General features: G+C 34.1%; 3 protein-coding genes across 3 annotated transcripts; all 3 read right to left on the bottom strand.

Annotated features, from left to right (window-relative positions):
- Nucleotides 1-11492: 11492 nt before the first annotated feature.
- Nucleotides 11493-27344, bottom strand: LOC132736111 (uncharacterized). The gene is made up of 7 exons (XM_060723192.1): nt 27201-27344; nt 26679-26797; nt 23894-24159; nt 19532-19862; nt 13872-14132; nt 12984-13449; nt 11493-12372 (listed from the first exon to the last, which is right to left on the bottom strand). Exons 2-7 carry the CDS (start codon nt 26782-26784, stop codon nt 11493-11495), a joined length of 2310 nt encoding a protein of 769 aa, XP_060579175.1. The 5' UTR covers nt 26785-26797; nt 27201-27344.
- A 4889-nt stretch (nt 27345-32233) lies between these two features.
- LOC132736110 (serine--tRNA ligase, mitochondrial-like) lies at nt 32234-46590 on the bottom strand. Its single transcript, XM_060723191.1, has 15 exons — nt 46491-46590; nt 44469-44975; nt 43840-43962; nt 42632-42709; nt 42018-42092; nt 41244-41280; nt 40587-40653; nt 39521-39662; nt 36675-36807; nt 36077-36154; nt 35341-35503; nt 34562-34655; nt 33492-33590; nt 32755-32829; nt 32234-32291 (listed from the first exon to the last, which is right to left on the bottom strand). Exons 2-15 carry the CDS (start codon nt 44934-44936, stop codon nt 32277-32279), a joined length of 1647 nt encoding a protein of 548 aa, XP_060579174.1. The 5' UTR covers nt 44937-44975; nt 46491-46590; the 3' UTR covers nt 32234-32276.
- Nucleotides 46591-63859: 17269 nt separating this feature from the next.
- On the bottom strand, nt 63860-69394 carry LOC132736109 (uncharacterized). The gene is made up of 3 exons (XM_060723190.1): nt 68544-69394; nt 67306-67503; nt 63860-64972 (listed from the first exon to the last, which is right to left on the bottom strand). The coding sequence occupies exons 1-3, from the start codon at nt 69343-69345 to the stop codon at nt 64932-64934; spliced, it is 1041 nt and encodes a 346-aa protein (XP_060579173.1). The 5' UTR covers nt 69346-69394; the 3' UTR covers nt 63860-64931.
- Nucleotides 69395-70114: the final 720 nt, after the last annotated feature.

Here is a 70114-nt window from a genome sequence, read left to right as displayed (position 1 = left end):
TTGACCCCCAGGGCTCTTATTTGAATGAACTTGGTAGACACCCATTAGAACATGTTTCATGCTAAATATCTTAGCTCTAGCTCTTTGCATTCTTTAAAAGAATTTTTTTTAAGTTTTTACTATATGCATATAGGGAAAATCAATGACCCCCTGGGGCGGGGCCAATTTTGACCACAGGGCTTTTATTTGAACAAACTTGGTAGACACTCACTAGAAGATGTTTCATGCTAAATATCTAAACTCTAGCTATTTGGGTTTTTTCAAAGACGATTTTTTAAGTTTTTGCTATACACAAATAAGGAAAATCAATGACCCCCGGGGCAGGGCCAATTTTGACCCCAGGGCTTTTATTTGAACAAACTTGGTAGACACCCATTAGAACATGTTTCATGCTAAAAATCTTAGCTCTAGCTCTTTGAGTTTTTTAAAAGAACATTTTTAAAGTTTTTACTATATGCATATAGGGAAAATTAATGACCCCCTGCGGCGGGGCCAATTTTGACCCCAGGGCTTTAATTTGAACAAACTTGGTAGACACTCATTAGAAGATGTTTCATGCTAAATATCTTAGCTCTAGCTCTTTGGGTTCTTTTAAAGAAGATTTTTAAGATTTTACTATATGCATATAGGGAAAATCAATGACCCCCTGGGGCGGGGCCAATTTTGACCCCAGGGCTTTTATTTGAACAAACTTGGTAGACACTCACTAGAAGATGTTTCATGCCAAATATCTAAGCTCTAGCTCTTTGGGTTTTTTAGAAGAAGATATTTAAAGTTTTTTCTTTTGGTTGCCATGGCAACCAGAGTTCTGCATGGAATGGAATTCTTTGAACAACTTTGTTAAGGCTTCACACAAGGAACATCCCTGTGAAGTTTCATTATGATCTGCCTTATGGTTTCAGAGGAGATGTCGTTTAAAAAGTGTGAACGGACAACGGACGACGTGCGACGGACAACGGACGAAGAGTGATCCTAATAGCTCACCCTGAGCATATGCTCAGGTGAGCTAAAAATGTAAAAACAAACTTTTTATATTCAGAAAAGCAAAAACCTTTCATCCATACTAAAGACATAATATTGTTCACTTTTTTTTCACTTTTAAAATTTCTTTTTTTTTTAATTTTATGATTGTATTAATCTATATTATCAGAGGAAATAAGTTGACTTTCTACAATATGAACAATTTAAAATAATGTGTAGATAAATGACATACAAAAAGCAATCACAAAACAGTAGTTTAAAAACATTATACAGCAATAATCTCAAAAACAATGTACATTGTAAATTATATTATAAAATTTATCATGGCATAACAGATAAATATCAAAAACATTCTTGAAGTAAATTAAGACACAAATTTACAATAAATAAGAACACACACAGTTTTTCTGGTAGCAAATGCATGTGTGAGATCAGCTCACGACAATATAATCACATGTCAAGGACATGATGGCAAGTTTTATTCTATTTTTATTGTCATTTATTATATAGAAATGTCTATAAATTAATTATCAAGCATTTTTCATTGTTCCTCTCTAGCTATACTGATGAAGAAAGGCCCCAGGTGTCCCTTTGAAGCATTATTTCAGGCACAAGTGGGAACCAGGGTACATGTATAACCACATAAGGTAGCTGGATAGCTTCCTCACGCAAAAGAAGCCAAAGTCCCTGAAGAGATTCATTCCCACAGTGGATAGGGGCAAATGATTTTAAGTTGGTGACCTTGGCCACAGAGTACCCTGCATGAAACCAGCGATAGCTTTTGAAACAATATATTTGAATATCATACCCAAATCAAATGTCAAATGTTAAGAAATGGAGGAAAAATATTTTAAACTCCCTGAACTTGACTCCATTTACCTTTGACCCCATTGACTGAAATGTCATTTTAGGTTAAAAGTCCCTAAAATGAACCAGCAAACAAATCATAACAGACATTGATCTATAAAGAAAAAAATTAAAAAAAAAATCTTTTTAACCAACTTGCCAAAAAATATAAATTAATCCATTACCAGAAGTCTGTTAGTGTTTATACACTAAATATGTAAGGAACTGGTCAATAATAAGGATAGGTAGAAATATCTATCTTAAGCCTCACAGTCCCCCAACCCCCAACAATTCCTCTGGATGCCTTTTCAGTTCAGATGACACTATCAAGTTTATCTAAGGTCTAAATAGCTTTCTGACAGGTAAAAAGCCAAAGTCGCTGACTTATAACAGATGGAAATATTATGAAATAGATAATAATAAGAAATATGTTGTAAATAATATTTGTTTGCTATTTGTTGCCTGATTTGAGTGAAAAGCATCACTAAGCAACGCTTTTCAAAAATGGGTAATATTTCTCACAATTAGAGTATCTATTCTGGAAAAATGAGGTTTGCGAATGATCTGAAAATTTGCACATAAGCTATTGGTCTAGACCTACATCAAATGGAACATTAATCTTGAATGATTATTTCAAGTCCCGTCATGTCAAAAAACCTCAGTGAAGTCCCTTTAAGTTCAGATGACTTTTTTTAAGTTTATCAGGATGCCTTACAATTCAGATGACATCTTATAGTTTCTCTGGATGCCTTTCCTTATTCACTGAAGAAATAATCTTGACATTTGACAAATTTCGATGAACTGTTTAGCAACAAGTGATGTGTACTAAGCATTCCCAGCGCCAATAGGTCCAATTTCTCCTTGTCTGTCACGTGGGTACAGAGTTGCTGTAATGTTAAGTTATATACACATAAATTTTTTTCAAAACTAGCATATTAATTTGTTCAACATTAACATAAATACCACAGTTATAACTAACTCCTTTTTAAATACAAGCCATAAACTTGATTACAGTTTATTTTTACTAAAACTTAGCTTATGGCCATAACAGTGGTAAGGTCTCAGGGTTTTTTGCATTATCACCAGGGGCTGATCAATATAAGGCCAATATATAATCCAAATTAAGCCCATTTTTTTCAATTTCAATAAAATATTTCAATAAGCCGTCCAAAAAATTAAACTTTTTATCAAAGATAAGTGACTAAGTAAAAGGTTTTTGATCATACACTACAGTATGAATAAACTGTAAAACCCTGTAAAATGTAGTTTTTTCAACTTTTTTAAAATTACTGAAATTGCCCACAATGGTGTATATTTTCCCCAATTTAAAATTTTCCCAAAACTTAAGGAAAATGCCTTGGGTCTCTAAAGAAACTAATGTACTGCTAGTAAGTAGTGATTTTAAATCAATAAGTGTGTATTGTGTATATAAATTTAATAATTTACAACTGCACTTGACACTGATTCATGTAGTTTCATGAAGGGAAATTGAGGTCCAAATAAAGCCCCAAGGTTGTGGGGCATGGTTCCACAGGGATTATACAAGTAAAGTATTAGGAAATATAGAGAACTTTGACATATACTGTTAGTTATCACTTTAACAGTGTTACAAAGATTTTCTTCCTTTTTTATGGAAATTATCATGACATCTGAAATCAAATATGAAAATGTTTTGCTTGTTTTGATTTGTTTGGTTATGAAACACTAACACAAATTAGGTCATATGATGCCAAAACAGAAAAGATGATTTTGGCTAACCTAGGGTGTTACAAACTTAAAGCAATACCTGGGGTCAAAACAACCCCACCTGCTGGAGATAAGACATGCAAAGACTCCAGCAATTCAAACTTATTTAGTCGCCTATTACTTAGGGATAAAAGATGGCTGCAATTCTGAAGCCTCAACAGTTAATAGCAACCCTTCAGCCACAAGGGGAAAGTATAAAAATAAACTTACATGGTATGGCAATGCAGTCATATTGTACCTTGATTTCTTCTAAAGTTCTTTTCATGAGAGAGGCGTAACTATGACAGAAAATATTGTTTTCACTGACTGCACCAAGGAGAAGGGCCACAACATTAACATTGTTGGGAATGTCTGCATCATCTGCTATTACAACTGACCCACTATCACCAAGGCAAGAAAAAGGACTAACTGCAATGATAATAAACAATAATAATACAATTACATAAAATTTACGTTAGCATCACCTGCAAACAGGTCTGAACCACTCGAAAAAATTAACATTTTAAAAACTGTTCAAATAGGAAGTGTCATCTAAACAAGAGCTGTCAGTAGGACAGCAACGCTCGACTATTCTTAGTGATTGATAGTAAAAAAAATCCTTGATACAGTTACCTCCTCCTGTTTCCAGGTTGGGGTCATGATGGTGAACAAGTGTGCAAAGTTTCAAAGCCATATGTCAATGGACTTTGAAAATATTTGAACTACAGTAGAACTTCGGTAAGTCCAAGTTAAAGGGACTTATGTAAAAACTTCGACACAACAGGACTTCGACTCATGAATCGCTCGCAATTCCTTGACAAAATTTTGACCCGTGACTAGTCTATAACGAAACCTATTTCATGTTTTTTCCATCATTAATCTGATATTCACATTTTACAATGATAAATATAGCATGTTAAATAACGTTTTTCACGGCTAATTATTTGGACTACCCGTTGACGTATACAATAGAGTTACAAAAGGCGTAACAATACGAAAGGGCGATTACTTTACCAACTTATAGTATATATTTTGCGTGTTATTCTCACGCGACACCGGGTCAAGGATGTAATCAAATGAAAGTAGTTCTTACTGTTGACTTTCAAATATTTAAATAACACTACATCAATTAAAATAATAACGATTAAAGCATTTTATCACACATTTTATCGCAAACAAAGGCTGTTGGAACACACAGCTGTGTAATTAACACCTGTCACACAAGTTGATTGGAAATTGTCTTCATAGCCAGATTATACAAGGTGTGAAAAATGTCTCGAGATCGACGGTGTCAAAAAAATCGAACAACTTCCACTTATTTGCGGTAAATTGCACTAGATTTACTTAACACGGACCACGAAAAAACTTCGACACATTGAAAAATTCGACACATAAAATCTCGACTCATAAATAGGTTTTTATAAGTTATATAGGGGGAAAAGTCGGGACTTTAATTTTTCTTCGACACATCAAGAAAATCGACTTATCGAAGTTTGTCTCATAGAAGTTCTACTGTATTACAAAAACTTTAACGTAAATTCTAAGTCGAAAAAGGGGCATAATTCTGTCAAAATGCTTGATAGAGATACCTCCTCCTGTCTACAGGTTGGGGTCATGATGGTGAACAAGTGTAAAGTTTCAAAGCTATATGTCAATGGACTTTGAAAATATTTGAACTATTTCCAAAATTTTAACACAGGGCATTTTTTGTCAAATTGTGAAGGGGCCTGGACCTGTTCATTTTGTGAAAAAAGCGTGATTTGTCGTTAAATTGTGAAAAAAAATCCATATTATTTGGCATTTAGCAACATTATAAAACTGGAAAATCTGCCTCAAGTCGGTACTTAATTCCGCTTAACATGTGCTAAAACCATTTAACTTGATTAAAACTATTTCTGTGTTCTTGAAATTGGTGTAAATCATGTTTTACCAGAATGTAAACAATGTATTTCAAAGACAAAGTCCCAATATTTTGTGAAATTTCTTTTGAAATTGTGATTTTTTTCCCCGCCACTTTGTGAAAAAAAAGTGCAATTTTGAATTGTGAAGGGGCCGGCCTTATATCGGCCCCTGTTAAAGAAGGAAAAAAAGCCCTGCAACATAAATTCTAAGTCGAAAAAGGGGCACAATTCTGTCAAAATGCTTGATATAGTTACCTCCTCCAGTCTACAGGTTGGAGTCATGATGGTGAACAAGTGTGCAAAGTTTCAAAGTCATATGTCAATGGACTTTGAAAATATTAGAACTATTACAAAAACTTTAACGTAAATTCTAAGTCGAAAAAGGGGCATAATTCTGTCAAAATGCTTGATAGAGATACCTCCTCCTGTCTACAGGTTGGGGTCATGATGGTGAACAAGTGAAAAGTTTCAAAGCCATATGGCAATGGACTTTGAAAATATTTGAACTATTTCCAAAATTTTAACACAGGGCATTTTTTGTCAAAATTGTGAAGGGGCCTGGACCTGTTCATTTTGTGAAAAAAAGCGTGATTTGTCGTAAAATTGTGAAAAAAAATCCATATTATTTGGCATTTAGCAACATTATAAAACTGGAAAATCTGCCTCAAGTCGGTACTTAATTCCGCTTAACATGTGCTAAAACCATTAATTTTAACTTGATTAAAACTATTTCTGTGTTCTTGAAATTGGTGTAAATCATGTTTTACCAGAATGTAAACAATGTATTTCAAAGACAAAGTCCCAATATTTTGTGAAATTTCTTTTGAAATTGTGATTTTTTTTCCACCACTTTGTGAAAAAAAAGTGCAATTTTGAATTGTGAAGGGGCATTATATCGGCCCCTGTTATAGAAGGAAAAAAAGCCCTGTAACATAAATTCTAAGTCGAAAAAGGGGCACAATTCTGTCAAATTGCTTGATATAGTTACCTCCTCCAGTCTACAGGTTGGAGTCATGATGGTGAACAAGTGTGCAAAGTTTCTAAGTCATAATTATGTCAATGGACTTTGAAAATATTTGAACTATTACAAAAACTTTAATGTAAATTCTAAGTCGAAAAAGGGGCATAATTCTGTCAAAATGCTTGATAGAATTACCTCCTCCTGTCTACAGGTTGGGGTCATGATGATGAACAAGTGTGCAAAGTTTCAAAGCCATATGTCAATGGACTTTGAAAATATTTGAACTATTACAAAAACTTTAACATAAGTGGTTACGCCAACGCAGACGCCGACGCTCGGGTGACTACAATAGCTCTACTTATTCTTATCGAATAGTCGAGCTAAAAATGATTTGCTAAACAAGAGGGCCACGATGGCCCTGGATTGCTCCCCTGACCCATCAACAGCTTCCAAGCAATGTCTTAGACAAGCATCCTGGCCAAGTTTTATGACAATTGAGTCAAGAATGTGACCTCTAGTGTGTTAAAAAGGTTTTTCCATATTTGGGCAATGTGACCTAATTTTTGACCGAAGACAACCCATATTCAAACTTGACCTAGAAATCATCAAAACAACCTTCCTGAAAAATTCCCAGAATGATTGGATCAAAACTGCAGCGATTAATATTAAAATTATTTTTCTATTTTTAGCTCCTGTGACCTAGTTTTTGACCAGAGATGACCCATCTTCCAATTTGACCTAGAAATCATCAAAACAATCTTCCTGACAAATTTTCAGAATATTTGGATTAAAACTGCAGCCACTAGAGAGTTAACAAGCTTTTTCTATTTTTAGCTCTTGTGACCTAATTTTTGATTGGAGATGACTAATCTTCAAACTTGACCTAGGAATCATCAAAACAGCCTTTCCAGAATATTTGGATCAAAACTGCAGCCACTAGAGTGTTAACAAGCTTTTCTTTTTTTAGCTCCTGTGACATAGTTTTTGACCGGACATAACCCTTCTTCAACTAGACCTAGATATCATCAAAACAACCTTCCTGACAAATTTCCAGAATATTTGGATCAAAACTGCAGTCACTACAGTGTTAACAAGCTTTTTCTATTTTCATCTCTGGTGACCTAGTTTTGGACCAGAGATGACCCAACTTCGAACTTGACCTAGGAATCATCAAAACAAATTTTCCTGACAAATTTCCAGAATATTTGGATCAAAACTGCAGTCACTAGAGTGTTAACAAGCAATTATCATAGTATTGCAAGCAATCCATAAGTCCCCTACCAGTTAAAACCCCAGCAACTTTCTGAACTGCCATTGACTTATGTTTCTAATTTGTTGAAAAAGTCCTTTAAAAGTGAAAAAGTCCTTTAAAAGTGATCACAGGAAAAAGTTTTTTATGTACAGACAAACAGACGGACTGAAGGACACTCTAAAGTTATTTTTTTAAACATCCCTGTTATTAAAATATAATAGCAAAATTCTTAAAGAAGAGATAACTCTTGAAAAAAAGATGCAAGACGTCATACATGATGTGATGATGTGAGTGTAACAAAGAACAATTAGTAATGAAGGTGTTGATAATGAATTTTTTTTTTAATTTGAAGTAAAAGAAAGTGAAAAGAATGAATGAGAAAAATTCAAAGCTTAAGGAGGAGATAATTCTGGAAATATGGATGCTAGATTTATAAACCTTGTCATATTATTATGATGTGGGAGTTTGAAGAAAATCCTATAATGATTGAAAAAGTTGGAGTTAAAATTACCAATTTCTCGAAAAAAGTCTAAGTTCAAAAGGGGCATAATTCTGGAAATAGTCTTGCTAGAGTATTGAACATTTTCACAAATGTTGTATGATAATAAGAAACATAGATATGAAGTTTGAAGTAGATACATTCACAAAAAAGGAAGTTATTAAAAAAACAATATTCTTTTCATGAAAATTCTAAGTTCAAGGCAGGAAATTCTAATAATTTTTGTGCTAGAGTTGTAAACATTGTCACATTTGATGTGGTTGATAACTAGAAACTTATATTTAAAGTTTGAAGAAAATACCTTAAGAAATAAAGAACTTATAGTGAAAAAACGTTAAAACTTGAATCAGAAATCTTGAAATTCAGTCTATTTGTTGCCATAGCAACCAGAATTTTCAACATAAGAAGAAATGAAAAGAATGTGCATAATCTCCAGACTGCCATCTACTCATACATTTGTATTTCAAGTTTCATAAGAATATTTTCAGTACTTTATGTGTTATCACTGGATCCGGGTTATGTGTAAAATTTGCCATATTTTCAGTCTATTTGTTGTCATAGCAACCAGAATTTCCAACATAGGAAGAAAAGAAAAAGATGTGCATAATTTCCATACTGCCATCTATCCATATATCAAGTTTCATAAAAATATTTTCCGTACTTTCTGCGTTATCTTGGGATCAATTTTTGTGGACGGACGGACTGACGGACGGACAGACGGACGGACAGACGGACGCACGGAGGGTAAACCTAAAGTCCCCTCTGGTAAACCAGTAGGGGACTAACAAGCTTTTTCTATTTTTAGCTCCTGTGACATAGTTTTTGACTGTAGATGACCCATCTTTGAACTTGACCTGGAAAACTACCTTCCTGACAAATTTCCAGAATATTTGGATCAAAACTGCAGCCACTAAAGTGTTAACAAGCTTTATCTATTTTTAGCTCCTGTGACCTAGTTTTTGACTGGACATGACCCATCTTCGAACTCGATCTGTATTTTATTGAGACAAACATTTTGAGAAAGTCTGACGATGATCCAATCAAAACTGTGACTGCTACACTGTTAACAACCCAATTGTTGATGATGTACGACGCCAAATGCCGGATATATAGCCCCATCACTATACCTCACCTTGACCACTTCGTGGTCAGGTGAGCTTAAAATTATAAAAAACTAGAACTATCACTAAATGTGATTAATACCCCCACAAGACTGCTTCAGAAATGAGGATGTTACTAGTAACAGAATACCTTGTTAAAGAATTGAAATATAGAGCTATGGTTGTGGGCAATTTAAGATAGTTGTGGTTCTTGTATGTTGCATTTCCTTTCAATGTGGTTGGCCATTGATGAAGTTTCATTGAATTACTCTGTAATAAGTCCAGAAAGACAAGGAAAAGAAACAAAGGGCAATAACTCTATAAATACTGAAGATGGAGTTATAGTTCTTGTGCACTGCACTTCCTGTTATTGTGCTTGACCATTGTATGAAGTTGTTTTGAATTCCAACCAGTCATTTTTAAGTTATGCTCCGGACAAGGAAAAGTATCAAAGGGCAGTAACTCTGTATTTTGTCAAAATGGAGTTATGGCTCTTGTGCACTGCACTTCCTTTTAATGTCCTTGACAACTAACTGTATGAAGTTGTATTGAATTTCAAACAGTAGTTTTCAAATTATGCTCTGGAAAAGGAAATGTAACAAAGGGCAATAACTCTGTAATTAGTCAAGATGGAGTTATTGTGCTTGTGCACTGCACTTCCTCTCAATGTGCTTGACCATTGTATGAAGTTATATTGAATTCCAACTATTAGTCTTCAAGTTATGCTCCAGACAAAAAAAGCAATGGAAAAGTATCAAAGGGCAATAACTCTGTAATTAGTCAAGATGGAGTTATAGTTCTTGTGCACTGCACTTCCCCTTATTGTGCTTGACCATTGTATGAAGTTGTTTTGAATTCCAACCAGTAGTTTTCAAGTCATGATCTGGACAAGGAAAAGTAACAAAGGGCAGTAACTCTGTAATAAGTCAAGATGGAGTTATGGTTCTTGTGCACTGCACTTCCTCTCAATGTGCTTGACCATTGTATATATTTATATTGAATTCCAACAATTAGTCTTCAAGTTATGGTCTGGACAAAAGAAAGGAATGGAAAAGTAACAAAGGGCAATAACTCTGTAATTACTTTAGATAGTGTTATGGTTCTTGCGCACTGCACTTCCTCTTATTGTGTTTGACAATTGTATGAAATTGTTTTGGATTCCATCCAGTAGTTTTCAAGTTATGCCCCGGACAAGGAAAAGAAACAAAGGGCAATAACTCTGTAATTAGTCAAGATAGAGTTATGGTTCTTGTGCACTGCACTTCCTCTCAATGTGCTTGACCATTGTATACATTTATATTGAATTCCAACCAATAATCTTCAAGTTATGGTCCGGACAAAAGAAAGGAATGGAAAAGTAACAAAGGGCAATTACTCTTTAATTACTTTAGATAAAGTTATGGCTCTTGTGAACTGCACTTCCCCTTATTGTGTTTGACAATTGTATGAAGTTGTTTTGGATTCCATCCAGTAGTTTTCAAGTTATGCCCCGGACAAGGAAAAGAAACAAAGGGCAATAACTCTGTAATTAGTCAAGATGGAGTTATGGTTTTTGTGCACTGCACTTCCTCTCAATGTGCTTGACCATTGTATAAATTTATATTGAATTCCAACCAATAATCTTCAAGTTATGGTCCGGACAAAAGAAAGGAATGGAAAAGTAACAAAGGGCAATAACTCTGTAATTACTTTAGATAGAGTTATGGTTCTTGTGCACTGCACTTCCCCTTATTGTGTTTGACAATTGTATGAAGTTGTTTTGAATTCCAACCAGTAGTTTTCAAGTTATGCCCTGGACAAGGAAAAGTAACAAAGGGCAATAACTCTGTAATTAGTCAAGATAGAGTTATGGTTCTTGTGCACTGCACTTCCTCTCAATGTGCTTGACCATTGTGTGTAGTTTATATTGAATTCCAATCATTAGTCTTCAAGTTATGCTCCGGACAAGGAAAATGCAACGGACGTCTGGACCGACCGACAGACCGACCAACCGACCGACAGACCGACCACCGGGTGACTCCTATATACCCCCCCAAACTCCGTTTTTGGGGGATAAAAATCATTTAACAAGATATACTGATAATCTGCATATCTTTTCTTGGTAGTGAAGCAACCTATCAAGATTTAATGAATTCCAGTCAGTGGAACTGATTGGACAAAAGTTTTAGATATAAGGCGGTAGAATGGATGTATGGATGGATGGACAAATAGGTGACAATATACATGGTCATTGGGAAGCATAATAAAAACCTAGTAAACACTGTTTTTTACCTTCAAAATGTTCAACAGCTTCTCCTGATATAACATGTGCTAGCTCCCCTGCACCTGGTAAAGATTCAATCAAAATGTTGTATGATGTGTCAAATCTTTCATCCAGTGATCTAGTTTCCTGAAACTTTTTGATATTGTATTCCTTAATTTTTTTGGTCATGTAATCTGTTGACATGACTAATCCCTTTGTAAAACCAGAGGCACACCCTTCTTTGTGGACATCTCTCCTAATTGGATCTACATCAAACACCCGCCAATTTGGCACATACATAGCATCAGAATTTTTCAAACGAGAGTCACAACTCTCAAGAATGTCGTCTGCAACTTGAACAGATGCCACGTCAACAGCTTCTGGATTATATAATAAACATTTCCTAGTTCCCAAATGACGGTAGCTAGGGAACGGGTCAGCCCTGTCAATCCTGGCTTCAACGTTCACTTCACAGTCCCTTAAACAATGAGCACACGTCAGACAGTGATCTTTAGCTTCACTGATTTCATACCCACTACTAACCATCGCTCCTGTATTTTGCTGACTCACTCTGTGCTCTTGCTGTTTAGGTCTTAAATTAAAAAAGCAACCTAAACTTCCGTGATTATAATTCCCATGACCTCCAACAAACTGTGCTCGCAATTCATGTCCAAGTTCCACAAAATGCGGGATAGTTCTTACTTGTTCAGTCTGTTCTGACATCATAACATATTTGTATCCTTCAATATAGTTATATTCCTGTAATATTTGCTTGATTTCTTCTTTCCGGGCTGGGTATAACATCTTGTTTACATGCAACACAAGTTCACCATAGCAAGTTCCGCAGCCAGTAACCTCATCAAGGCTGAAATATTGCATCTACCTGATATTATGATGTACACTGAACAAAAGATAACTACAGCAACTAGCAACCAAGTCTTAATCATAATAATTATTAATTATATATCAAATTTGAGCCGCATCATGTCAAAACCAACATAATGGGTCTGATCAGGATCCATGCTGTCACTATCAGTTTCTTTACTTGTTATAGGGTTTATAAGCGAACAGCATGGATCCTGATCAATGCGCGGATGCGCAGGCTGCTCTGGATCCATGCTGGTCGCAAAAGCACTATGTTGGTTTTGTCGTGATGCTGCTCATTTATTTTTTTCATGTCTAAGCTCAACATCCACATCACAATATGAAATTTACAGTCATTATTCACTTAACTTACAATTTCAATATGCAACAATTAAGCAAAATTCGGTTCCAACAATTTGTACAGAACAATTTTTGGATTGGTATTAAGGTTGTATATTTTGAAAACCAAAACATACAAACAGGAATATTTAATAACACATTTATTCAACTTTCAGATATATCTGCTATCTACATTTAAAAAGTCTTCAGTATATGAAATTTCAGCAAATTTGATATATTTACGTTACAATAAAATTTTGTATTTATCCTTACCTCAACAACTCATACTGTAAATTGACAGGGAGTTTTGGCAGCTCCGGGACAGACGTGGAAATTGGAACCTTAGCCTGGGTCAGGTAACCATGAAGCTCAAACTGTAGCTTTTTCAGCACAATTAATGTGTTCAGTTTAGATTTGATGTAGTCTTCCATACTATGTATCAATTTAGTCATGTTCATCCCACACCTGTACGAGAATACGCGGCAAGTAGAAACTCCATCATCTGTCCTGTCACGAGGCCATGTCGGCATGTTCATTGTTCCGAGTAATTCTAATACTCTCGCTTTGTAGTCAAAGAATCCCTCATTCAGAAATTCGTTGATAATCGATGCAGATATTCCAAATTTTCTGGTCAGTGTGTCGCAAACTACACATTTTGTTTTATTTACAACAAAGTCCGTGAGTTTCTTCTTAAATATTTCATCTTTCTTCTGATCCGAACCAAGTGCTAGAAAGGAACCTGAAAGAAACATCAACATATTTTAAATATGACTGGATGCTAATGTATAATGGAAGTTTCAATTATAATTCTGTAAAGTTAATAAATGGTATTATATATTAAGTTATCAACCCTTACTTTGCTGGAAGCAAAAGAGATTAGCCTTTGCCACAACTATACAGTGTCATATTAACTTCAATTTGGCTTATCTTCACTTCTCATAATGCAGGGTTTTTAGCTTTATATGAGGCAACAGATGTGCCAACGAAAACAACCGATTTGACCAAGGGTCAAGGGGGATATTTTAATTGACAAGCTAAAAAAAAACACTGATTTTAACAGCATTTTAACTGATGATATGGATCGCCAATCTACTAATAATGAAAACCCTGTAATGTATCTAAAAATCTTCAAAGGAAAGGGCATTTAAAAACATTGCTTACTTTCAAAACTCGAAACATCAATTTTAACTCCTTTCAACGATTTAAGCAGGTAATTCAATGTGGCATGATCGCCTTCCCTTTTCCTCCATATCCGTAAAATATGACTACATCTTTCAAAATCTGAGTTTGATTCCAATTTGATTCTGTCTAAGTCAGGTTTTGATATACCCAGTACCTCGGCCACCCTTTGCCATTCTCGTGCTATATATGGCGACATAAAGCTAATATCGCTGTCAGTGGGTATCTTCTCGCCAAGAATAGCTGCGAAAAAAATCAAGTTTTTAGGCATAAATGAATTCTAAAGAAATAGTATTTTATTATGTGGTAATAAATTCATAACTTTAACCCTTTTACCTGCTGGTACTTAAAAGTGATTAGGCTTTCTTTTTTTTTTTTAGCTTTTTATACTTTTTTTGGTTTTTCATAAAAAAAAAAAAATGAAAATAAAAAGGAATTTTAGTTAAATTTCAAAAATGAAAGCAATTACTTTTTGGGTATTGGAAATGAACTGACTTCTTAAGTAATAGGGAAAAAAATGTCTGACATAGAAGGTAAATTAGACTTTTTTAGTTTTTTTTACTTTTTATTGATTTTTTTCATGAAAAAAAAAGAAGACAAGAGGGCCATGATGGCCCTAGATCGCTCACCTGACTTATCAAACTCATCCAAACAATTACCTAGACAAGCATTCTGACCAAGTCTCATGACAGGTGAGTCAAAAATGTGACCACTACAGTGTTAACAAGAAAAGCATTGATGCAAAGCATCAAAGGGCGACGCCAAAAGAATTTGATCCAGATTTGCACCTAAATACTTAACAAAAGATGTGTACTTTATAGCAGTACCATTACATGTGACCTGGAGGCTAGGGCCAGGTTAAGTTGAAACTTAAACCAAAAAAGAATAGACTCTGTCTTGCCAAGATGCAAAGGCAATTTATAGTCAATTAAGCAATCTTATAAGACTCATGTTATAAGAAAGAATTTCTTTAGATTTAATTTATGAGACACAAGGATTCCTGAGTCATCAGCATATAATCACTGGCACGCGAGTATCGGACCTGGGAAGAAAAAATATGACCAGATGACCAGATTGATAAAAAAACTGTGTTTATAAAAACCAAAACAAAAAATGTAAATAATGATCCCCTTTAAAAATATACTATCAACTTGAAGTATATTTTTAAAGGGGGTCATTATTTACATTTTATTTTGGTTGTTGACACTTTTAAGATGAACACAGGTTTTTTTATCAATCTGACCATATTTTTTCATCCAAGGTCTGATACTCGTGCCTGTGCATTATAATAAAAGCTTATTGCTTAGGGTTGAAGACATGTAATTGACATATATTAGACATAAAAGAGGACCTAAAATGAACATCAGGGGGACAGCATAGGTACTCAGAGCAGTAGTAGAATAAGTACCAGCCACATCAACCAGCTACTATCAGAGATAAGACTTAAACCATGTAAGAATGTCATTATATATGGCAGATGCTTGAAGTTTCATGAAGAAGAAGAAAAACAACTTCTTCATGTGCAGGATAGTGTGTTCAACTATATCAAATGCCCTTTGTAGATCTAAAAGTATCATGCAATACTGCCTTTGTCCATTTCAAATAATGCAATCTGTTAAATGAATCAAACATGTGTCAATTGAAAAACCACTTCTAAACCTTGACTGAAACTGCCTGACCATGACTCGAACCCATGACTTTCAGAAGACCAACTGAGCTATCCGTCCTGCTACACATTTTCTCTTGAATAATGAAACAGTTCTAAACCACAACATATTTCCCCACTATATCGATTTGTGTTCGTGAATTTCTTATGTTACAGAGCATAGGAAATTGAACTCATGCTTATATGCAGTCACAGGATGAGAAAAACTTTGAGCTTGACCAGAACTCAAACCTGTGACCAACATAAGAAATTTTATAAAGGCTGATTTGTATTTTGCATCAAGGGCACCGGGCAAAAACATGAAAATGCAACAAACAAACCACTTTGTGGTAGATTGTATTTTCATGTTTTCATCTGGCGCCCAGTTACTTTTTGTACTATGTTGGTTTTCATGTGGCACAAATCACCCACTATAAATTTAGTGCACAAATTTATTCAAGGGCAAGTAACAATCTACTCTATGTACAGTCTGTTGTCGCGTTGACTCAGGAGACCTGGAGGTTGAGACCGGTGTCTCTTCATTACAAATAGATAAGACATAAGCTGTCCTTTTCAAACTATGCACATGTTAGAAAAAAAATAGAATAACTATTCAGAATATGATTTTTTGAGACTTTATTAATTATATTGCTTGATCCAAGTTTAAGGACATTTTCAATCAATACATGTTTTATCATTTATAACTTTAAATGAAAGTCTCATTCCTTTAATAATAATGACATAACTGTATCTCTTTAAATGCAGAAAAATTATAAGTCTCAACATATCAATATACTACTGTCTAAGATATACATGTACATGCACATAACATTAATAATTCCCAGTTTATATTAAATAAATATGAAATCCTAACATTAACATTAACATGCTTTTGATGACCTTACAACTGGTGAATTATATACAACAAAAATAGTATTATAAGTAATACCTAAGATAGACAGAAAAGAACAAATAATTTAGTAAACATAAGTTACTTCCCCTTAAAATAAAGAAAACCTGAAACCCAAAAGAACCACGATAAACAGCAAAATTATGAAATGTTGCAGGTTCAATTTTATCAAGCCATGCAAATTAATGGTAAAGTATTCATAAAAAAATAGATGGCCATGTGTCAGCAGTAATTGCAGAAAATCCGGATAGCTTTCAACATCCGGATACTGGTACACTTTGTAAAAACAACCCATTCTGCGCAACAGATAAATGTAATAAGGATAAATCAATAGGATAATCGTTTACAACAGTTCCATTACCTATCCTTATACTCAATTGCAGGTGAACTTTCTTCTTGTAGGAAAATTTTGAAAAATGTATAAATGATACGGCCTCAATCTAGACCACAACGATATTCGAAATCCGGGTTTTAGTATTGTCATTAAAACTAAGGGACAAGCTGTTAAACTTAACCCGCAATTTCGTGAAAATAATATCACAATGCACATGCTTTTTACATAAAGTTATTAAATACAAATATAACAACACATTTGTTTACTTGATTTTTACGAATCAAAATAAAACTAATTTACACAACATGAAATTAACTGCTAATAATAACAGCTCCTTCCATAGGCAAAAATAAAAAGCGTTCCATAATAGACGACGCCGCTCACCGGCGTCGCCAACAAGGATTATCCATATTTGAGCAGTGCGACCTAGTTTTTTACCCAGGTGACACATATTCAAAATTGACCTAGAAATCATCAAAACAAACTTTCAGATTAATTTCCAGGATACTTGGATCAAAACAGTAGCAACTAGAGTGTTAACAAGATTTTTCTATTTTTAGCTCCGGTGACCTAGTTTCACATGCGATTTCGAACTCATCCTCGCAATTACCTAGACAAGCATCCTGACCAAGTTTGATGATAATTGAGTCGAAAATGTGACCACTAGAATGTTAACAAGGTTTTTCCATATTTGGGCGGTGTGACCTAGTTTTTCATCCAAGATAACCCATGTTCGATCTTGACTTAGAAATCATCAAAACAAACTTTCAGACCAATTAACAGATTATTTGGATCACAACAGTAGCCACTAGAGTGTTAACAAGATTTTTCTATTTTTAGCTCCTGTGACCTAGTTTTTCATCCGAGATGTCCCATGTTCGATTTATTCCCAGCAATGACCTAGACAAGTTTCCTGACCAAGTTTGATGACGATTGAGTCAAAATTGTGACCACTAGAGTGTTAACAAGGTTTTTCTATTTTCAGCTCCTGTGACCTTGTTTTTCATCCGAGATGACCCATGTTCGAACTCATCCGAGCTATCACCTAGACAAGCATCTTGATCAAGTTTTATGATGATTGATGCAAAAATGTGACCGCTAGAGTGTTAACAAGGTTTTTCCATATTTGGGCGGTGTGACCTAGTTTTTCATCCAAGATAACCCATGTTCGATCTTGACTTAGAAATCATCAAAACAAACTTTCAGACCAATTAACAGATTATTTGGATCACAACAGTAGCCACTAGAGTGTTAACAAGATTTTTCTATTTTTAGCTCCTGTGACCTAGTTTTTCATCCGAGATGTCCCATGTTCGATTTATTCCCAGCAATGACCTAGACAAGTTTCCTGACCAAGTTTGATGACGATTGAGTCAAAATTGTGACCACTAGAGTGTTAACAAAGTTTTTCTATTTTCAGCTCCTGTGACCTTGTTTTTCATCCGAGATGACCCATGTTCGAACTCATCCGAGCTATCACCTAGACAAGCATCTTGATCAAGTTTTATGATGATTGATGCAAAAATGTGACCGCTAGAGTGTTAACAAGGTTTTTCTATTTTTAGCTCCGGTGACCTACTTTTCATCCAAGATGACCCATGTTCAAACTCATCCAAACTATCACCTAGACAATCATCTTGACCAAGTTTGATGATGACTGATGCAAAAATGTGACCGCTAGAGTGTTAACAAGGTTTTTCTATTTTTAGCTCCGGTGACCTATTTTTTCATCCGAGATGACCCATGTTCGAACTCATCTGAGCTATCGCCTAGACAAGCATCTTGACCAAGTTTGATGATGATTGATGCAAAAATGTGACCGCTAGAGTGTTAACAAGGTTTTTCTATTTTTAGCTCCGATGACCTACTTTTTCATCCAAGATGACCCATGTTCGAACTCATCCAAGCTATCAACTAGATAAGCATCCTGACCAAGTTTGATGATGATTGATGCAAAAATGTGACCGCTAGAGTGTTAACAAGGTTTTTCTATTTATAGCTCCGGTGACTTAGTTCTTCATCCAAGATGACCCATATTTGAACTCATCCGAGCTATTATCTAAACAAGCATCCTGACAAAGTTTGATGATGATTGGGTCAAAAATGTGACCACTAGAGTGTTCACAAGGTTTTTCTATTTTTTTGCTCCTGTGACCTAGTTTTTCATCAGAGATGACCCATGTTCGACCTCATCCAAGCAATTGACTAGACAAGCATTCTGACCAAGTTTGATGATGATTGGTTCAAAAAAGTGACCACTAGAGTGTTCACAAGGTTTTTCTATTTATAGCTCCTGTGACCTACTTTTTCATCCAAGATGACCCATGTTCAAACTCATCCGAGCTATCACCTAGACAAACATCCTGACCAAGTTTGATGATGATTGGGTCAAAAATGTGACCTCTAGAGTGTTCACAAGGTTTTTCTATTTTTAGCTCTTGTGACCTAGTTTTTCATCCGAGATGAGCCATGTTCAAACTAATCCGAGCTTTCAACTAGATAAGCATCCTGACCAAGTTTGATGATGATTGAGGCAAAAATGCGACCGCTAGAGTGTTAACAAGCAATTGTGGACGGACGACGGGCATTCACCGATCCTAAAAGCTCACCCTGAGCAAGCTCAGGTGAGCTAAAAAAAAAAAGGAATTGTAAATAAATTTCAAAACTGAAAGAAAATACCTTTTGGGCATTGGAAATGAATTGACTTCTTAAGTAATAGAGAAAAAATTATTTGAAATTTGAAGTAAAGATACCTTCACTATTTGGTGACAGATCTTTGACAACAAAAGGATTCCTTAAACTTTCAATCAGCATCACATGTATAGCATCTAAGAGCGAACTATCTACTTCTTCTTCTCTACGCGGTATAAACTCCTGATTATAACCTGCTATCATCTCTAACACTGCCATTACTTTCCTCTCTAACACATACTGTACTTGATGTACAAGGGTACGCTTCACTGGCTCGCTATGACGTGACCTCTGGTCAAGGTCAGTATACAGGACAGCGGTTTTACTGCTGACATCAAAGAGAATCACCCCTTCCTGTTGATCCTCCGTCAGTTTACAACATTCATCCTGTACCTACAAAAAAAATATTCCGATATCACAATGTCACATTTCACGAGGATCATGTTTTAAAGAATTAAACAAAGCGCTGTTATTTTGTAATGACCCTTTATAATACTGGGCTATGTTTCATAGAAAGTCCTAAGTCTGAACTCAGCCCTTAGACTAATTGCGTTTCAAAGAACATGTCCTTACTTATAACTCCTATATTAAGACTCTTTAAATTTCTGAATAGCAATGCTGATGGGCATTTAGACATTACGAATGAAAGAGTCTGTCACTGTAATTGTTAACTTTTCTTAGTAAAAGAATTACTTTGTAATCTACAGTATTTGACTGAAGATAAAAATGTTTATTGAAAAGGTCTTAAATAAGTCCTAAAGTTGGTATAATGTACTAAGACTTAGGATATATTTAGGACTTTCTATGAAATGCAGTCCTGAATGTTTGTATATATATATATATAATAAGTACATAATATACTGGTATACATACATAATTATTTATATCACTGCATGTTTGTAACGCAGTGATTTCTATTTATTACATGCTTTTCGGTGGTTTATAGAAATATATCAGTGATATAAAACTAGTAATTTCACTGTTTGAAACAGTGAAATTACCACTTTGATAATTTCACTGTTTTGAATTTAAGCCCCTTACGTTGTTTCAGTGAAATACCAGCGTGCACAGAACTGGGTACCAACTTAATGACGTGACGTCGTAAATGACGTCACGTTGTATTATTATTTGGCGCGCTTTTCATTTAGTATTAGGTTTAATGTCTTTTTAAAACGTTTCTTTTCATATAATAAAAAGAAAATTTGTTTAGTTTAGTGTAAGATCAAATATATTTCACCTTGTGAACACCAAAAGTTCATATTTCACTCATGGCTGCGCCACTCGTGAAATATACCTTTTGGTGCTCACTCTGTGAAATATATTCCAATCTTATACTGAACTAAACAAATATCCTCTATATAAACACTGCTGCCATTTATGCTTGATTACTTTTTAACTCTAATAATGGAAGTTTGCTGAATTATAAAGAATTTTGACATGTAATTTCGCTGTTAATATAACCAGTTGTTTGTAATATAACCATCCCAAAGCAACTTGGATTATATATATATTCCAACAACCATTTATATTAGTACATGTAATATAGTTATTACATAAATAAAACTAGACCTATCACTGAAGGTGATTAATACCCCCACCAGCAACTTTGAATTTTGAAAAAAAAGTAGTCTGAAGAAAAATTTGAACAAAAACTATCAACTGTGTACAAAGAAATATTTCAATTAATTGTAATCACAACTGGGGTCTTGAAATAAGCTTGCTATACACCAAGTTTGATTACAATATCTCATTCCTAACTCTAGTTAATGTCCGGAAACCATTTTTCTATTTTAAATAACACTATAACGGTGACCTTGATCCTAGGGGGTCCAAATGCAATACCAACCCAGGACTTCATATAAGCTTCCTATACACCAAATAAGATTATAATATCTCATTCCTAACTCTAGTTATTGTCCGAAAAGCATTTTTCTATTTTTCGTAACAGTGACCTTAACCTTGACCCCAGGGGGTTCAAATGCAATACCAACCAAAGTCTTCATATAAGCTTGCTAAACACCAATTTTGATAACAATATCTCATTCCTAACTCTTAGTTATTGTCCGGAAACCATTTTTCTATTTTTAGTAACACTCTAACGGTGACCTTGACCCTAGGGGGTCCAAATGCAATACCAACCCAGGTCTTCATATAAGCTTCCTTTACACCAAATTAGATTACAATATCTCATTCCTAACTCTAGTTATTGTCCGAAAACCATTTTTCTATTTTTCCTAACGGTGACCTTGACCTTGACACCAGGGGGTTCAAATGCAATACCAACCCAAGTCTTCATATAAGCTTGCTATATGCCAAGTTTGATAACAATATCTCAATCCTAACTCTAGTTATTGTCCAGAAACCATTTTTCTATTTTTAGTAACGGTGACCTTGACCCCAGGGGGTCCAAATGCAATACCAACCCAGGTCTTCATATAAGCTTGCTATACACCGAGTTTGATTACAGTATCTCATTCCTAAGTCAAGTTATTGTCCGGAAACCATTTTTCTATTTTTAGTAACAGTGACCTCGACCTTGACCCCAGAGGGCCCAAATGCAATACCAACCCAGGTCTTCATATAAGCTTGCTATACGCCAAGTTTGATAACAATATCTCATTCCTAACTCTAGTTATTGTCCGGAAACCATTTTTCTATTTTTAGTAACGGTGACCTTGACCTTGACCCCAGGGGGTCCAAATGCAATACCAACCCAGGTCTTCATATAAGCTTGCTATACACCGAGTTTGATTACAGTATCTCATTCCTAAGTCAAGTTATTGTCCGGAAACCATTTTTCTATTTTTAGTAACAGTGACCTTGACCTTGACCCCAGAGGGCCCAAATGCAATACCAACCCAGGTCTCCATATAAGCTTGCTATACGCCAAGTTTGATAACAATATCTCATTCCTAACTCTAGTTATTGTCCGGAAACCATTTTTCTATTTTTAGTAACACTGTAACGGTGACCTTGACCCTAGGGGGTCCAAATGCAATACCAACCCAGGTCTTCATATAAGCTTCCTTTACACCAAATTAGATTACAATATCTCATTCCTAACTCTAGTTATTGTCCGAAAACCATTTTTCTATTTTTCCTAACGGTGACCTTGACCTTGACCCCAGGGGGTTCAAATGCAATACCAACCCAGGTCTTCATATAAGCTTGCTATATGCCAAGTTTGATAACAATATCTCAATCCTAACTCTAGTTATTGTCCAGAAACCATTTTTCTATTTTTAGTAACGGTGACCTTGACCCCAGGGGGTCCAAATGCAATACCAACCCAGGTCTTCATATAAGCTTGCTATACACCAAGTTTGATTACAGTATCTCATTCCTAAGTCAAGTTATTGTCCGGAAACCATTTTTCTATTTTTAGTAACAGTGACCTTGACCTTGACCCCAGAGGGCCCAAATGCAATACCAACCCAGGTCTTCATATAAGCTTGCTATACGCCAAGTTTGATAACAATATCTCATTCCTAACTCTAGTTATTGTCCGGAAACCATTTTTCTATTTTTAGTAACGGTGACCTTGACCTTGACCCCAGGGGGTCCAAATGCAATACCAACCCAGGTCTTCATATAAGCTTGCTATACACCAAGTTTGATTACAGTATCTCATTCCTAAGTCAAGTTATTGTCCGGAAACCATTTTTCTATTTTTAGTAACAGTGACCTTGACCTTGACCCCAGAGGGCCCAAATGCAATACCAACCCAGGTCTTCATATAAGCTTGCTATACGCCAAGTTTGATAACAATATCTCATTCCTAACTCTAGTTATTGTCCGGAAACCATTTTTCTATTTTTAGTAACGGTGACCTTGACCTTGACCCCAGGGGGTCCAAATGCAATACCAACCGGAGTTTCCACATAAGGTTGCTATATACCAAGTTTGATTACAATACCTCATTCCAAACTCTAGTTATCGTCCGGAAACCATGATGTGGACCGACCGACGGACCGACCGACCGACCAACCGACTGACCGACCGACAAGCTGACTCCTATATACCCCCCCTAAACTTCGTTTGTGGGGGTATAAAAAGTCATATATAATATAACTTGTCAAAATTCTTTACAACTTATCATATACATTGTAATTTGTATTAATGACTGCTGTCAATTTAAGAAGAAATTTTCATTTTTCTTGAAATAAAGTGATTATCCAATTTCCTGAATTTGTTATCAACATTTCTGAAGGTTAAAAGATCGTGTATAAGTAATTGTATGTAGTATAGCTAGCCACTTGAGTTGAATATCATGTACATTGTACAGTTGTATATTATGCTTACAAATGTTTATTTAGACTGGGACATAAAACCTGTCAAAACTCTTTAAAACTAATTATAATAATACATATTAAAGCTTATATCAAAAAAATAATTTTCTTCTACAAATTGTATAAACATCATACCTTTTCCTCAGACTGTGATACAATCACAGTCACTGTAGGTTGGAATTCATTGGTTTCTGTAAGGCTTTTCACATAACCAGTCCATTGCAATCTAGCTTCGCTAATTTTAGTTTTCTGCTCAGGAAGATCAAGTTTTTGTTCCTTCAACAAGACAGCATCAGCAAAGAGATTGACAGTGACCTCATCAGTGATATGTTCTGCTGCTGCTGATATCTTTTTAAGTATTGTCCTACCCTGTGACACACAATCCGGCAAACCTCCAGCTTCTGAAAAATAGATACATAAAATGCTGAATATGGAACCAAGTTGAGTTGTATGCAGTATTACCACTACACTATATGATTAACCTTGGGAATAATACTGGTGTACCATTAAAAATATTAGTTTAAACTTATAAAAGCAATCCCTGCTTCTATTTCTTACAATATATGTGTGGGAAATCATAACAACAAGAGCCATGTCAACATGGCCATCCCCCGCCGAATGTGTTTGCTCATTGGAAGAAACACATTTGAGCCTCTTCATGACACTAGAACTCCGCGAGTCCGATGTGTCGCCTTGTGAACAATATAGTTTAGGAGAAATGGGCAGGACGAAAATTAATGAAATATGAAAATTAACAAAGGGCAATAACTCAAAAAATAAGAAATGCAGAGCAGCAGTTTCTGTGCACTGCACTTCTTATCAATAAGATCTATCATCCTATGAAGTTTCAAGTCTATAGCTTTTATAATTTATGACAAATGGCCTGGACAAAAATAAAGTATGAAAATTAATAAAGGGTAATAACTCAAAAATAAGAAGTGCAGAGTTCCAGTTCTTGTACACTGCACTTTTTCTTAATGAGATCTATCATCCTATGAAGTTTAAAGATCATAGCTTTTATACTTTAGGAGAAATGGCCTGGACAAAAATAAAGTATGAAAATTAACAAAGGGCAATAACTCAAAAAATAAGAAATGTAGAGTACCAGTTCTTAAGCATTGCACTTCTTCTTAATGAGATCTATCATCCTATGAAGTGACATGTCCATAGCTTTTATACTTTAGGAGAAATAGCCTGGACAAAAATAAAGTATGAAAATTAACAAAGGGCAATAACTCAAAAAATAAGAAGTGCAGAGTTCCAGTTCTTGTGCACTGCACTTCTTCTTAATGAGATCTATTATACTATGAAGTTTCAAGTCCATAGCTTTTATACTTTAGGAGAAATGGCCCGGACAAAAAAAAAGTATGAAAATTAACAAAGGGCAATAACTCAAAAAATAAGAAGTGCAGAGCATCGGTTCTTGTGCACTGCACTTCTTCTTAATAAGATCTATCATCCTATGAAGTTTCAAGTCCATAGCTTTTATACATTAGGAGAAATAGCCTAGACAAAAATAAAGTATGAAAATTAACAAAGGGCAATAACTCAAAAATTAAGATGTGCAGAGTACCGGTTCTTGTGCACTGCACTTCGGGTCATTATAAGAAGCATGCATACCAAGTTTAAAGTAAATCCGACTAATATTATGACTGACTTATGCTCTGGACAAGCTTAAGGGGACGCCGACACCGACGCAGACACCGCCGACAAAAGTTAACCCTATATGTCGCCTTTTTCAAGGCGACACAAAAACCAACATAATGGGTTTGCGACCAGCATGGATCCAGACCAGCCTGCGCATCAACGCAGTCTGGTCAGGATCCATGCTGTTCGCTTACAAACCCTATTACAAGTAGAGAAACTGATAGCGAACATCATGGATCCTGATCAGACTGCGCGGATGCGCAGGCTGGTCTGGATCCATGCTGGTCGCAAACCCACTATGTTGGTTTTATCATGATGCGGCTCATTTATAACGAATCAGGGACAGCTCGGCCCTAAAACGTACTCGGCCCCCAAGTCAGCTCGGCCCTTTTCCAACTCGGCCAACTTTTCAATTGTATATATTAATATATTGGTTTGTTTTATCACTCAATATTGTTGAATAATTAATGTATGGACTTATTCACAAAAGCGGAAAGATGTTTTCTTAAATTATAAACATACGTGTATGTTCAGGGAAGGGTTAAGCGATTAATCAGGTGATAATTATATTTGACACAATCATTCAAATTTGATAAATGACCACCTGCAACTAACTAGAAGCTAATGGTAATAAATAAACACGTTTTTTATTTAATATTTTATTGAAGATAACTTAACAAACAAAAAACATCAAAGGAAACACATTTGTATTATATCAATTTTTAACGAATCTGCAAGAAAAATATAACGAATTTCTTCTTAAAACACTTTAATTTTGCAAAAGTACAATGTACAATTATATAATAATAAACCAGATATCTCTTATTTTGTCATTGATAACATTTTTTGGCCTTGACAACATGAAAGTAATCGAAAAAAAGTTAATATGTAAGTCGTTTAATGTTTTTTAAAGAGGGCCGAGTTGACCCGTGCCGAGTTGGTATAGGGCCGAGTTGACTCTTTACCATTTATAACATTTCAAACTCATTTTTCTAGTCAATTATAATAGTTTCTTAAATTCTAGTCAAATTTCAGGATTACTAAATTAGTTTAGCTAAAAATGTGTAATTAAATTTCTATGACCATTTATTATCACAGTCTACAGCATAATATAGTAGTAAAAGTGATAGTGTATTGAGTAAAAAGTTGTGGTAAAGTAACATGCCAAATTTTTCTTGGTGGCACCCTGACTCAGTTGACACATGCAGAAGAAACTCGCAAATAAGTTTTTACTAAATTTGTAGTGTTTAACACAGTCTAATCACCAACATACCTAGAATATTGTGCAATCTTGGTAGCAGTCTGTGTAATCGAGTCCGGAAGTAATGGTACCTAGGGAAGGCAATACTGCTGTATGTATATGCTAATCCTTTATCCATCTTATAAACTCAACTGAAATGTCAATTTCATGACCTTTTAAAAAACACCATTGTCAATCATCAAAAGTACAAAAATATCGTATCATAAAACAATTTTAAAATGAAATAACATTAAATTTATGGCTAATTTATTACATTTAGAATCTGACATATCAAAGATGAATATTTCTAAGTGTAACATCGATACAATTGACATACTGAGAGTAAAACGTTTTGCCTTTTGGTATGAAAAGCCTTGGGTGCGAAACAAAACTTATGAGAAATATTTTTTTTCTCTGGTTTCTCTTAAAAGCTAAGTCGATTGCGAAACTCAAAGAGGAACATAACAACACCACATTTCAAATAGCTAACATTAGTAACCAAATATGCATAATAAATATGTAAACTTAAATTTCATTAAAAAAAATTTAACCTACTTTCGTTTTCAGCTTCTAGAAACCAGTTTAATTCTCGTGGTAGACGGTACACAATCGACACGGTAAAACAACCAGAGCCACGGCCGGCAATTTAAACGCTCGACTTTTTTTAATTTTTCTAAAAGCAAACAAATAAACGATTTAAACATATCTTTATGTTTTAAAATTTCATTAGGTCTGTTTAATAACATTGGCTGTTTTGTCCAAGTATGAATCGTTTACAAAAATAAATTACCAAAGTTAAGAAAATATAAGCCACTTGAAGGTCAAGGTCATTTAAAGGTCAAGTCATATCTTAATTATTCAAATTGTCCGTTTGGTCACATGCAAGTGTTGTTTTGTCCACCTATGAATCAAATATGTACATAATTAACAAAATTATGACAACTTAACCAAAATTCAATAATTTGACGTGTGTGTATTTGCGTTTATTTATACTCGCCACCGGTTGCCCATATGGGCGAGTCCTCCAGAAGAGTATTAGTCATTTTATTTTTTTGGTGGATAGTGCAATTACAGATACAGAAAGATGCCCCAATTCCAGAAGCTTCTCCTGGTTCTTTAGCGTGCCAAGTGTTTAAGCACCCATACACTGGACCTCGATTTAAAGTCTCATCTGAAAGACTGATTAGTAATTTTAGTTGGCCAGCCCGGGAATCGAACCCACAATGTCGAGATTACAAGTCTCGCGCTCTAACCGATTGAGCTATGCGGGCTGGCTTAATAATTTGACATTGACATTCAAGGTATTTAAAGCTCAATGTCAAGGTCAGTTCAACCATACCTATAAGAAGGTCTAGTCCAAAAGGTTGTTTTGTCCAAGTATGAAGGTAATCCAATGCAAAGTAACAATAATAATCAGTGAAAATTCAATAATTTGAATTTAAGGTCAAGGTCATAAATAAGTCAAGGTCAATTTGAGTTTGATATACATGAAGGTTCTGACCTAAAAATGTTGTGTTAGTCCAGTTATAAATAACAAAGTTATAGTCAGTTACAGAAGAAAAAAACAAGATAATTAAAAAAAATTGAGCATGATTGTCACAGTCAATTAAATGTCAAGGCCACATCTAAATTATTCAATATGTTTGTTTGGTACCAAGTTTTTTTTGTCCAAGTTTTAATCAAATGTGTACATAAATAGCAAATTTAATTATGACAATTTAAACAAAATTCAATAGTTTGACCATTTAAAGCTAAAGTTCAAGTTCAACATTTTAAAAGGCCTTGTCCAAAAGGTTGTTTTGTCAAAGTATGAAGATAATCCATGTATTTATATTCCAGGTACAGTCAATTACAGCAAAAATTTGTGAAACTTCACTGATTTAACCTTCAAGGTCAATGTAATAAATGATCCAAGGTCAATTTGAGTTTAATGTACATTAAGGTATTTTCCTAAGGAATATTTTATCTTAATATAAAGTCAATATATTTTATTAATAAAGTTATAGCCAGTGATAGCAAAAAAGAAAATTTCAATAATTTGACCTTCAATGTCAAGGTCATTTATAAATGAAGGTCATGGTCTGTCTAGTTAACTTGAAGGTCTATCCGAAAAGACTGCCATGTTCAAGTTTGGAGACATCCATTCTAAAGTAACAAAGTTACAGCCACTCCGAATAGCAAACAATCAAATAAAACTTAGACATGTGACCTTGAAAGTCAAGGTCATTTATGAATGAATATCAAGTTTAGTCTGGTATTCCCAAGGGTTGTTGTAGCCAAGTATGAAGACAATACACCAATAACTTTTTCCAAAATGGAAAAAGTAAAAATGTTGCAAGCTGTTTGATTTGTGTGTTGAATGAACCATATGGGACGGCATATACTTCATTTACAACTGACCTTTGTTTCAGAAGGGAGCTAATTATATTTATTTCTACATTATTATCTGTACATGTTTCTTGGTGTGGGCCATAATTCACGCCTCAAGATCGTCTCCATGCATGGACGGAACTAGAGAGTTCAAGTTACGGTTCATCCCCCTTGCAATGGCTTACGCAAAATTCAATATTTAAATTTGAAATAAATTTTAAAAAACAAAAAATATTTGAAATGGTAAAATTTTGAATTTAGAAACATACACAGATGTGTTCATATGGCAATTAACTACGAACCTTTAATGTGACACATTAATACCATTCCACAAGAGACTTATGGACTTCAAGTAAAAGGCTGATGGAATAGTTCAAATGATTTCGTTTCCTGTATATTGTTTCTTCAGACCATTATTTTTTTACAGGTTATTTTCATGATGTCAAGCTCTCTTCGAAAGCATTACATCACTTAATTTTGGTCATTAGGTTTACCATTATCAAATTTGAAGTTAAGACTGACAAAAAGTTCAAGAAAATGTTCATACTATTTCATATTGGTTCTTTAGGGTTAACTTGTTTATGAATCAATAACAAACTACAATTTCCTTTTTATTATTGCATAAAAAAAATAATGCATGTACTTTATTGATACATTTTGCTATTTCAGCCATTATGCTACCACTGTATTGAAAATTCCTCTTATAACATTTGTTGCCATTTTTCAGCATTTTACATGACAGCAAGACGCCACTCTCTATTTAACATGATAGCAAAATGCCACTCTCTTACATGACAGCAACAAGCCACTCTCTATTTAACATGATAGCAAAATGCCACTCTCTTACATGACAGCAACAAGCCACTCTCTATTTTACATTATAGCAAAATGCCACTCTCTTACATGACAGCAAGAAGCAACTCTCTATTTAACATGATAGCTTAATGAAACTATCTCACATGACAGCAAGAAGCCACTCTCTGGTGAACATAATAGCACAATGCCACTCCCTCACATGGCAGCAAGAAGCCACTCTTTTTTTAACATAATAGTATAATGTCACTCTCTTACATGACAGCAAGAAACCACTCTCTATTTAACATAATAGCAAAATACCACTCTTTTACACGACAGCAAGAGGCCAGTCTCTAATTAAATTGATAGTGTATTGCTACTCCCTCACATGACAGCAAGAAGCCACTCTCTATTTAACATGATAGCATAGTGCCACTTCCTCACATTACAGCAAGAAGCCACTCTCTATTTAATATGATAGCAAAATGCCACTCTCTTACATAACAGTAAGAAGCCACTCTCTATTTAACATGATAGCAAAATGTCACTCTCTTACATAACAGCAAGAGGCCACTCTCTATTTAACATGATAGCATAATGCCACTCTCTTGTGACAGCAAGAGGCCACTCTATTTAATATGATAGCATAATGCCACTCTCTTATGTGACAGCAAGAGGTCACTCTATTTAACATGATAGCAAAATGTCACTCTCTTACGTGCGAGCAAGAAGCCACTCTCTATTTAATATGATAGCAAAATACCACTCTTACATGACAGCAAGAGGCCACTCTCTATTTAACATGATATCAAAATGCCACTCTAGCAAGAAGACACTCTCTATTTAACATGATAGCAAAATGCCACTCTCTTACAGGACAGCAAGAAGCCACTCTCTATTTAACATGATAGCAAAATACCACTCTCTTACATGACAGCAAGAGGCCACTCTCTATTTAACATGATAGCAAAATGCCACTCTCTCACGTGACAGCAAGAAGCCACTCTCTATTTAACATGATAGCAAAATGCCACTCTCTTACATGACAGCAAGAAGCCACTCTCTATTTAATATGATAGCAAAATGCCACTCTCTAACATGACAGCAACAAGCCACTCTCTATTTAACATGATAGCAAAATGCCACTCTGTTACATGACAGTAAGAGGCCACTCTCTATTAAACATGATAGCAAAATGCCACTCTCTTACATGGCAGCAACAAGCCACTCTCTATTTAATATGATAGCATAATGCCACTCTCTTACATGACAGCAAGAGAGGCCACTCTCTATTTAACATGATAGCTTAATGCCACTCTCTTACATGACAGTAAGAGGCCACTCTCTATTAAAATGATAGCAAGACCATCTCTTACATGACAGCAAGAAATAACTCTCTATTTAACATGATAGCATATGCCACTCTCTTATATGACAGCAAGAAGCCACTCTCTATTTAACATGATAGCTTAATGCCACTCTCTTACATGACAGTAAGAGGCCACTCTCTATTTAATATGATAGCAAAATGCCACTTTCTTACATGATAGCAACAAGTCACTCTCTATTTAACATGATAGCTTAATGCCACTCTCTTACTTGACAGTAACAAACCACTCTCTATTTAATATGATAGCATAATGCCACTCTCTTACATGACAGCAAGAAGCCACTCTCTATTTAACATGATAGCAAAATGTCACTCTCTTACATGACAGCAACAAGCCACTCTCAAGGCATAACTGAGATAAGCATGGATACTGTCATACAAACAATCTAAAACAGACATTAAGATTTTTTTGAAATTTTTTAATAAAAAACCCATGTAATTATGGAAAATCATAAAAAAGTTTTTTAAAACCCAACACATTTAAACGGGATCTTTTAAAAATTTTAAATTAATAGTAAAATGTCCCTCCCTCCAACAAACCCACTTATTAAATATATTTTCCCCAAAGACATGGGAACCCACTTTTTTTTAAAAAGGGAAATACTTATTAATTTTTTTCACATAACATGCAAGGGAAAAAAGGGCTCCTCAGTGGGTTTTCCTGCGTTTTTTTTTTTTCAAGTAAAAGGGCTTTAAAAAATTTTCCCAAAACTTTTTAACTTTGAGCAAAGATAAGAAAAATTTAATTTTTAAAAAGGGTGTATAATATAAAAAGGATCAAATCTACACCCAAATTTAATTTAAATTTGCTACAAAAAAACCAAATTTTTTCCCACTTTTTGAAAAAGCAGGGGTTTTTTTCCAAATGGATTTATTTTAGAGCGTTTATCCCCTGTTATCTCCCATCTCTGCTTTTTTTTAAAAAATAAAATGTATCCAAAATGAAAAAAATTATTTTTTGGGGAATAAAAAAATTGATGAAAATTCTACTCAGAAAAAAATTTTAAATTTGCACATAACTTAACTTTTAAACATTTTTTTGTCCTATGTCCTCTGAATGTCGTGGTTGAATTCATCTATCTACTTGCATCCTGCAAAGAATTGAAAAGCAATTGATTCTGATTCTATCATTATTTAATAACTCAGCTTTCTGTTGAATAATAGTCAATACAAATAAGTTTTATATATGCATATGAAAATAAATTAGCTTAAAGTACTACAAATAAATATTGATACATGTATATGAAAAATAACTTTTTTGTTTTTGTTTTGTTTTGGGTTTTACGTCACATCGACACAGTATAGGTCATATCGCGACGTTCCAGCTTTACTGGTGGAGGAAGACCTCAGGTGCCCTTCCGTGCATTATTTCAGGCACGAACGGGCACCTGAGTAGAACCACCGACGTTCCGTAAGCTAGCTGGATAGCTTCCTCACATGAAAGAATCCAAAGTCCCTGTGATAACTTTAAACAAGTTAGTATTGATATTAGTGGCAGCTGGTCACTTTCAGTTAATGTATTTTAAGGTTTAAAATCAAGTGATGCTATCTTACCCAAGTGTTATCTGTGAGTTGGTATTCTAGTAGTACTGCAATCATCCTGGTTATATCAGTGACCTCACAATGTACCTTAAACAAAACACAACACTCATAATTCACAATGATATTTTTTTATCTTAAAATCTTACAGTAAAGCTTGGACCTTAAAAATGTGAAACATAATACCTGTTCTTTACATAAAAAGTTTGCCTTCAGAATACAGAAAGGACCATCTTTTCAAGATAAATGTTGAATGTTGCTAACAAGAACACTTCTCTCATAAATCAAGATGGTAATTTTGGCCTTTTTAATTAAAGGCATTTTGACAAAAATTATTAAAAGCTTTGGTCGGCCTTGACTTCAGCTGTAGTCTAGGTCCATACAAAGTGTCCAATAACCAAATATCTAAGATATTAGTGAATAATATACAGCTGACCACCCTGCAGAAAGGTATTAAGAAAATTATTTTTTTAGAGAAAAGCTGACAATAGACTTTTGCAAAGATGTACAGACAAACAAATGAAATGTAATAAAGAGCCATTTACTTTGTTACAATAAAGGGCCATGGCCCTCCTATCCTTATCAAGTTGAATACTGTCTATTCTTTTGATCTTTTCTATTTACTGGTAGAAGATGGCCTGATAACCTACCCTTTTCATATGTACAGATAAAAGCCAATAGAACGCTCACACTTATAAGCTCATAATGAGTATAATTTGCTCTAACACGCTCTAAAAGTCGGATTAACTTACCATATAAACAGGTTTGGAGGATGTGTTTTGTGTATTTTGTGATGATCTAATCATAAGTCTTCTGCTGTTGTAGTCTCCACACATTGACACGGATCCTATCTGTAACACATTACCTCATGTATGAGAACAATGTCATAACTCTCGCCAATATAATGTCATTATTCTAGCCAATAAAATGCAATAATTCTAGCCAATATAATGCCATAATTATAGTCAAAGTAATTTCATTATTCTAGCCAATATAATGCCATAATAATAGCCAAAATAATTTCATAATTAAAGTCAAAGTAATGTCATAATAATAGTCAAAATAAAATCATAATTATAGCTAAAATTATATCTTAACTATAGCCAAAATAATGCTATAATTTTAGCCAAAGTAATGCCATGTTTGTAGCCAAAATATTGTCATTATTTTGGTCAAAATAATGTCTTAATTATAATAAAAGTAATGTCATTATTCTAGCCAATTTATGCCATAATAATAACAAAATAATGCTATAATTATAGTAAAAGTAATGTTATAATAATAGTCAAAATATTGTCATAATTTTGGTCAAAATAATATCATAATTATAGACAAAGTAATGTCATTATTCTAGCCAATATATGCCATAATAATAGTCAAAATTATATCTTAATTATAGCCAAAGTAATGTCATGTTTATAGCCAAAATAATGTCTAACTAAAACAAATTTATTATGTTCACTGAAAATCAGCTAAACTATCAGAATATTTCCTGAAATTATTCTAACTAAAATGTCAGAAATTCTAACACAATCTGTGACTAATATCTGAACTTTCTTCAGGTGAACAGCTGACAAAGTCAAGGTCCATAACTCCAATTTTAAGATTATTTTAAGAAGCAGTGAATGCCACAAAATTGTGAGATTGTATGGACACAATAGTGAGTCATGTGTTAACCTTAAAAATTGATTGCTTAAAAATTTTGCCACGAAACATACTTATGCTATGTTGTTTTAATAATATAAATTAAGTTCAAAATATTTTGATGTGATTCATTCACATTCATGTTCTAGATCATGAAAAAAAAAGATTAAAAACATACTTTAAGATACTGTTGTAAACTGGGTATCCACATCTGTAATTCTATTCTTTTCTCTTCTGCTGCAGTCAGAGAAGGTGCTGGCAGTGAAACCAGTCTGTTTCAAATAAACATGTATATAATGATTAAATAATATATTATGACATTACCAGTAAAGCAATTTGCTGGCAGATAGAAGATGAGATATACCCTGACAAAGATTGTGAGCACAATTAAATTTAGAAGGGTTTTTTTTGCAGACAACACTATTACATAAAACCCCACCCAGACACTGACTTCAGGCTGATAAGTCTTTAAACTATCCCCAAAGTGCTGAGCAACAAAGCTTTTAGTAGTATTAGTATTTGATACACACTGGCTTAAAGATTGGATTAGCCCCTAATACCAGACAGACACTTACACTAGGCCATCCCAGCAGTAACTTGTACTTTCTATAAAACTTATATCAATGAACTACTTAAGTAAATACCCAAATTTTAATAACTGATAGATGGATCAGCCTTGTTAATATTCTAGTAAATTTTCACATGAAAATACTGTTAAATCAAAACAATCATAAAAGACCTCAGATGCCCCTTAAGGCACAAGTGGGCACCTGAGTAGAACCACCAACTTTCCCAGCCTAGCTGGATAGCTTTCTCACATGAAATAATCTAAAGTTCTTGATTTGAACCCCTAGCAGTGACGGGCAAGTAATTTGAAGTCAGCAACTTTAACCACTCTGTCAAGGAGGCCACAAGGAATGCAATGGATACTAAAACAATTAACCAGAAAATATATACCTGAAAGGTACTTTAAATTGTTGATATAGCTTCGTTAACAGATTTGTGAACTGTTCCACGACCTCTGCACTAGACTCCCTGGATTTACACACTGCACACATACACACCTTGATTGACTGTAACACCCCATATAAACCAGGTAAACTTTTCCTTTCTACATTTTCTGCAATTATATCATATTTACAAATATTATTATATGCCAACCAGTGAAATACAAAGTTGTATACATGAAATAAAATCCATATCAGTTGGAATATATCCTTCATAGTGCAGGTGATAAAGCATTGATGAACTTCCTTGCTGACATAAAGCTGCGTATATATTAACTGATATGTTTCCATAAATTTGTTAATTTACATTAAAAGAATTGATGATATTTGCTTTTTTAGATTCAAATACAATAACTTTACTACAATAGATGAAAGTTATTCTACAATAAAGACTTGGTTTGCACAGTTTTCACTCTGTTGAATGATGTAAGCAATCTGTATTTGTGTTTGTTTTCAAAGTTTTAATGAAAATTGTTGTTTTTTTACAAAATATAAAATACATGTATCAAAGAAATTGTTTTTCCAAAATATGCGATATACCTCGTATAGAAAGGAAAAAATATCCATATTTTCTTATTTCTCAGTGTTATATATAGCATATTTACCCCAAACAGACCAATATTCTCTTTAATTGAAGAAGCACATGAAGTACATTATAAGGAATAGTAAACCAAATTCTAACCTACCTGGTATGTAGTTCCTTCCAACAGCAAACATTTGTATAGGTAAATTTTCACAGGCAAGCTCCATTCTAGCAAAATAAGCTGCAAAGTGGACAGATACTGATATAATATAATCCTAAATATTCATTTTACATCTGTTTTAAAGGACTACTATTACTATTTCACAATCTTGACTGTTACTAAGACAAAGTAGGTTATTATAAGAGAATCTTCATCTGACATTTGGAATGAACTTTGCTAGGCCATGTCATTAAAACATTAAGTGCAATCCTAACAAGCAAAATCCAAGACATCCCAATACATGTATAAGTTCTTATGATGACAATTTGACTAATATAATATACCTCCTCTTAATTTTACAATATTTATATGTTACAAAATGAAATAAGTTCAAACAAATCATATGGATCACATTCATATAATTATACTACAGATATTATTTCTGCTTTGTCATATTTGGTCATGTAATAATACATGTCGTAAAATAAGACAGAATATACCCAGAAATATGATATATAATTTCTATAACACCCAAATGTTCTGGTTGTTACGGCAGATTACTCATGTAATATTATCACAGTCATACGTTTACAACACTTACATAGAAAAGAGAGGTGTGAGGTTCCGTGTAGAAACATGTGATCAGTGTGCCGGTCTGACATATCAATGGTTCCCAGTTTATGCTGCAGTCTGTATACAGAAGCCGGGTCCATCATATCTATGCCGCCAGATTCCTGCATGAAATAAGCAAATATGTTATTCAGACCATTAATTCACTTATAGTATAGTTTTTCAACAATTGGAAGTGACATACTATTGGCGAATAATTTAAAACTTTAATATTTGATTTTTTTTACATGGTTTTACTTCACACCAACATATGTCATAGGTCATATGGCGACTCTTATGATAAAAAATGACAAACTAACAAACAGGATCAAAGTTTAAATATATACAATCAGGTTGGATAACTTTATACAGCGCCATAATGTCATTTTTCTACATACTATTATTGTCATATAAAAGAATCATTAAGCATTCTAATACAAGAATGAAAACCATGGTCTAGTGGTGACCAAGTTTGCCTTTCAACCAAGGGAGTGTACATTGTAGCGCCCTTCCCCAAACATGACCAAGTTTCCTCATATGATAGTTTATTCAAGAAAGAAGACTTGAGAGTGCTTAGAATCAAACTTATCTTATATAATAATGCTTAAACTTAAATTGGTAGATCTATTGTGTAACACTATTAATGGAAGTATGGAATCATATCGATATCATGACCTCGATACCATGTCAAATCACTAATTCTTACACAAACTGATCATATCGGAGAAACAAATATGTTATTGAAAACAAGAGGGCCATGATGGCCCTGAGGTCGCTCACCTGTATATAGCCCCCCCCCGGGCCAATTTTTACCCAAGGGCTTTTATTTGTTTATTTCAACAAACTTGGTAGATACCCATAAGAAGATGTTTCATGCTCATTGGGTTTTTTAAAAGAAGATTTTTCAAGTTTTTACTATACACATATAGTTAAAAACAATGACACCCCTGGGGCAGGGCCAGTTTTGACCCCCGGGCTTTTATTTGAACAAACTTTGTAGATATTTACTTAAAGATGTTTTATGCTTAATATCTAAACTCTAGCTATTTGGGTTTTTTCAAAGAAGATTTTTAAGTTTTTGCTATACACATATAAGGAAAATCAATGACCCCCGGGGCGGGCCAGTTTTGACCCCAGGGCTTTTATTTGAACATACTTGGTAGACACCCATTAGAACATGTTTCATGCTAAATATCTTAGCTCTAGCTCTTTGGGTTCTTTAAAAGAAGATTTTTTAAGTTTTTACTATATGCATATAGGGAAAATCAATGACCCCCTGGGGCGGGGCCAATTTTCACCCAAGGGCTTTTATTTCAACAAACTTGATAGACATTCACTAGAAGATGTTTCATGCCAAATATCTAAGCTCTAGCTCTTAAGGTTCTTTAAAAGAAGATTTTTTAAGTTTTAACTATATGCATATAGGGAAAATCAATGACCCCCTGGGGCGAGGCAATTTTGACCCCAGGGTTTTTATTTGAACAAACTTGGTAGACATTCACTAGAAGATGTTTCATGCCAAATATCTAAGCTCTAGCTCTTACAGTTCTTTAAAAGAAGATTTTTTAAGTTTTTACTATATGCATATAGGGAAAATCAATGACCCCCCGGGGCGGGGCCAATTTTGACCCCAGGGCTTTTATTTGAACAAACTTGGTAGACACTCACTAGAAGATGTTTCATGCCAAATATCTTAGCTCTAGCTCTTTGGGTTCTTTAAAAGAAGATTTTTTAAGTTTTTTACTATATGCATATAGGGAAAATCAATGACCCCCTGGGCGGGCCAATTTTGACCCCAGGGTTTTTATTTCAACAAACTTGGTAGACATTCACTAGAAGATGTTTCATGCCAAATATCTAAGCTCTAGCTCTTACAGTTCTTTAAAAGAAGATTTTTTAAGTTTTTACTATATGCATATAGGGAAAATCAATGACCCCCCGGGGCGGGGCCAATTTTGACCCAAGGGCTTTTATTTGAACAAACTTGGTAGACACTCACTAGAAGATGTTTCATGCCAAATATCTTAGCTCTAGCTCTTTGGGTTCTTTAAAAGAAGATTTTTTAAGTTTTTACTATATGCATATAGGGAAAATCAATGACCCCCTGGGGCGGGGCCAATTTTGACCCCAGGGTTTTTATTTGAACAAACTTGGTAGACATTCACTAGAAGATGTTTCATGCCAAATATCTAAGCTCTAGCTCTTACAGTTCTTTAAAAGATTTTTTAAGTTTTTACTATATGCATATAGGGAAAATCAATGACCCCCCGGGGAGGAGCCAATTTTGACCCCAGGGCTTTTATTTGAACAAACTTGGTAGACACTCACTAGAAGATGTTTCATGCCAAATATCTTAGCTCTAGCTCTTTGGGTTCTTTAAAAGAAGATTTTTTTAAGTTTTTACTATATGCATATAGGGAAAATCTATGACCCCCTGGGGCGGGGCCAATTTTGACCCCAGGGCTTTTATTTGAACAAACTTGGTGGACACTCATTAGAAGATGTTTCATGCCAAATATCTAAGCTCTAGCTCTTACGGTTGTTTAAAAGAAGATATTTAAAGATTTTTCTTTCGGTTGCCATGGCAACCAGAGTTCTGTATGGAATTAAATTCTTTGAACAATTTTTAAAGGTGACCACCAAAGGAACATTCCTGTGAAGTTTGGATGAAATTGGCTCAGTGGTTTATGAGGAGATGTCATTTAAAGCAAAAGTTTACGGACGGACAACGGACGGACGCCGGACGAAAAGCGATCACAAAAGCTCACCCTGTCACTTTGTGACAGGTGAGCTAAAAAGACAGCACTTCTCTGATGAGTGTATACAAATCAAACCCACCACAACGGGAGCTTTAAACATTTCTGGTGCTGCCATCTGGTGTATGTGTTGAGATCGAAGTTGTGTAGAGAAGTAGGTGACCAGTTCTTGTTCTAACACAGCTAGTCTGCCAGTCAGGTAGTAAGCCTTGTGTCCAACATTCCTGAAACATATAACAGATATATATATAACAAACATAAAGTTACAACTGCATCTCAAATATTGAAAGTTTTTCAATAAAATCAAAACAATAGAAAGAAGTATAAGAAATTCTTTATTCATTGACTTATGATAATAAAACTTTTACTCAAGACATGATGTCATTTTGAAATTGACCAATAAAGCTATTGTTTCAAGTGTGTGTGTACTTGAATTCATTTATTCTCACCACTGGGTGCCCTTATGGGTGAATCCTCCCAAAGAGTACATGTATTAGTCATTTTAGATTTTGGAGGATAGTGCAAGATACAGATACAGAGAGATGCCCCAATTCCAGAATCTTCTCCTGGTTCTTTAGTGCGCCGAACGTTAGTTTAGTAATTTAAGTTGGCCAGTCCAGGAATCAAACCCACAATGTCGAGATTACAAGTCTGGCAATCTAACCTATTGAGCTATGCCGGCCAGCTTGTTTCAACTTTTCAATAGGTCAATAGGTAAATATATAAACACAAACTATGTTTTGGAAGCTGCATTCTCAATTACATGTACTGGTCAAGTTGATTTCATCCTTGCTTTTAAATTTTTTTTAAAAGTGGCAGATTTTTTACAGACACTATGAATACATACGGTGTTTACCTATAATGTGTTGAGTTTAAAATTTTAATAAATCTTCTCTGCATAAACTCAAAAGATGTTTATTTTACATTTAAAAGAGACTATATAGCTATTATCAGTATTTTCAAATATCAAATTTGAGCACTATATATCTTGAATGAAAATATACCACTTGCTTAAGACTTTTGTCAACTTAAAAAACAAGGTAAAATAGTTTTGTTATGATCACCACTCAAACTTTTATCAAGTTAATAAGAATTTATCATATGCTAAAACACGTTATTTTCACTAAGAAATAGCAAATCAAACATACCTTAATCTGACCATATCTGATTGTCTCAACACTTCCTCATGATCTACTGGTAATGTAGGCTTTCTCTCTGAAATATATTATATATACAATATCATTACAACTTCTGTGCCATTCTTAAATACCAATGCAATCTTTAGCGCATAAAGTCAGAGATTAAAATTCTTGGCAATATAAAGTAAGGTAAGGTAAAGTAAGGGTAAGGTATGGTAAAGTAAGGTAAATGTAAGGATAAGGTAAGGTATGGGATGGTAAGGTGTAAGTAAGGTAAGGTAAATTAAGGGTAAGATAAGGGTAGGTAAGGTAAGGGTAGGTAAGGTAAGTGTAAGATAAAGGTAAGGTTAGGGTTAGGTAAAATAAGCGTAAATAAGATAAAGTAAGGTTAAGGTAAGGGTAAGATTAGATAAAGTAAGGGTAAGGTAGGGTAAAGTGAGGGTTAGGTAAGGGTAAGGTAAGGTGAGGTAAGTATAACAAAATCAGTCTTTAATTGCACATAACATGTAAAACAATAATTTAATCTTGAATCTTTTTACCTTCATAAAACCTCAATATATTTATCTCAAATTTAATTTTCTTGAAATATTTTTACTCATCTGGAGGCATGCTGTTTTAATTGGAAGTTAATTCCTTTTTAGGTTAACAAACAATTACTGACTTTACCTTCAAAATGTTCCTGTAGAACTTTTAAGTCGTCTGGCTGGAAAATGGAAAATATTTTAAATCTTTGTAGCCATGATAATAATTCTTTATTTAGTAACATACACCGATATACTTTATGCCTCCTAGAAAATAGAGTGACCCTGTCTAAAATTATCAGCATTTGTCAAATATTACAGGACACGAACTGATTTGACCTTTACTCTGCAAAATGTATGTAACTGATCTGCCCGGCCTTGAAATTTTTAAACAGTTCATTTGTTAATATGAAAGACTCTGATATCAAAACATAAGTATTTAAAATACAAAAGTAGAGAGCAAGGGCGGATAGATGAACAAGCTTCATATTGGCATCATCGGAAACCATGGGTACTGATTCCACTGAACTACATTCAACATGAATGAAGTGTATATGTATCAAGTAAGCCTAAGTTAGCAAGGATGCATAATGGTGATATAGGTCCATTTATTTTATTGTTTCTAGCATTCAAAAGGTAACTATATATCAGTCGTTATATTTAAATCAGTTATGATTTCAATATTATTTAAACCAATGATAATATAAATCAATATGAGACTGCTCTCTGGATCACTAGCACTAACGACCAATCATAACCCATAAAACTAACATTCACTATACAATGTATTCTTCACAATTAATCTACATAAAAAAAGAATCTCCAGTCATTAATAAATGTATTGAATGACTTTTTATAAAACAAATTATGTAACAGTGCAGTAAATAACGCAGTAAAGAATTCCGGACAATATACTTACAACATCTATAGAAAGATTGCTGGGTAAGGACAATGCAAGTAACATGACTCTCTCCTCTACATCCCAGTATTTAACCTGCAAAATTCATTGTATTATGGTAGACTTTACCTCATTTCACAACAGTTAGTAAAAAATAATCAACTTTATTTCATTTTACAAAAGTTACAAAGAAATAAAAAACTTCATCTGAATTTAACAATAGCTAGTAGTTAATAATTACTTTTAGCTCATTTCTCAATATCTATTAAAGTATTAATGAATAATCAAATTACTTCATTCATCAATAGCTATAAATAAATAATCAAGTTTATTTTATAATACTTGTATTGATAATCAACTTTATCTCACATTTACGGGTAATATTAGCAATTAATAAATTATCACTGCAACAGGTTCCAGCCACTCCAGCATCTCTTCATACTTCATGTGAGAGAGCTATCCAGCTAGCTTATGGGGCGCCGGTGCCTGTTTGTGCCTGAAATTATGTTCAAAGGGGCACCTGAGGTTTTCCTCCACAAGTAAAGCTGGAAAGTCGCTACAAGACCTATACTGTGTTGGTGCCATGTTAAACTCAACCAAAAAATAAGCAAAAAATACTGCCAGATTCTACTTACCATAAGCTGTTTTAAGTGAGATTTGGTATTCTTTCCTTCTTCTTTGAGACACTTCATTTGTGAAGTCTGATCCTTTGTCTGAAATTTCACATTTAAAATTTTGGATATTCTTTATATACGAGGGGTTATCCAAAAATTCGTGGACTTTTTAAATATCTTTTGAACGTCAACTTGTATTGTAATGAAATTTTATCAGCATACATTGTAGAATATTATCAACACATTTTGAAAGGAACAGTTAATTGTGTAAATAAATAATGATTTTATATTGCTTTTAAATAAGCAAATACACGGCACCCGGCGCACGGTAGAAAAGCGCAGTAAATCATCGTATATTTCTTGCTAAAAAAACCTAAAAAATTAACTTAGAAAACCCGCTGAACATCGCATATTTCTTCTATGATGTCATTTAAGTAATTCGTTAAAATAATGGACGTCATTTCCGTTTATTTTTGTTGATATCGCTTGAAACGCCAGACGCCTTTATTGTTTACAACGAGAAAATGACGGACTCGCGGTAATTAGAAAGTCGCGCGATCATAAAGCGATCATAATTTTTTGTTGTAATTTGGGAACGACACCTACAAAAACTTTTTTAAAAATCAGCAGACGAACAGAGAAAAGAAAATTTCACGATCATTAGTGTTAAAGTGGCATAAGAAATTTAGTGATGGACATTACTTTGAGAAGCAGGAACTGTCATTGACCGCGTAACGTTGGAGCACAAGTTGTATGTTAATATTATGACGTTGACGTCAATAACATTTTGGAGTGCGCCGCTGTCGCCGACATGTGTTTATGTAAAATTAAATATTGTTGTAATGTAAGAAGCTACTCACATGAATTTTTCTGTGTTTATTTGTTATTAATTCTTCTAAGCAGTGTAAGAATTTCAAATTAATATCTCAAATATATTTTATGCAACAAAGAAAGTCCACGAATTTTTGGATAACCCCTCGTACATGTACATAATTTTACAAGTTATACAACTACTGAAACCAGATTATATGTACATGTGGATTCTACATAAGAAATTAGATTTGTTGAAAATTCACAAAACTTAAAATGTCAAAAGAACCCTTTGTTACAATCTCCTAAAGGCAGTCATTTCTTTCACTTAAAACATTTTCTAGTTTTTACTTACAACAAAATCATACCAGGAATTAAAAATACAAATAACTTAGTGAAACACAGTACAATTAAACTACCTTTGTTCCACTCCGTTTTTGTTCACCAACTATTTTAGCTATTTGGCTGGCAATATTTTCTCTTTTCAACTCAAGCTTCACTTTCTCCTCTCCAAGTTGAAGATATCCTGCATAGTCTTGTTTCTATAGCAACAAAAACATGACAAAACCTTCAAGTAATGTTTTTTGAAGTATCTTGAATGGTTTACTGTGATCTATGTTGTTGCAAAAAATAAAAATAAAAAATACTTCTCTTGCTAGCGTTCAAAACTTGGATCAAGATTTCCATATTAAAAAAAAAACACAACAACATATGATGCTGTGACAGTGCCTAAATCACAGAAATAATGAACATTGACTTTTAATCTGGATGCATGTGTGAAATTTGCAAACATTTTGTCAATTAGGTTTGGAGAAAACTGCTCATAAAAATTATCTTTTGTGAACCACTGAATGCAATTTATACATATAGTTCAACAATTAGAAAATAAATAAATAAATGTGCGAATTAAACATGTTATCATTTTTATGAATAAAATTAATTTTACATTTTTAATTGATGATTTATAAAAAAAAACAACAAAAAAACATTAATTATACCCCCAAGTTATGTAAAGGACTATTAACTTTGCAATACTTCTTAGTCTTACCAACTGATCAATATTAATGTCCAGCCCTCTTCTTTGTAGGTTTACTTTCAGCTGCTCAATATCCACCAATTTCTCCTCAAGGTCAAGGTCATAACTGAAAGCAGATGAGATATCGGAGTGTCTGTCACTCACAAATATAGATGAACTATAATACCGCTTCTGTGAAAAACGATCATTAGGAAGCATTGGTTGTTCTGTTAAGTGTTTCTTCGTCTTTAACAAGTAGTTGGAATTTTGCCAAGAATGACTTTCTCTGTTTAAAAGACATTTCTCCATGCTCATTAAACAAATTCTAGACTTTACCATCATTGCCTCTCTTTGACAACATTTTCCCTTGTACCTCTGACTGAAATTTCTGCTAATTGTCAGATGCTGAAATCTTCTACATGATTTCAAATATGTATAGGTCAAAGGTCTTTCTAGAATTCCACTTTTCGGGTTCATCAAATGTTTCCACATAGTATTCATGATGACAGACTGAGAATATTTTCAGCAGTGTCTGAAGTTCTGAAAGGGATAAAAACTTGCAGTGACTTATCATTTTCTCAACCTGATTTCTTATAAAAATGGTAATCTTTTGATATCAGAAAAACATAACGACTTTTTGGGGTAAAAAAAAACAGTATTTCACTTAAAAGAAAACTTGATCACAAATAAAAAGAAAAATTCATAAAATAAAAATAAACTATTAATCAGTTAATTATAATGTTGAAATGCTCAAATAAACATAAACAAGTTAGCATTTTAAAAGCCAGTTCTTGCTTCATTAATTTTAAATGTGCCTGTTTTATCTTTGACATTGTGTGACAGTAAGTATGTAAGCAATATACTATTAAACCTTTACTGTATAGCTAACCCAAATCATAAGTCTTGTTTAAATAAAACTTAACAGTAAGTGAAGAAAAAGATTAAAGTTCTACGGAAGCATTCTGGTGCCAACTCATAATGTTCAATAAAAAAAATAAACTCCTACGTAGGAGATAAAAAAGCTTAATTAGATGTTTATAACTCCTACATAAGAGATTAAAAAAAAGCCAAAAGCCTAATTAGGAGTTTATATCTCCTACATAGGTTTTTATGACTTTATAAGAAATGTTATATTGGCAATGGAACAAGACATGTGTCAATGCTGCCACACTTCACCTTTCAGGTTTCTGAAGTGTACAGTGTCTTAGGGTGAAGTGTCTGTAAGCATTGGCGATGTATCCTGAAAATTTGCTTCACAGCTCTTCGACAAACTTATATAAGCATTTCAATGTCTAAAATATGATTTTATGAAAAGTTTAAAAGGCTTTAAAGATTACATTTTCAATACAAACTAGCTGAATCAAACGAGCAATTTATCCATTTTCGGCCATTTCGTATGTGTATAATTAAATAACTAAACAGACATAATACAGAAACATCGTTAAATATATGCAGAGAATGACGTCTTTAGTGAGTTCAATTTTCGCTACTAGTTGTATTGCTCACAATAATTCAGATTATTGAGTTCTGGTTATTTCGCTCGAAATCATCTCTGGCTACAGAATAAGGGTATTTACTAAAGCAGCTTGCCACAATTACATTTTGACCCATATAATCTATTTTCCTACATAATATGCTATCTTAAGTTATACTCTAACATACATATCCGTCAAACTCTATGCTTTTAGTTCTTTGATATATATATCATCCTATGTAGGAATTATAAAGTCCTAATTAGGCTTTTTTATCTCCTACGAAGGAGTTATAAAGTCCTATGTAGGACTTATAAACTCCTAATTAGGCTTTTTTTTATCTCCTATGTAGGAGTTACAAAGTCCTACGTAGGCCTTTTAAATCCTAATTAGGCTCTTTTTTTTCTCCAAAAAGAATTTTTATTTTTTTATAAAAATGAAAATCAATAGCAGCATGTGACCGTAACAAGAGTTAGTCGCGAAAATCTATTACAAAACCCAATTTATTAATATATATGTTCATAATTTATGGAAGCATTAGCTTGCAAATAAACAACTTTCTACTTTTTTCAAGCATAATCACCTGATGTTTAATATAACTCCTACTTATTCTTCATTGATTAGTAATAAAACTTTAATAATTTTTTTGTTTGATCCATGTTGTTAAACGCTTGTTGGTAAGACGATCCTATTACTTACGGTCAGACATGACAATTTACTTTTCCATATGCATACATTATATGAGATTCTGACTTTCAAAAGAATATATCTTTGACCAGCCAGTGTTTTTGCAAAGTTATCTCTCTTGCTGCTTGCACAAAAAAATGTTTGTCCCAGCTCCAAGTAATGAAACTAAATGGAAATTATGCAGATCCCATATACAATGTATAATTTCTGCTTTTGCAGTATCCACGATGCCTGGCAATATATATTAATCTTCCTAACAATGCAAACAGAAGCTGTGTGGCAGTTGCACTAAATTAATACAGGGTATTATTCTATCTGTATAATTTCCAAGAAGTTTCACTGCATACAACAAGAGCCATGTCAACATGGCCATCCCTGCCGAATGTGTTTGCTCATTGTAAGAATGTATAATTATGTAGTAGAGCAGAATAATTCAATTTTAAGAGGTCTTTTAATAATGAAAACTGATGGCTGAAGTGATTACAGATTTGAAACCTATGTGAATACTGATGGATGATAATAACAAAGGGCAATAACTGAAAAATAATGCAGGGTAGGTTATCATTCTTGAGTGCTGCACTCCTCCTCAATGAGATCTATCCACCTATGAAGTTTCAAGTTAAAACCTCTAACACTTTTAAAATAATTAAGGTCTAGACAAAAAGTATGAAAAATAACACAATAACTCAAAAATTATAAAGGGTAGAGTTATCATTTTTGCTTACAGCATTCCTCCTCAATAAGATAAATCCACATATGAAGTTTCATGTTGACATCTCAAACACTTTTTGAATTATGCTCCACTTAGGTGAACAATTAGGTATGAAAAATAACAAAGGGCAGTAACTCAAAAGTTATGAAGGATAGAGTTATCACTCTTGTGCACTGCAAACCTCCTGAGTGAATCTATCCACCTATGAAGTTTCATATTGATATCTCAAAGGCTTTTTTAGTAATGATCTGAACAAAAATTAAGTTTAAAAAATAACAAAGGGCAACAAGGGTGGCATAGTCACAAAATACACCTGTTTACGAAAGCTTTAGATGAAGATGGGGGCATTATGGATAAGTGTTATCTAGCAAGCAAGTTTTTATTCTTGGCACTGTGTTGTTAAATGAACCTTAAAACAAATCAGTAGGGAAGATATGCAGAGGATGTGTGACCTTGACCTTGGTCGCAGGGACCTGAATTTTATGCACGGCACTCAGCCTCACAATGATGAACATTTGTGCCAAATTATATTGAAATCCCTCTATGCATGTAGAAGTTTTGCTCCAGACAAGCGTTTTTCTATGAGCTCTAACTGTGACCTTGACCTTTGACCTAGAGACTTGGTTCATGTGCAGGGCACTACATCTCATGGTGGTGAACAATTCTATAAAGTAACATTAAAATTCCTCCATGCATGTAGAAAATATGCTCCGGACAACATCTGGATATTTAATCATCTCCAGTGACCTTGCAAATATTAACCTAAATTAAATGTGTCACTCCTGTAGTCATGATAGTTACCATTTGTGCTACAAATCCATCAATAAAAGATGACTAAATGGTCCCTATACACATCTTCAAATTTTTATCTGAACTTTGACCTCTATGTGTTACCTTGACTTTGGTCGCAGGGATCTGAATTTTGCGTGCGACACTCAGCCTCACAATGGTGAACATTTGTGCCAAGTTATATTGAAATCCCCCTATTAATGTAGAAGTTTTGCTCCGGACAAGCGTTTTTCAATGAGCTCTAAGTGTGACCTTGACCTTTGACCTGGAGACCTGGATCATGCATGGAGCAATACATATCATGGTGGTGAACATTTCCACAAAGTATTATAAAAATTCTTCCATTCATGTAGGAGATATGCTCCAGACAAAATCTGGATATTTCACCATCTTTAGTGACCTTGACCTTGCATATATTGACCTAAAGTACATGTGTCACAGCCGTAGTCATGATAATGACCATTTTGTGTTACAATCCCTCAATAAATGATGATTAAATCGTCCCTATACACATCTTCATATTTTTATCTAAACTTTGACCTCTATGTGTGACCTTGACCTTGGCTGCAGGGACCTGAATTTTGTGCGCGACACTCCGCCTCACAATGGTGAACATTTGTGCCAAGTTATATTGAAATCCCTCTATGCATGTGGAAGTTTTGACTGGACAAGCGTTTTTCAATGAGCTCTAAGTGTGACCTTGACCTTTGACCTAGAGACCTAGTTCATGTGCGTGACACTGCTCCTCATAATGGTGAACATTTCTATGAAATTTCATTAAAATCCCTCCATGCGTGTAAGAGATATGCTCCGGACAAAATCTTGATACACTCAGCCTCACAATGGTGAACATTTGTGCCAAGTTATATTGAAATCCCCCTATGAATGTAGAAGTTTTGCTCCGGACAAGCGTTTTTCAATGAGCTCTAAGTGTGACCTTGACCTTTGACCTGGATCATGCATGGAGCAATACATATCATGGTGGTGAACATTTCCATAAAGTATTATAAAAATTCTTCCATACATGTAGGAGATATGCTCCAGACAAAATCTGGATATTTCACCATCTTTAGTGACCTTGACCTTGCATATATTGACCTAAAGTACATGTGTCACAGCCGTAGTCATGATAATGACCATTTGTGTTACAATCCCTCAATAAATGATGATTAAATCGTCCCTATACACATCTTCATATTTTTATCTAAACTTTGACCTCTATGTGTGACCTTGACCTTGGCTGCAGGGACCTGAATTTTGTGCGCGACACTCCGCCTCACAATGGTGAACATTTGTGCCAAGTTATATTGAAATCCCTCTATGCATGTGGAAGTTTTGCTCCGGACAAGCGTTTTTCAATGAGCTCTAAGTGTGACCTTGACCTTTGACCTAGAGACCTAGTTCATGTGCGTGACACTGCTCCTCATAATGGTGAACATTTCTATGAAATTTCATTAAAATCCCTCCATGAGTGTAGGAGATATGCTCCGGACAAAATCTTGATATTTCATCATCTTTAGTGACCTTGACCTTGTATATATTGACCTAAATTATATGTATCACAGCCATAGTCTTGATAATGACCATTTGTGTTACAATCCCTCAATAAATGATGACTAAATGGTCCCTATACACATCTTCATATTTTTATCTGAACTTTGACCTCTATGTGTGACCTTGACCTTGGCCGCAAGGACCTGAATCTTGCGCGCGACACTCCCCCTCACAATGGTGAACATTTGTGCCAAGTAATATTGAAATCCCTCTATACATGTGGAAGTTTTGCTCCGGACAAGCATTTTTCAATGAGCTTTAAGTGTGACCTTGACCTTTGACCTAGAGACCTGGTTCATGTGCGCGACACTGCTCCTCATAGTGGTGAACATTTCTATGAAGTTTCATTAAAATCACTCCATACATGTAGGAGATATGCTCCGGACAAAATTGGACGCCGCCAGCCCGCCCATACGCCCAACCGCCAGGGGCGTTCCCATAATACGTCCCGTTTTTCAAACGGGCGTATAATAACTGAAAAATTATGCAGGGTAGAGATATAATTCTTGTGCACTGCACTCCTCCTTAATATGATCTATCCACCTATGAAGTTTCAAGTTGATACCTCTAATACTTTAGAGATATGCTCCAGACAAAAATGTCAGACGGAAGGATGGACAGACTGATGGACGGAAGGACAGACAGACAGAGACTAAGTTATATTTTGAGTTTCAAGTGAATACCTTATATAGTAAATACTTAATAAGTTACAGTCTGGACAAAAAATAAGCATGAAAAATAACAAAGGGCAAGAACTGAAAAATTTTGGATGGTAGCGTTATCATTCTTGTGCACTGCACTCCTCCTCAATGAGATCAATCCACCTTAGGGCAATAACTCAAAATTATAATTATAGGGAAGAGTTATCATTCTTGTGCATGGCATTCCTCCTCAGTAAGATCTATCCAGCTATGACATTTCATGCTGACATCTCAAACACTTTTGAGTTATGCTCCACTCAGGTGAAAAATTATGTATGAAAAACTATGAAAGGTAGTGTTATCATATTTGTGCATTGCACTCCTCCTGAGTGAGATCTATCCACCTTTGGAGTTTCATGTTGATATCTCAAAGGCTTTTTGAGTTATGCTCTGAACAAAAATTAATTTTGAAAAATTACAAAGGACAATAACTCAAAAATTATGCAGGGTAGAGTTATCATTCTTGTGCATTGCACAATGAGATCTATCCACCTATGAAGTTTCAAGTTAATAACAAATACTTTTCGAGATCTGCTCCAGACAAAAATGTCGGATGGACGGATGGAAGGACAGACGGATGAAGACTATTTCTATATCCCCCACCACCTTTCGGCGGGGGATAAAAAGGGCATGTAGCAAACAAACTTTGAAAGTATATAGTTCATAAGGAAAAAATGACAAGTCACTTTTACTTGTAATATATTTATTATCAGTTACACAGTCTTCAAATAAACATTCAATATCGTATAACAGCATAAAACAAGAGCCACAGCCTAGCTGGGGCCATGCTGAACCTTTTCTTTTTTCGTAAGTCAAACACATCAGAGTAAGCTTTTCATAATAAAAACTTATAACTCCTACAAAACATTTTTTCTATAATAAATCAAATTCAAATTTTATATTTAACCTTAATGCTCAGTGTCATTCAAAAGTCAAGGTCACATTTGAATTAATTATCATATCAATTTTTGTCATAAGTGCTCTTTTGCCAAAGAATGAATCAAATCCATAAATTCAGAATAGTTTTGTTATAAGTGTTCTTTTGTCTAAGTATAAATCAAATCTGTAAATATATAGCAAAGGTTTATCAATTGAAGCAAATTTCAATTGCTTGACCTTGAAAAAAAAAAAATCAAGATCAAATAAAGATCAAAGTCATATCAGAATAAACTAGAACTATCACCAAATGCGATTAATACCCCCACAAGATTGCTTCAGAAATGAGGATGTTACTAGTAACAGAATATCTTGTGAAAGAATTGAAATATAGAGTTATGGTTGTGGGCAATTAAAGATAGTTGTGGTTCTTGTATATTGCATTTCCTTTCAATGTGGTTGGCCATTGATGAAGTTTTATTGAATTACTCTGTAATAAGTCCAGAAAGACAAAGAAAAGGAACAAAGGGCAATAACTCTATAAAAACTGAAGATGGAGTTATAGTTCTTGTGCACTGCACTTCCTCTTTTTGTGCTTTACCATTGTATGAAGTTGTTTTGAATTTCAACCAGTACGTTTTAAGTTATGCTCCAGACAAGGAAAAGTATCAAAGGGCAGTAACTCTGTATTTTGTCAAAATGGAGTTATGGCTCTTATGCACTGCACTTCCTTTTAATGTCCTTGACAACTGTATGAAGTTGTATTGAATTCCAAACAGTAGTTTTCAAGTTATGCTCTGGACAAGGAAAAGTAACAAAGGGCAATAACTCTGTAATTTGTCAAGATGGAGTTATGGTTCTTGTGCACTGCACTTCCTCTCAACGTGCTTGACCATTGTATGAAGTTATATTGAATTCCAACCATTAGTCTTCAAGTTATGCTCCGGACAAAAAAAGCAATGGAAAAGTAACAAAGAGCAGTAACTTTGTAATGAGTCAAGATGGAGTTATGGTTCTTGTGCACTGCACTTCCTCTCAATGTGCTTGACCATTGTATGAAGTTATATTGAATTCCAACCATTAGTCTTCAAGTTATGCTCCGGACAAAAAAAAGCAATGGAAAAGTAACAAAGAGCAGTAACTCTGTAATGAGTCAAGATGGAGTTATGGTTCTTGTGCACTGCACTTCCTCTCAATGTGCTTGACCATTGTATGAAGTTATAATGAATTCCAACAATTAGTCTTCAAGTTATACTCCGGACAAAAGAAAGCAAAGGAAAAGTAACAAAGGGCAATAACTCTGTAATTACTTTAGATACAGTTATGGTTCTTATGCACTGCACTTCCCCTTACTGTGTTTGACAATTGTATAAGGTTGTTTTGAATTCCAACCAGTAATTTTCAAGTTATGCCCCGGACAAGGAAAAGTAACAAAGGGCAATAACTCTGTAATTAGTCAAGATAGAGTTATGGTTCTTGTGCACTGCACTTCCTCTCAATGTGCTTGACCATTGTATGTAGTTATATTGAATTCCAACCATTAGTCTTCAAGTTATGGTCCGGACAAAAGAAAGCAATGGAAAAGTAACAAAGGGTAAAAACTCTGTAATTACTTTAGATAGAGTTATGGTTCTTGTGCACTGCACTTCCCCTTATTGTGTTTGACAATTGTATGAAGGTGTTTTGAATTCCAACCAGTAGTGTTCAAGTTATGCCCCGGACAAGGAAAAGTAACAAAGGGCAGTAACTCTGTAATTAGTCAAAATAGAGTTATGGTTCTTGTGCACTGCACTTCCTCTCAATGTGCTTGACCATTGTATGTAGTTACATTGAATTCCAACCATTAGTCTTCAAGTTATGGTCCGGACAAAAGAAAGCAATGGAAAAGTAACAAAGGGCAATAACTCTGTAATTACTTTAGATAGAGTTATGGTTCTTGTGCACTGCACTTCCTCTTATTGTGTTTGACAATTGTATGAAGTTGTTTTGAATTCCAACCAGTAGTTTTCAAGTTATGCCCCGGACAAGGAAAAGTAACAAAGGGCAATAACTCTGTAATTAGTCAAGATAGAGTTATGGTTCTTGTGCACTGCACTTCCTCTTAATGTGCTTGACCATTGTATGTAGTTATATTGAATTCCAACCATAAGTCTTCAAGTTATGGTCCGGACAAGGAAAATGCAACGGACGTCTGGACCGACCGACCGACCGCCCAACTGACCGACCAACCGACCACCGGGTGACTCCTATATACCCCCTCAAACTTCGTTTTTGGGGGTATAAATATGTATTCAACATGCCACTTTGTCATATGTGTTCTTTTGTTCAAGTATAACTCAAATTCATAAATAACAAAGTTATGGGCAGTAGTAAAAAAAATAAAATTTGACTTTAAGTGTCAAGGTGAATATGAAGATGCTAAATATGATTGCATTGTGCTCTGTGACACACGATTTAAAAATCCAGAATGATTGTCAAATAATTCATGACTTAAAGTCCAATAATTATAAAACCCTTCTTAATGAAGTACAAATATTTTCACCGGTTTCCACTATTTCTTCATGTATAATTACATGTATGGGTGTTAGAAATCATGTACACAATTTATTCTTGTTAATATAACAACAGATAATCAAATAAATTACTAAGATATTAACAAGGTACATGTATATATAAGTTTTTCTTACACCAATCAATTATAGCAACACTGCAGACATTAAAACCCGATACATACATGGTTGATTTACAATTTTCAGAAAGTGCAAGTGTAACCTTACTTGTCAAACACCCAAATACCCGACACTGCAAAGTAAGATGATAAATATCTCAGTTGTACTAGCAATACTTAATCACAGACCTATACATCTCCATACAGCTAGTATTTACACAGACCAGCCTCTGTACCTTGACAGTTCAACCCTAAGCACTTTGGCACTTAAAGGAACTCCACCCTAATAAAATAAAATTTGAATTTCTTACATAGATCATAGGTTCAGCCGAAAAGTTGGTTGTAATATTAAAGGGAATTAGAAGACTTTGCAGTTGACTACTTTTTTTTTACTATTTCAATACAGATAAGCAGAGTTCTAAAAGAAGAAAGATATGCAAAAGATAATTAACCCATTACCAGATATACACGGCTTATACACCCCCTTTTGTTGTCTCAAATGGTGAAAAAATGCCTTATTTAGGCCCCCAACACATGTTTTCGTTTTTAAAAAGTGACCACTTTTTCAGGGCCGCCCCTATCGAAAAGATACATCAGGGGCTTGCCAGAAGGGTGATAATGCAAGAAAATTTTGGAGGGGCTTAAAATGACCCCAGGCCGATCATAAGGTTACTTGTAACCAACACTGAAAAGCCTTTGATTCTATCTCAATCCATTGAGAAGTAACATGTTAAGAAAAATACTCCAAAATAAACTGAAAATCATATTTTTTTTGCTATTCTTCGCCAGATTTGAGTGAAAAGCATTGTAATGCTTTTTAATTTTGTGTAATTTTTCATAATTAGAATAATCATTATACTGGAAACAAGAGGTCGCTCACCTGTATATAGGCCTCCCCCCCTCCCCCCCTGGCAGGGCCAATTTTAACCCAAGGGCTTTTATTTGAACAAACTTGGTAGACACCCATAAGAAGATGTTTCATGCTAAACATCTAAGCTCTAGCTATTTGGGTTTTTTTCAAAGAAGATTTTTAAGTTTTTGCTATACACATATTAGGAAAATCAATGACCCCCGGGGCGGGGCCAATTTTGACCCCAGGGCTTTTATTTGAACAAACTTTGTAGACACTCACTAGAAGATGTTTCATGCTTAATATCTAAACTCTAGCTATTTGGGTTTTCGAAAGAAGATTTTTTAAGTTTTTGCTATACACATATAAGGAAAATCAATGACCCCCGGTGCAGGGCCAATTTTGACCCCAGGGCTTTTATTTGAACAAACTTGGTAGACACCCATTAGAACAAGTTTTATGCTAAATATCTTAGCTCTAGCTCTTTGAGTTCTTTAAAAGAAGATTTTTAAGTTTTTACTATATGCATATAGGGAAAATCAATGACCCCCTGGGGCGGGGCCAATTTTGACCCCAGGACTTTTATTTGAACAAACTTGGTAGACACCCATTAGAACAAGTTTTATGCTAAATATCTTAGCTCTAGCTCTTTGGGTTCTTTAAAAGAAGATTTTTTAAGTTTTTACTATATGCATATAGGGAAAATCAAAGACCCCCTGGGGTGGGCCAATTTTGACCCCAGGGCTTTTATTTGAACAAACTTGGTAGACACTCACTAGAAAATATTTCATGCTTAATATCTAAACTCTAGCTATTTGGGTTTTTTCAAAGAAGAATTTTCAAGTTTTTGCTATACACATGTAAGGAAAATCAATGACCCCCGGGGCGGGGCCAATTTTGACCCAAGGGCTTTTATTTGAACAAACTTGGTAGACACCCATTAGAACATGTTTCATGCTATAGATCTTAGCTCTAGCTCTTCTGTTCTTTAAAAGAAGATTTTTAAGTTTTTACTATATGCATATAGGGAAAATCAATGACCCCCTGGGGCGGGGCCAATTTTGACCACAGGGCTTTTATTTGAACAAACTTGGTAGACACTCATTAGAAAATGTTTCATGCTAAATATCTTAGCTCTAGCTCTTTGGGTTCTTTAAAAGAAGATTTTTTAAGTTTTTACTATATGCATATAGGGAAAATCAAAGACCCCCTGGGGCGGGGCCAATTTTGACCCAAGGGCTTTTATTTGAACAAACTTGGTAGACATTCATTAGAAGATGTTTCATGCTAAATATCTTAGCTCTAGCTCTTAGGGTTTTTTAAAAGAAGATATTTAAGGTTTTTTCTTTCGGAGAGTTCTGCATGGAATTTAATTCTTTGAACAATTTTTTGACCACCAAAGGAACATTCCTGTGAAGTTTGGATGAAATTGGCTTAGTGGTTTATGAGGAGATGTCATTTAAAGTAAAAGTTTACGGACGGACAGACGCGGGACGGACGCCGGACGATAAGCGATCACAAAAGCTCACCCTGTCACTTTGTGACAGGTGAGCTAAAAAGAAGAAAACGAATGATCTGAAATGTTGCACACAAGTTATTAACGAGGACCTTCATTCAATGGAAAATTCATCTCAAGAATAATCTGTCATCCAGTCATGTCAAAAACCCTCAGTGGAGTCCCTTTCAATACCATATCCTACCGGGTACTAATATTATCCTGATTGAGTCACGTTCTTTACATAAACAAATTTTAACAATCACACTTGAGGTAAATAACTAGCAATCTTGCACTTAAAACTACAGGAGCTTCCCGGATTACAATTAGTCACCAACATGCATATCTATAAAACATTTAGGAATAAAATATGAAAATAGTCAAAATTAAAACAATAACATATATCACAGCTACTTGTTTGTGAGTCTGAAACAATAACAGGCTAATTTTAATACCGTATAAGTACTTATTTCTGCGGGCTTAAAATTCTGCGATTTTGGTTAAAATAAGGGGTTTTAAATTTCTGCGTATCATATTTCTGTGGTGTCATCATTCTCGCATTGATGTTTTGTATTTCTGCGTTTTAATTTAAATATTTTTACAAAATTAACCGATACAAACAAACAACATTTCAAGATATGTTGATGAAACATGTACATTTCTTCCGGTAAACATGCAGACGACTTATAATGTGTGTTCATCGTGATCACCATGTATCAGTATATAAAATATGATAAACTAGATCAACGAGGAAAGGCGGCGTTCAACGAACGCAATAAACAAAACGTTAATAAACAAAAATCAACAACGTGCAATGACAACAATTAATTGTAATACTGCATGTGTATAAATATGTCAAAAGTGTGAAAAATAAGCAATGGTAATATCGCACGTAGACACAATATATTGTTCAAATACAAAAGGGTATGTTTATTGCACCCTTCAAACTATAATTGTTTTATTTTTAAAATAAATCAAGCTTAGGGTGAGCGAAAATCATACAAACATGACATTTTTTTAAACAAAAAGGACATTTTTTTTTTTACTGTCAAGTAAAGTAACTTTTTTTTCTAATATTTCATTCATGACGGGTACATAAAGAAAAATAATTCCCATCTACAAAAGCTGATAACGGTACATGGTAATGTAATTATACAATACAGGTTGTTGGCATATTCCGACATACATGTAGACATAGCGAAAGGCTTAATTTTCTGCGGTTTTTAAATCTGCGGTGTCGTTATAAACCGCAGAAATAGCAGAAATAAAGTTCCCGCAGAAAAAAGTACTTATACAGTAATTACATTTTATGTAAAAAATTAAAACCTGACATCGAATATAGAATTTCACCGGCCATTTTACCAGAATATGATTTAAAAATTCTAGGATTCATGTCAGATTTTAACTTCACATCAATGATATATGATTGTTACAGGACTCCAGATAAAATATAAATCACAAAGTTATAAAACAGGGTTATCATTTACATCTAAGAAAAAAAGAATCTCATTATCAAACTTGCACATTTAAGAACAGAAACATGCACAGAGAACATTAATATAGACATCTATAGATCGAGAACAAATGTTCTGTTTGAGAAATATGTTCAAGTTTGTTCAAAACAAAGGAATACAGTGAAAAAATATTTCAAACAAAGATTTTTACAAATTCATTAACATAGTCAGTGAAAACGATATACAGCTAAGGTAACAATATAAAAATGTATCTATTAGACAAAATAGTTGCATGCATGTGTGGAGCAAGAAGATAAAGGTGTTCTGAAATGGAAGTAAAGTTTATCAAGTTATAATTATACTTGGAGATCTCAGGTACATGTTCATTACTTCTTAATCAAAGTCTACATAGCAAATTATACAAGCATTTGGTCAAGCCATTTAGAATGAGCAAAATAGGCTACCAACATAAAAAAAGAATGTTTGCTACATCATTTGAGTCCATTAAAAAATAATCTGTATATTATGTTATACAAAAATTAATTTAATACATTTGCTAATTTAAAAAATATATATGTATAATAGTGCTAGTATAAACAAAATATGTAACATACACAGAAGATTTCAGTGCATTTCAATCATTAAACTGTTCAAAAATAAAATTGTCAAAAAGCATTATTTTTTTTTAACTGGACTAATAAATATAAAGAAATTATGCTAAGAACAATTGCATTATACTATTTAAAGGCAGGGACAAAGGTAAAGCATTATATATAGCATCTCATGAAACAAATATTATTATTATACAAGTATTATATTTATACAACACCATTTCATGTAGTACAAATATTATCAATTTATTATATTTTAATAAAATAACATATTATTATAATATTATCATATAAAAATATTCTATTAGATACTGTAAAATCCCGATTTAACGCCCCCAGGGGGCGTAACATTTTTCAAAAGGGGGGCGTTTAGAGATAAAAAAAAATTCTCTCATCAAACAATGTAAAAAATCCACAAACACATCATCATCCTGTCAACCAAGGATACCTTTGATCTACACCGCGAGCTCTCTTTAATTTTCCTCCGATCCTGCTTGCAGTTGGCACCTTTGATCTTGCCCACAATCAATGCTACTCTTTCCTAATTTACGATGTGTCAACAGGCCCACTTCCAGATCTGTGTAGTTGTCCTGGTGCAAAGATATATCGGTAGTGTGTGTGCAGACTACACTCTGTTTTAGTGAACTTTAAAGCACTCAGATATTTTTCATAAATGGAATGATATTGGATATACTATAAAACGCCAAACTAGTAAGAGAGTTTCTTGATTTTCTTTTATTTTCTTTGTTTAAATTATACACAAGGTTTTTTAAAGTGGCTGGGGGAGGGGGGTGTTTATTAGGGTAGGGGCGTTAAATTGGGATTTTACGGTATTACAATTATATAAACCAAATATTCACATTTATTTGAATAATTAACAATACTGAATAATATAAACACTATATATATATATATAGAAAATTCATGCAAAATAATATAATAAATATTTTTTCTTATTCTTAAATTCACATTTAAAAGGGTTTTGTAAGTGAAATAAAAGAGCTGTTTTTTTTTCTATATCCGAGCATGTGTTGTCCCCCTATGACAGAAAATATATTGGACAGTCACATGGTATTAATCTGGAACAATGATTGGATGTAAGCAGGGGTTTATTTAAGCGGACGCCCGCTTGCCCGCGTCGGGTAGAAATCGCTGCGGGCAAGTGAAATTTGAAAGCAAATTGCCCGGCGGGCAAGTGAATTTTCGTTATGCCTTCTATTAGCTTTGATATCCTTTGCCGATAATACTTTTCTTTCCGTTCATATTACAGTCAAACAAGTGTATTTATAACTGTTTCTGATTGTTGTTGGACTCCTATCAACCCATCAAATTACGTAAAAAAACTTTTTTCTATTTTGCTTTCCTTTCAAATGGCGGGCGGCGCCGAAAGTTTTCTCATTTTTAAAAGAAAAAAATCTACAGCAATTAAAGAAAAAGCCACGGCAAAGAAAACATCTGATTTTCTGAATAAAAAGCATAAAATCACAAAAATTCAAGATGAGTTATGTCAATAAAGACTGACACAACTGCAAGGTTCAAGAAAGAACAGAAAAATCGGGCCGTAAAAATCTACTCCTTTGAATCCTGTACGCTATTGTTTTCTTCATACAGTCAAAATTTAACTAACTGGCGTCAACTCATTTGCAATAGGCCTATAGATTTTTTTTTAAAATTCATCACCAGTAATCTTTTTTACACAAATCTTGACGAAAAATCATAATAGTCTTGAACTGTTGTTAATTTATTTTCCTTTCTCCCCTACGGCAATGTTTAGAAATATTCTTACCTATAAATAAACAGAATAAAATAATCCATAAAATGTTTAAAATCCTTTTTGGTAAATCACAGCATATTGTGTAACTGAGGTCATTCTAGGTCATGCCTAATTTACGACCAAAACAGAAAAAAACCTCCTTAGGTGAAACATACAGCAAATGACGTATATTTCGTCTGACAGTTCTTTGAACCAGTCAGTGCTCTGAACTGTATGATTACTGCATGGGGTGAGTCCCTTTGATGTGACATAGGTTAAAACTTCAAATAAATTTTAATACAAACAGGGAGGATAGGAATCAATTTAAATTGAGTATAACACATCCTGTCATGGACTTGGAGCAACTTGTTGTTTTTAAAAATGAAATAAATTTGAAAGGTACATTACTAGTTTCGGTAATGCAAACAAAGCAAACATATTTTTGATATTTTACATTGTTTGAAATCAACAATAAACATTTAAAAACCTAGCACAATTTTAACAATCAATGTACTGTTTCCTTTTTAATGTTGTTTTTAGGGAATAAATATTTTTAAGGTGATAGCATCTGAATGTTAATATATTTTAAAAGTCATCTGGAATAGGGCCTAATATTTCCTGTAATTTTTATAAGCCTTAACAGATCATGTCGGACATGACTATTGTTAATCTTCACTTTCATTTTACTATTTTGATGTGAGGAATCCCTGACATTTATGAGTTTTTAAATCTCAGGGATTTCTATTGGATCCCTGGCAAAGAAAGTTGTGTCGACCCCTAGACTATTGTGAATGAGCAAACAAACATATACAGTAGGGAATTTAGGACTATTTTACTATCTGAGGCATAAGTTGATAGGATCTGCAATAAATCTTATTTTTACCCATAATTTTTGCTTTGATTATTAACAAACTTCACATTTAAGATCGGGCAACCTGTTTTTCCTGGGGGCAAGTAGATTTTCAAAGTTACTTGCCCTTCGGGCAAGTGAAAGTCAAAACCTTAAGTAAACCCCTGTGTAAGTAATAAGTACAAAATAATAATACAATTACTGGTAGTCCACATTCACTCAAATATAAAACAAAATTTACAGTGATAATTAGGGGTGTATAGGTTAGCAAAAATGTTAACCATTTAAATGGGAGCCAAGTAACAGTGTTAAACCTTTGACCCACCATACATGTACTTAAAGAACTTTAAGATTTTTAACAATAACTTTGTTTCTTTATGACAAGATATGACATATAGTACGTATTTTGTTGTACATGTACTTCACAATATTAAACAACATCATATTAAAGAGTAATTATTTTCTACTACGGCACACAAAAAAACAAGAAAAAACACAGGTCTATACCCCCCCCCCCATTAAGTCAGATCTTGTCATAGTTAAACAAAGGTAATATATAAAATAATTCTTATACTTCTTTGGCTAATGGTCTAGTACTAACCTCAATTACAGGTTATTAAATTTTTTAAGTGGTTTTGTTGGCTAAAATCTGACTGAACCCATTTAAATGCTACACCCCTAGAGATAATCTATAACATTTCAAAATACAAACATTGTTATATACCTAATGATAATCTACATTCACTCAATAATTAATATTAAAGTAAAGTCTAATTTATTCACAATATCATGTCAAGTATTACAATGTTATCATAATAAACCTATAATAATATAGCAGCATTGCGCCTAAAACGAAAAATCTAAAAAATATTTAATACTTTGATCAAAACATATGAAACATAAAACAAATACATGTACATTCTTTACATGTATACAAGAACGTAAAGTTCAAATATGTGAAATACAAAAAAACAAAACAAAAAAAAAACAACTAAAATCAAAGAAACTGTTAAATATTCAATTTTACAAGGCTATTTTATATCAACTTGTGAAGTATACAAATTCATAAATTTAACTGGATGGGACATAGTCTTTTTTCAAAGTATATTATAGAAGTCAGTAGCTTTATCATAACAGCTCTGATGATGAATAGCATGATTTTTTTTATTGTAGAACAACCTGTTTAACATTGAGCAACATATGTTTAACATTTCTTGCTTTAAACTTATGCCTAAAATGAAAAAAAATGGTTTTATAAGTTTGTCAGTTTTTTGAAGCTGAATTTAAAAAGCTACTTTACCAAATCAGGCATCTCTAATTTCCATGCATGATCAACAACAATGCCCAGTGTATATACATACATATGTACATGTATGAATTATAATGCAACGTTTTGTGAAGAAATATGATTTTTCTGTATGACAAACCTATATAAATTGAGATCAAAATATTCTTGCTGCCTTTTTTTTGCAATTCTGTATAAATTTCTTTGAGCTGTGCTGAAATAGGTGTCTGTATTGCAATTCAATATAGATTTTATTCAACTATACTGAATTTTGTGCCTCTTTTTGCAATTCAATATAATATATAAACTATGCTGAAATTGGCTAGTGTTTTTGCGATTCTATATAAATTTATAAAACTTTGATGAAATTGGTGCCTGAATTGCAAATCTATATAAATCTATTAAACTATGCTGAGATGCTGCCAGTTTGCAAGTCTATATCAATTAATTAAACTATGCTGAAATTGGTTCCTGTATTGCAACTCTATATATAATTTTATTAATATATGCTGAATTTGCTGCCCTTTTCAATTCTATATTTAATGAATTATGTTTTAATGTATGTTGAATTTGCTGCCTGTTTTCATTTCTTTTACAAAGAATTATGTATAAATGTATTAATTTATGTTGAATTTGCTGCCTTTTTTCAATTCTATATGAAGGAATTCTGTATGAATGTTTTTATTTATGCTGAAGTTGTTGCCCTCAGGAAAGATGAAGTGTAACTTAAAATGTGAACAAGAAGCTCTAGCTATCAACTATGTTGTAACTTGGCATTTGGAATTGTTGAAAAAACACATAAAACAAGAGCCGGTTGAACCGGGTGATGCTCCCCGAATAGGTTTTGGACACAGGAAGGTATACCTCTTATTGTGTCAGAGTTATGTCACAGACAAAGTTCAAAGTGTAAAAACAACCCAAATATTGTGCATGACACATTGTCTCATTATGGTGATCATTTTTGTGAAATAGTTGTAAAATCTGACTTCAAATAACAAAGTTATGCGCCAGACATGATTTTGCTTCAAGGTAGCGACCCAAATGTTGCATGCGACACGTCGATTCAATATGGTGATCATATCTGTGAAATAGTTGTTAAATCCGACTTCCAAAAACGAAGTTATGGGCCGGACACGATTTTGCTGCAAGGTCATGCCGTGACCTTGACCTTCAAGGTAGCGACCCAAATGTTGGGCGTGACACAATGTCTCATTGTGGTGATCATTTCTGTGAAATAGTTGTAAAATCCGACTTCAAATAATGAAGTTATGTGCCGGACACAATTTTGCTGCAAGGTCATGCTGTGAGGTAGCAACCCAAATGTTGCGCGCGACACATCGTCTCAACATGGTGATCATTTCTGTGAAAAAGTTTTAAAATCCGACTTCAAATAACAAAGTAATGGGCCGGACACGATTTTGCTGCAAGGTCATGCTGTGACCTTGACCTTCAAGGTAGCAACCCAAATGTTGCGCGCGACACGTCGAGTCAACATGGTGATCATTTCTGTGAAATATTTTTAAAATCCGACTTCAAATAAAAAAGTTATGGACCGGACACGATTTTGCTGCAAGGTCATGCTGTGACCTTGACCTTCAAGGTAGGGACCCAAATGTTGCCCGCGACACGTCGTCTCAATATCATGATCATTTCTGTGAAAAAGTTTTAAAATCCGACTTCAAATAACAAAGTAATGGGCCGGACACGATTTTGCTGCAAGGTCATACTGTGACCTTGACCTTTAAGGTAGCGACCCAAATGTTGCGTGCGACACGTCGTCTCAATATGGTGATCATTTCTGTGAAATATTTTTAAAATTCGACTTCAGATAATGAAGTTATGGACCGGATACGATTTTGCTGCAAGGTCATGCTGTGACCTTGACTTTCAAGGTAGCAACCCAAATGTTGCGCGCGACACATCGTCTCAATATGGTGATCATTTCTGTGAAATATTTTTAAAATCCGACTTCAAATAACAAAGTTATGGGCCGGACACAAATTCGGGACGTATGTACGTACACGTACGTACGGACGGACAACCCGACGACTATATGCTCCCCCGAAATTTTTCGGGGAGCATAACAAGAAAAACATCTAAAAGGAAAACAACTACTAAATTTAGAAATATAAAGTATCTAAATACATGTATATTGGCTTTTAGTACATAAATGTCAAATAAACAAAAAATACAACAATCACTTTTACTTAAAGATATACTATGGTCAACTTTAGGTAAAATATTTCTATTGCAGAAATTAATTGAAATCTTGAAAATTCATCTGAATATGTGTAATTTGAAAAAGAGACTGCACCAATTATATTTGGAAGTTGGATTCTCTATTTCTGGTCTAGCTAATTTGGTACTTTCTAAAAAAACTGCCCTTTTTTAAATGACACTATGTATTCATAATTATGGTCTTTACCAGTAGTAAGTAGAGTTTTAAATGTAACATATCTATCTTCTATGTGTGTTTGCAAAATATGTTTCTATTACATTCAAAAACAGACAATGTACTAGATTTTTAAATTATCAACTTTGAACATAATGCATCTTCTACTCAAGGAATCTAAAATTTCATATATTTGAGAACTAAATTGTTTGATTGATTTAGTTCTGCACATTATTCCAGTAACAAAATAATCTCTCATGAAATTATTGTAGGAGTTGGGGCTTTATGGCAAATTGTCACAATAAAGTTATACATCTCCATCCACATGAAACAAAATGTTTTTATCTTTATATGCCTGCACCTTGAGGACTTGCGTTGCTGCTTAATGCTGAAATTGTAAAATAAAAAGATCTTAATGTCAGATTGACTACAACAAATAAAACAAGAAGCAGTCAATGGAGTTATTATTCTTGTACGCTGCACTCCTCCTTTATAACATCTATCCACCTTAAAAACAAGAGCCCGGTTTGAGCCGGGTGATGCTCCCCAAATAGGTTTTGGACACAGGAATGTACACCTCTTGTAGTTTCAGAGTTATGTCCATGGAAAAAGTTCAAAGTGCAATAATTCCAAAATTAGGCAAGGCAGAGTTACTGTTCTTTGCACTGCATTTTTAATCAATGTGAACTATCAACCTACAAAGTTTCTTGTTGATATCTCTTATGGTTTTCGAGTTATGTCCCAGACAAAGTTCAAAATTTAAAAATGAACAAAGGGCAATAACTACAAAATTTGGCAAGGTGGAGTTCAAGTTCTTATGCACTGTACATCTACCCATTGAGATCTATCTACCTACAAAGTTTCATGTTGATATCTCTTGTAGTTTTAGAGTTATTTCCCAGACAAGATTTTTTTAAAAGGGGAGATAATTCAAAAATTGGGCAAAAACAGAGTTATGTTTTTTTTGTACTGCACTTTTACTCAATGATGTTTCATGTTGATATCTCTTATAATTTTAGACTAATGTCCCAGACAAAGTTCAAAAAGTAAAAATAAACAAAGGGCAATAACTTCAAAATTAGGCAAGGCAGAGTTATGATTCTTGTGCACTGCACATCTACCTGTTGAGATATATCTACCTACAAAGTTTCATGTTGATATCTTATACATGTATACTTTTACAGCTATGTCCTGGACAAGATTTTTCTAAAAGGGGAGATTATTAAAAAATGAGGCTTAACAGAGTTATAGTTCTTTTGCATTGCACTTCTACTCATTGAGATCTATCTACCTACAATGTTTCATATTGATATCTCTTATAATTTTAGAGTTATGTCCCTGACAAGATTTTTCTAAAAGGGGAGATAATTCAAGAGTTATGTTCCAAAGAAAGTTCAAAGTGTTGAAATTAACAAAGGGCAATAACACAAAAAAATTAGGCAAAAAAGAGTTATGGTTTTTATGCATTGCACATTTACCCATTGAGATCTATTTACCTACAAAGTTTCATGTTGATATCTCTTATAAATAGAGTTATGTCTCGGACAAGATTTTTCTAAAAGGGGAGATAATTCAAAAACCAGGAAAACTAGAGTTATGGTTCTTGTGCACTGCACATCTACCCATTGAGATCTATTCACCTACAAAGTTTCATGTTGATATCTCTTATAGTTTTAGAGTTATGTCCCAGACAATATTTTTATATAAGGGGAGATAATTCAATAACCTGGCAAAATAGAGTTATGGTTCTTTGATGACACTGCACTCCCCCTCATTGCCCTCTACCACTGTTTGAAGTTTAAAAAAATTATCTCCAAGGGTTTTCAAGTTATGCTCCGGACGGACACGACATATTGTCTTATATTTGATTGTATGTAAATTTAAAGACTTAAAAAGGGGCATAACTTTGTTAAAATACAATACAGAGTTATGAAACTTGACCAGCATATCTTAATTGTGACACTTCATATATATTTTAAGTTTTAAGCAAATACCTTTTCTAGATTCATAAATATTCAAATAAATGTTAAAATTTAAGTCAATTTTTGACCTTCAAGTGTGACCTTGACCTTAAGCCGGCAAAAGGGTGACATGGGTTCTGCACATTTGAGCCAAGATTGAAGAAAATCTTTCAATTAGTGTAGGACTTACACAGCGGACACCACATACTGTGTAATATTTGATTGTTTGATATTTGACCTTCAATTGTGACCTTGACCTTGAGCTGACACATGGGCAGCATGGGTTCTGCACATGCCCTTGTTGAAGTGAACATTTAAGCCAAGTTTGAAGAAAATCCTTCAATTAGTGTAGGACTTACAGAGCGGACACGACATACTGTCTAATATTTGATTGTGTTTGATATTTGACCTTCAATTGTGACCTTGACCTTGAGCTGACACATGGGCAGCATGGGTTCTGCACATCCCCTTGTTGAGGTGAACATTTGAGCCAAGTTTGAAGAAAATCCTTCAATTGATATAGGAGTTATAGAGCCGACACGAAAATGGAGACAGACGGACGGGCCGACCGAGGGACGGACCAACGCGACAAAGCGAATCCATTATAGCCCCCCCCCATATTTTGTGGTGGGGGTATAATTATGCTGACGAATGAAAATAAAAGATATATAGATGCGCATACTCGAAAAGTTTAGGCGTTATCCGAAATCGTTTACACCAACTGTCACAGAATAATGAAATATGTAGCTATACACTATACCTGGTTCTATTGATATATCGTGTTTGTTCTCAAGTAATTCCTTTAGTCTCATGATGTGTGACGCGTAGCTGTAAAGGAATTTACCACTGTCCTTCTCTGTAATACCACCATACAGTAGTCCCAGCACAACCACATCTCCTTGCATATCATCATCGAATATCACTGATCCACTGTCACCATCCTCGGAAAATTTCCTCACTGTAATCAACCAATCAATCAATGAAATAACAATACGAATTCAATATGATTTCTACCTATGTTTAGTTAATTTCTCCAAGGTTTGATACCAATTGGCTTATTAATGGTGGTAACAATAAAATTTTTGTCCTTATATCTGTCCTGAAGTAACAAATAAAACAAGCTTTGAAGTAATTAATTCAAGAATCTAGTAAGAAAGTGGAAGAAACTAAACAAAAGTGTTGCAAACAACACCCAGTTATGATACTCTCCCCAACATATACTGTATGTGCAGAAATATTCGTGGGCTTCGAATTTTCGCGATCTTAGCAGTGACATTCGATTCGCGAATTCATGTTCAGCGTGAACATTTCTACACCAATAATTTTTTTAATAGTCATATTTTTGCGCTTCTATAGAACAATGTATATCAGTGTGTTATATGCTTTCAATATATACAATTTTTTTAAATGTTTATTGAGTAACTGTGTTTTTCATCAGTTTAAATCGTTTGTGTTGTTTGTACTGTTTGTTTAGAAACACAAATTATGATCTGATGTCCAGACGTTAATGACGCAAACTATGAAACATTTAGCTTGAAGCAATGGTATTGTACAAACATGTATGTAAACATTCAAGAAATCCAAAATCATATCAGAATAATACACTAGCACACTGATTTACATACACAGTGTAAAACTTTGTAAAACTATGAAAATATCATGCACGTTAACCGCCATCTTTTGTTTGCCATAATCTGTCCGCTAGACAATGTCTTTGGTCATACAATAACGTATTGTTTGACTCATCTGTTTTTCTTAATTCGTAACATCAACCGTATTTTACACCATTCCAAAATCCTGTAAAAGTAATTTCCCTTCTTTTTTTAACATGAGCAGTCGACGCAAATTTATGATTTTCGGCAGTTTTCTCCGCGAATTCAAATTAGCTCGAATATTTGTATTGACCCCAAAGATGGACCTTTCCATGAAAATTTGCCTCTGCAAATTCAAATAAACATACGGTATTTATGAAGGTTAAACTCAAAATGAAATCAATACCTTGCTCTTGCTGTGTATCACGACTTCCGCCAGCTGTCACACTACCTGGTGGCACTTGTTTGTCTGGTTCAGACTCGATCAAGATATTCACATTTGTATCAAAGTTCCTCTTTGAGACCCGATTAAAATTTTTCATTATTTCTTTAGTGTTATAATCATCACACATACATACTCCACAAGTTAATCCCGTTGCGCTGCCAAATTTGAAGACCTTCCGTCTCAATATTGCTCCATCATAAAATGACCATCTTTTTTCTATTGGGCTTTCTTCCATTGTAGGTCTCCGCTGAGGGTCTCTGCATTGTTCTGGGTTTTTTTTTGATTCCCGCAAACCATAACAACAATGTCCTATTTTAGTTACAAGAATTTCTATTAGAGCAACATCTATGCTATCTTTGATATATTCTACATATATACTTTTCTTTCCCAATGTTGTATAGCCTATATCATGTTCAGGAAGGACATCAATAAGATCTTTACATTCGTCCACACAATGAGCACATGTTATACAATGTAATTTATCTTGATCTTGTTCCTCACTTTTTGACTTTATATTCACAAAACATCCGATACTGCCATAGTTATATTTTTCTTCTGATTCAGGTTCCAACTTCTCTGCTCGTAATGATAATCCCTGTTTGATATTACCAAGGCCCGTAGTGCGCACAGCAGCCTTTGGAAGTTGTATAAGCTGTGTGTCATAACCATATGTGTATCTATGTTTCAGTAGAAGGTCTTTCACGTCATTTAAACTGTCTTCACTTAGTTTTTCTGTCAAATGCAGTGTGAGATCTCCCCACATGATCCCACATCCATACACCTCTGGAATGCTGATCAGGAATGTAAATTTAGAATGAAATCTATTTTCATTGTATTTAAACAAACAAACAACATTGAAGAAGAAACATGATTAAGTAAGCTTAATACTATTTTGTCATATATAGAGCTTATCAGAGTAGAATACTTACAGACATATTGTATAAAACTAGAACTATCACTAAATGTGATTAATACCCTTGCAAGACTGCTTCCGAAATGAGGAAGTTACTAGTAACAGAATACCTTGTAAAATAACTGAAATAGAGTTATGGTTGTGACCAATTAAAGATAGTTGTGGTTCTTGTATGTTGCATTTCCTTTCAATGTGGTTGACCATTGATGAAGTTTTATTGAATTACTCCCTAAAAAGTCCAGAGAGAGTTCAAGTAATGCACTGGACAAAAAAGTAACAAAGGACAATAACTCTAATTAGTCCAAATAGAGTTATGTTTCTTGTGCACTGCACTTCATCTTACTCGCGCTTGACCATAGTATGAAGTATCATTTAATTCTAACCATTATTTTTCAAGTTATGCTCTGGCCAATTAAAAATAACAAATGGGCAAAAACTCTTAAATGAGTCAAGAAAGAAATATAGTTATGCTCTGGACAAGGAAAAGTATCAAAGGGCAATAACTTTGTAATTTGTCAAAATGGAGTTATGGTTCTTGTGCATTGCACTTCTTCTAGATGTGCTAGTGATTGTATGAATTTTATTGAATTCCAAACCCTGTATTCAAAGGGTTGGGAAA

The sequence above is a fragment of the Ruditapes philippinarum genome, unplaced genomic scaffold (assembly GCF_026571515.1).
Source record: "Ruditapes philippinarum isolate M1 unplaced genomic scaffold, ASM2657151v2 ctg4279_1_1_1_1, whole genome shotgun sequence".
NCBI classification, from domain to species: Eukaryota; Metazoa; Mollusca; class Bivalvia; order Venerida; family Veneridae; genus Ruditapes; species Ruditapes philippinarum.
The sequence above is the reverse complement of the archived record's forward strand: the minus strand, read 5'-3'. Positions and strand labels throughout refer to the sequence as shown.

Excerpts from the sequence above, each read along its gene's own strand:
- LOC132736110 (XM_060723191.1), bottom strand. The coding sequence starts at position 44,936 with ATGAATACTATGTGGAAACATTTGATGAACCCGAAAAGTGGAATTCTA. Across the intron at positions 43,963-44,468 it reads ACATTAATATTGATCAGTTG|AAACAAGACTATGCAGGATA; the intron begins GTAAGACTAAGA and ends TTGTTGCTATAG. Across the intron at positions 36,808-39,520 it reads TGTTTAAAGCTCCCGTTGTG|GAATCTGGCGGCATAGATAT; the intron begins GTGGGTTTGATT and ends TATTTCATGCAG.
- LOC132736109 (XM_060723190.1), bottom strand. The coding sequence starts at position 69,345 with ATGTGGGGAGATCTCACACTGCATTTGACAGAAAAACTAAGTGAAGAC. Across the intron at positions 67,504-68,543 it reads TGATACACAGCAAGAGCAAG|TGAGGAAATTTTCCGAGGAT; the intron begins GTATTGATTTCA and ends GGTTGATTACAG. Across the intron at positions 64,973-67,305 it reads CGATATATCAATAGAACCAG|CATTAAGCAGCAACGCAAGT; the intron begins GTATAGTGTATA and ends TTACAATTTCAG.
- LOC132736111 (XM_060723192.1), bottom strand. The coding sequence starts at position 26,784 with ATGGATAAAGGATTAGCATATACATACAGCAGTATTGCCTTCCCTAGG. Across the intron at positions 24,160-26,678 it reads AAGATTGCACAATATTCTAG|AAGCTGGAGGTTTGCCGGAT; the intron begins GTATGTTGGTGA and ends TCTATTTTTCAG. Across the intron at positions 12,373-12,983 it reads TTACAGTATGAGTTGTTGAG|CCTTGATGAGGTTACTGGCT; the intron begins GTAAGGATAAAT and ends GCAATATTTCAG.